This window comes from Henckelia pumila, chromosome 4 (genome assembly GCF_033568475.1).
Source record: "Henckelia pumila isolate YLH828 chromosome 4, ASM3356847v2, whole genome shotgun sequence".
NCBI classification, from domain to species: domain Eukaryota; kingdom Viridiplantae; phylum Streptophyta; class Magnoliopsida; order Lamiales; family Gesneriaceae; genus Henckelia; species Henckelia pumila.
The window spans coordinates 37422758-37494846 of record NC_133123.1 but is presented as its reverse complement, the minus strand read 5'-3'; the positions used below and the strand labels follow the sequence as shown (position 1 = coordinate 37494846).

The 72089-nt window shown below is 36.5% G+C and overlaps 3 protein-coding genes and 1 non-coding gene across 10 annotated transcripts; 3 read left to right on the top strand and 1 right to left on the bottom strand.

Moving 5' to 3' along the window:
* The first annotated feature begins 37495 nt into the window (after nt 1-37495).
* Nucleotides 37496-38167, top strand: LOC140860867 (uncharacterized). Its single transcript, XM_073263870.1, has one exon. It carries the CDS (start codon nt 37496-37498, stop codon nt 38165-38167), a length of 672 nt encoding a protein of 223 aa, XP_073119971.1.
* LOC140869985 (small nucleolar RNA R71) lies at nt 37754-37860 on the bottom strand. Its single transcript, XR_012146972.1, has one exon. It is a non-coding gene; the product is annotated as a small nucleolar RNA R71 (small nucleolar RNA).
* Nucleotides 38168-38239: 72 nt separating the features above from the next.
* Nucleotides 38240-39462, top strand: LOC140860866 (uncharacterized). The gene is made up of 2 exons (XM_073263869.1): nt 38240-38923; nt 39061-39462. Exons 1-2 carry the CDS (start codon nt 38240-38242, stop codon nt 39460-39462), a joined length of 1086 nt encoding a protein of 361 aa, XP_073119970.1.
* A 13518-nt stretch (nt 39463-52980) lies between these two features.
* On the top strand, nt 52981-69750 carry LOC140864012 (uncharacterized). 7 transcript variants are annotated; one of them, XM_073267877.1, is made up of 8 exons: nt 52981-53237; nt 53582-53737; nt 66227-66282; nt 66409-66441; nt 66628-66783; nt 67425-67519; nt 68108-68227; nt 69479-69750. In XM_073267877.1, the coding sequence occupies exons 2-8, from the start codon at nt 53725-53727 to the stop codon at nt 69552-69554; spliced, it is 549 nt and encodes a 182-aa protein (XP_073123978.1). In that variant the 5' UTR covers nt 52981-53237; nt 53582-53724; the 3' UTR covers nt 69555-69750. The 7 variants fall into 7 exon arrangements, with proteins under 7 accessions (XP_073123978.1, XP_073123981.1, XP_073123980.1 ...); XM_073267880.1 differs by lacking the exon at nt 66409-66441 and having other exon boundaries at nt 52983-53237; XM_073267879.1 differs by lacking the exons at nt 52981-53237; nt 53582-53737 and adding an exon at nt 54382-54474.
* Nucleotides 69751-72089: the final 2339 nt, after the last annotated feature.

Below are 72089 nucleotides of genomic sequence, written 5' to 3'. Positions count from 1 at the left end.
AAATGAGCCTCTCGGCCCCTTTATATAGGCAAGGGTTCGGACTGTCTGAAGCTTCGGACCATCCGATCCTTGCATGCATGACAAGTGTCCCTGCCAGCACTTCGGACCGTCCGATCCTGCACTTCGGATCGTCCGAAGTCATCTCCGTGACGTCATCGATGACATAATATATTGGTACAGCTGGATGCACACGAACGGATCGTCCGAACTCCTCGGGCCTCCGATCCTTGGCTCCGTTTACGTTCGGATCCTCTGAACCCAGTTTGGGTCGTCCGATCACTACAAAAAAATAGCTTTATAGAAACGGTTTTTTGAGTTTTAAGAGCGGTTTTCAACCGCTTTTAAAGTTTTACCAACGGTTACAAAAGCGCTCCTCTTATTGGCGTCTCTATATCTTATAAAAGCGGTTTATTCAACCGTTGGTAAAAGCTAAAAAACCGATCCTAGTGTTTACTATAGGAACGATTTGAAACCATTCCTTCTCCTTGTGCATATAGGAGCGATTTCTAACTGATTCTACGGCTGAGAATTTAGTAATGGTTTATAGCCGCTTTTAAAGATTTTGGATGTAAGATCCGTTTTTAAATGCTTTTAATGTTATAGATATAGAAACAATATCAACAATTTCTAAAACAATAATTATAGAATTACTTTAAAACCACTCCTGAAACATTGGATTTAGAGCGGTTTAAAAGCACTCTTCAATCGTAAAATAAGAACAATTTCAAAACGTTCCTAAAATGAAAAATTTAAAAGCATTTTTGGAGCTATTGATTGGAATAATTTAAATATGTTTCTAAATATCATATTAACTTCAAAATCTCTTATCTTCAACATTAGATTTAAAAGCAACCTGAAACAAATTTCTAAATATTTTTTACTTGTTGATTTTTTACAAATCGATAAATATAATTATCCATATTATTCATCAATCAAGAATTAAATAAATAAATAAATAAATAAATAAATAAATATATTCATTTTATCAACAACAAAGCCCTTTATATTTAAGATATCAATATACAAAATCAATGTGCAAACAATTAGTCTAGATAAAATTAAAACTATATTATTACAACTACAAACATAAAGTAAATTCTAATTAAAGTCCTATTTAATTAAGATTTGATTGAGTAGTGGACGAGATATGGAATTATTATTCTACGTATTTGATGGAGTACATATATGAGATGAGACACCGAATTAGACCAAAGTGCTCAAGTCCAAATATCTACATATAAAAAGTAAATCAATCAAGGTATGATATATAATAAATTTAATAAAATATTGAAATATATATATATAAACAAAATGTAACAAAATATTTTTTTGTATGTGTTTACTTACGCGTATTATGAAGATGTTGTTGCACAACCTTATCCATCAAAGCCTAATAAAAAAAAATCCTTATCGATCCAAAACAAAAACATTGAAAATTTAATTTTAAAAGTTAAAACATGCAATCAGATAGAAACAATAAAAAATAGCGATCAAAAGTTTTTTGAAGAAATTAAGATGAAATTTATCCCAAAAAATGTATACCTTTTTTATGTGATAATAATTTTCAAGGTAGCTCGAGTATCTGCAAAAACAATAAAATATCATACTGTCATTTAACAAAAAAATATCAATTTTAGTGTTAATAATAAATAACAACAAAATATATATTTAAAAAAACCAGCAAAATAAGATGATCAAGAACGACCCAAACATGTAGCTGCATACTACTTAGCTTTTAAGCAAAATATTTCCAAACACTATAAAAGCAATAAAAAAAATTTGTAAAAATGAGATGCATTGATTAAAATAAGTCGGAATATTGAAACGAAGATCAGGCAAAAAAAATATATTGGGCAAATCATGGTAAGGAGTTGAAAGATTAAAAACAAAAAAACAAAACCGACATCATAAAACTTCAAATGAAATTCAAAAAGTGTATGTGAAGTTGAGGGATAATTATTGACTATGCCCCTAAAGTTTCCTAACTTTCCCAAAAATATAATAACACATTTTTCGAGGCCAATTACGTCCCTCTTTTTATGAAAAAGTTCCTTGAAATGTCCCCCAAAACTAAAAAGGTTCCCTGATATGTCCTCCAAACTAAAAAATTCTCTATACTACCCTTATATTAATACTTTGTATAAAAATTTCCTTTTGGCTCACAAAATGGTATCAGAGCCTAGGTAATTTTATTCAGACTTTATATTATTCATTAAATCATACTTTTCTTTGTTGAGGAAGAGATTTTCAACAAACCATGGTTTCAAACAGGAGTTTGAACCAGGAGGATTTCATTTATATGAAATCTCATAAACAAGTGAATCTATTTAAAATAGATTCTTTACAAAAGAAACTTAGGTTTTTTATACTCTCTGAAGAGATTAAGAAATATGATTTCTAATTCTCAATTTTTAGAGATTACACCAGATTCCTCTAAACTCTCCGGAAATCTAAGAGAAATTCAAAAGACGGTACAATATTACAGCAATCAGTTGTATGAAATACCTCGACAGATTGGAGAAATCCTTAAGAAACAAGAAGAAATTCTTGTAACTCTAAAGGATCTTCAAACCAAAATCATAAATCTAGAACACACTTCTAGTTCTAGAAAGGGAAATACAGGAGGAAGGTTACCTCTCTCATTTGGTACCGAGCCTCTGTTACATCAGAAAGGTAAAACAAAAATGGTTCAAAAACTTTCAACTGATGATGAGATGATGATTAATCTTATAAAAGCAATATCAGAAAAAAAACAATATCTGATGACTACTTTAGAAAGATTAAATCTCGAGGATCTACAAGATCTTGCGGATTCTTTTGCGAATCTCAAAGTAGTAGATCTAAAAATGAATTCCCCTGAGGGTGAACCACTCATTAGACAACCCACAGGGAATCCCCCTAGATATGTGGTTAAAACAGAAGAACCACATAGTGAGTTCCATGTTGGAGAAAATTCACATCCAGCAGGAACCAGATCAAGGAGTAGGATACCTATACATCAAACTCCTTATGGAAAAACTGTTTTAGACCCGATACATCCTTATGGGGTTATGTTAAACCTGGATGTTCTGGACTTTAAAAACAGAGAAGATCTCATAGATGACTGAACATCAGCTATGAGAATTGCAGCAGGGACATTAGATCTCAATAAAGAAGGATTCATTAAACTTCTAGAAATGAGTCTAATTGGATCTGTTAAGATCGCATGGGAGATGACTATGCCAGAAACTAAGGAATCAATCTTAGCAGGAGAATCACTCAGCGAGATTGGAGGAAGAATGGCCACCCTATTTAAAGCACAATTCATAGGGATAGACTATTTTAATAATCAAGATACAGAGAAAAAGAGAAGATATACTCAAGCTCTGTATAGCCTCGAATTACATGATATCTGTTTAGTTGATGAATACATTATGTTATTCACTAAATACAAATGGAATTCGGGAGTCGAGGAAAATATAGCTATTCAGCTATTTTTCGCAAAAATGCCAAGTCCCTGGAGAGAAATGCTGATTAAAGAATACGTTCCAGGAAATCTTGATACGTTGGCAAGACGCGCCTCTTTTCTAAAAGGAAAATTGGCAGAATGGTGCCATATGGCAGCATTACAGAAGAACTACAAGAAAATAAGGGGTATAGATAAACGTACACCTTTATGTTGTAGAGAAAATGATCTTCCAACAATCATTGGAAACAGATCACAGGGATTTAAAAGAAAGAAATTCAGAAATAATCCCTATAATAAAAGAATGAGAAGTTCTTGGAAACCAAGAACATTTTGGTCCAAACAAAAGGCCAGATCTTATAGATCGGGTAGAAGAAGTGGACCTACAAGAACACCCCCAGCAACAAACTCATCACAAAGCAGGGGAAGAACACCATCAATGTAACGCCCCAAAATTATCTTTATGGACTTTATTGAGATAATCAGAGATTTTAGAAGTCGAGGGCTGATTTGATTTTGATCAGGGACTAAAATGCAATTTTCAAAATTTTCAGGGACTAAAACGCAATTATTGAATTTAATAGATATTTAAGAGAGCTTTGACTTTCTTTTTTCATTCTTCATCTCCTCCAAACCGCCTTGCTCCATTGAAGGCGTGAGAAAGCTTCCCCAAGCTTTGGGATTTCCATTTTTGTTCGATCCGTCCGTTGGAATTTGATCTGAAGTTGATATTTGTGATCACAGCGACGAGTGCTCCGTTTAGAAGTAAGTTTATCTTATTTCTGTGATGTTTAAATTTTTGGATTTCCTTAGAATTGATTTATATTCGGAGAGGATGATTATGAGATAGCTGTGATAGTATATCTAAGACGGTTCGAAGAAATAACGACGATTGGAATTGATATGATTTTTGTTGTTATTTTCTAAAATTGGAGTTTTTTGATGTGTTGGGATTGTGATGGAATTGATGTTTGAAGATTGGAATGAGTATAATGAGTTGTTGAATTGCTGTCTGCATTTCTGGTTTGATCAGTTTATAGCCGTTATGCCGTCAGTTTGAGTTTTGGATATCGTTTCGATGTTTTAAACGTATCGAGTTTGATTGATCTTTTAGATGTCGATATTGATCCTTTTGACTCCTTCTGATAGATTGAAGTGAAGTCAACAGAGTTGCGAGGTAGCAGCTTTGGTAAATTTGGAAGATTGAAGTCGGTACAGTATCGATTTTCTGATTTATCGATCGAAGAAGTTTGTTTGAGTTTTGAATTGAATTGAATTGGATATTGATTATTATCCTTATTGTTGTTTTCAGATTTCAATACATTCGAAGAGAATAAGGTAAAAGACGACTTAGAATTGAATGGAACAATTAACTCGAATTAGACTTTATTCAAGTGTTCCGAAGAAATCACATACTTGCATGATTGAATGCTTATTTGAAATCTTATTGAATGTTTAATTGAATGCATGAGATTGTATATGCATTTATATTGACTGAATCATGTTTGAATGATTATTTGAATTGATGAATGAAAGCATGATTGAATGCTTATATGAATTGTGATTGAAATGATATTAGAATGCATGAGATGACATATGCATTCATATTGAGTCTTGATTCATTTCAATTTGATTAGACGTTCTAGAGATTATAGTTGAGTGGCCTTGGTAGGCGAATTACTACAAGCGTCGATTAACTCTCTATAATGCTCTGGAGACTAGAGGATTAAAATATGCCTCGTCCACCTCGAGAGGGGAGTTCGGTGTGATTGTTGGATATTTTAACCTCGGGATCCCAAACCGAAGAAAGAAAGAAAGAAGAATTCCCTTTGATTATCTAAGTCTGATAATCCAGAAGTTTTAAAGACATGCATATCATTTTAATTCAATACTTGGATGAATTACTTGAATTGATCTTGATGTGATAGATATTTGAAAGTTCATACATGTCTTGACATGATTTATATTTGAAATTGATATATAAGATGGTTTTGTTTGTGTATCATGATTGATATGTTTGACTGATATGCATGATAGTCTCTTTATTGGGAATTATATTCTCATCGGATTATCCGGCTGTTGTCTTGTTTTGTATGTGTGCATGGAAACAGGTGGGGCAGGATCGAGTCAGAGACGACATGGATAGAACGAGAATGAAGATTAGAAGTGAGACTTCGAGTTAGAATTGAAATGCATGCCAATCTAGTTTATGTTTTGAAATCATGTTAGAATTCGAATGTATTGTATTTGATTTTGAAGTATGGAACATTAGAATCGATTGAATGATGAATATTGAAGTTTGTATGTTGATTGCATGTTTTTAGAATTCAGAATTGAGCATGCTGGATTGTTATTGGATTGAGTTGGTATTGAAAAGAAAGAAAGAAAACTTATTTTTCTGGGCAGACAGTCTCGCTCGATCGGTAGACTTTTACCGATCGAGCGAGCACCCTTTTGGCTGAGGTAGAAAGTTTTTGGTTTTGCTCTCGCTCGATCGGTAAAGTTTTACCGATCGAGCGAGCACTGTTCTTTTAAAAAAAAATTATTTAGTCTTTTAATTAGTTGCTTATCTTATAGATCGTGTATGTTTAACGATGAGATTAGCACTTCAATAGATTATTTGAATCGGGGTCTCAAATTATGTGGTATCAGAGCGATAAGATTCTTGGACTGAATTTAGAAGAGAGCGGGGTAGATTGAGTCCGCTTGAATTTAATTTCTCGCATGTGATTGATTAATTCTATGATTGAAGAATATGCGAGCATGCTTTATTATCTGACGAATTATTTGAATTACATGATTGAGTGATTCAAATGTTAAAGCATGAAGTACTTGAGATATGAATTGTTTTGTTTCTGAATTAATTGAGATACGAACTGTTTCGGGTTACATTGAATACTCTGAAGATTGAATGATTATGTCGAGCTGAGATTGTTGACACCGGATAGATGTGATTGAGATGTTGTGTCCTAATCCTCTTGAATCAGATTTTTCTACTCGACAAGTTTGAATAAGATTCAACTAGTAGCGAACCCAATTTTTCAGATTTGTTTTGGGACTGAACTGATGGAAGCATTACTGATGAGATTTCACTTTGTTAACCCTTCAACTCTGAAGATTTCTGAGAATGAGTTTAGGTGTGAAAGCTGATTAGAAGAGATCGATCAGTTGTTTAATTCTTTTAAACTACAACGATTCAGTTAGTTGGTTACCAACTGCAAGGCTTTAGTACTTGCTTGAGGATTCACAGACTCTAACTGCTTTTGACGATGATGAAACAGGTAACTGTTCGATTCTAGTCTTTCGACTCTTTTGCTGTTAGATATTGATGCAACTTTTTTCTTCTTTTGAGAAGTTAGATTGATACTTCCTCTACTTTTGAGTATCTGAATTAGTTGCGGTGAGTTTAGTTCGAATTTTTGAACTTTGAATTCGATGGGAATTGATTGTACTGAACAGTACTATACTTCGGTTATCAGATTTGATTTTATTATCGTTGTAGTAGATTAACCGAGTACAGGGCAACCGAGGTTGGTTTCAGACAGTTGCCAGATTTAGATTCGAGACGATAGACGAATGAAATTCCTCCGGTAAAACTTCTGAATTAAGAATTCCTTTCTTTTGATTGTTGATTACGGTTTGTTACAGAATGGTACGGAGGAATGTTTGATGTATGTAGACGATGTCTTCAATCAGCCCGTGTTGGTTGTTTTAACAGAGATGTTAAGTTTGCTGTTGTTGTTCTGGTTGAGATTCCAGATTTGCCTCCGAGTCGAGAGGATGAGTTCAGCATTTATTTTAGATCAGACATCATCGACTGATAATCTGAAGAGAAGAAGTTTCAGAGATTGAATTCGGAATGAGGTACGACCGATTTGAATTTTTATCGTACAGATTGAATTGGAATTGCATCTGCAATGTTTATGAGTCCTTTTAACCAAATCTTTCAGAGATTTTTAGATGAGTTCTTGAGTATTCTTATCGATGAATCTTTTATCCTTCAAAGATCCGTATTGATCTGTCAGATTCTTTAAGAATTGTTCGCAGAATTGCATGTCGATCAATTATACTATTCTTCTGACGTCTGAATCTTATTGAGACCGAGTTGTCTTTTCCTCGATCTTTTCTCTAAGAAGATGGAATTTTATTGAACACCTCAAGACTGGAACTGTTGTGAATTGATCTGGATCGACGTACTTATCTGAATTTGAAGATTCTTGGATTTAGCGAGTTCTATCGCGAATCCTTTGAAGAATTCTTATTGTTGTTTAGACGAATACTCAGCAGATTATGCTCTTCTGTTCAGTGTATCTTTGACGATCTTTTGGTGCTTTGCACTTCTTCTTATTGAGGATTGAGAATTATTCTTGTTCAGAAGAACTCCTGGATATCTTGAGCATCGAAGAAGTTGAAGACATTCGAGATGAAATGTTACTTCCGAATTGTATCTCACAGAGATCTTATTGCTCGGGTGTTTAACATCTTTATTGCTTGGAAGATTCAGTAATCTATTCTGATATTGGAAGAATAGAAGTTTTGATTGTCGCAGTTCGAACTGATTATGAGTTAGGAAAGAGAGTTTTAGAGGACGATTAATCTGACTGTGAATTCGATTGTTATCCAGAGAACTGATTGAAACAACTAAGATTTTGAGCTGAATGAACTGATATTATTTTATCTACTTCAGTTGTTCTCTTTGACAGATGATTGTTGTTCTTCTGATAGAGTCTGGAATAGATGGAACGTTTATTTTGACTCTTTCATTCGACTTTGAACCAGAGTTGACTGAGAAGATTGAGAATGCCTTGGAATCTGATTCGACCTTTCATAATCCTATAAAGTTAGATCAGATCTGAGTTTAATGTGAGATACAGAATTTTTATTGTTGCCTTATTAGGGAATAACTCTTTTGGTGCCAGATGTTTCGGTTTGAGACAGAGTATCAGGAGTTTGGCAATTTGAAGTTTATTCAGAGTTCTTCCAGATGATCGGAAGATGTTTGTTGAACTGAGGAATCAGATTGAATAGAGGATGTTGAAGTATGAGATTCGAAGTATGAATTCTGATGTTTTGAACTGTCAGCAGTGAGAGAGAGAGAACAATCCAAATTTTTGTTATACAATATTTTCAGAATTGTACACCGATCAGTTGTAGACTAATCTCGATGTTCAAAATTCTAATTGAACCGAATGAATTTCCTTGATCTTCTTATCTGATGATGAAATTTTTGATTATCCATTTTTCTGTATTCTGAGTTTCAGTACTGATGATCTTGCAGTACTTGGTTTTCTTCTTATTGAAAATTCCGATTTGAATCTTTTTAACTGAAGGAGTGAATGCAGCAACTGATGTTTAGAACCAAAGAATTTGTTCTTATTTTATCTACTGTCTGATTTTGATTGATTGATTTATGGAATCCGCTACCGTTTCTGTACAGAAGGATTTTGATGAAGAACAGAGAATTGATATCTTGTCAGATGTTGTCAGATGTCATGAATTGTCGAAGTATGTCAGTCTAGACAGAGATCCTCGACGTATTTGTTCCTTCGTCATAGACTTAAAATAGATTTGTGTTGTCGATTTCAACTTATTTTGATTCGATACCCTCAGAACGACGGACAGCCAGATCAGATGAGTCGAACTTTAGAGGAATTGCCATGAGTTGTAGTGCTCGACTTAGCACTAGTTGGCAGAATTCTTGATTTTTGTGGAAATTTCGTACAACGATAGCGATCGGATGATTTGTTGAAAGCACTTTTAGAAGTTGTACGAGGAGAAATGAAGATCTCCTTCCTTTTTGAGATGAACTTTCTAAGTCACATGAATTAGAATGAAGATGATTCGAATTGTGACTGAGTTTAGAAGAATTTTCTGACGACGATGAGTTGACTTTTGATAGATGGACGGAGTGTTGATGAAGTAATCGACTAGGGTTTCTGACTTCTCTGATTGATTGAGATGTCGAACTTTTTGAGATGAATGATTCAGAGTTTGTTTAGAAGCAGATTCTGGATTTAGTTCCGAGATGTAAATTCTTATTGCAGTCCTTTGATTCTAGCCTCGATCTTGTGATAGAATCATGTTTGATTTCGAGGACGAAATCGATTCTTAGAGGGGGAGAATTGTAACGCCCCAAAATTATCTTAATGGACTTTATTGAGATAATCAGAGATTTTAGAAGTCGAGGGCTGATTTGATTTTGATCAGGGACTAAAATGCAATTTTTAGAATTTTCAGGGACTAAAACGCAATTATTGGATTTAATAGATATTTAAGAGAGCTTTGACTTTCTTTTTTCATTCTTCATCTCCTCCAAACCGCCTTGCTCCATTGAAGGCATGAGAAAGCTTCCCCAAGCTTTGGGATTTCCATTTTTGTTCGATCCGTCCGTTGGAATTTGATCTGAAGTTGATATTTGTGATCACAGCGACGAGTGCTCCGTTTAGAAGTAAGTTTATCTTATTTCTGAGATGTTTAAATTTTTGGATGTCTTTAGAATTGATTTATATTCGGAGAGGATTATTATGAGATAGCTATGATAGTATATCTAAGACGGTTCGAAGAAATAACGACGATTGGAATTGATATGATTTTTGTTGTTATTTTCGAAAATTGGAGTTTTGTGATGTGTTGGGATTGTGATGGAATTGATGTTTGAGGATTGGAATGAGTATATTGAGTTGTTGAATTGCTGTCTGCATTTCCAGTTTGTAGCCGTTATGCCGTCAGTTTGAGTTTTGGATATCGTTTCGATGTTTTGAACGTATCGAGTTTGATTGAGCTTTTAGATGTCGATTTGATCCTTTTGACTCCTTCTGATAGATTGAAGTGAAGTCAACAGAGTTGCGAGGTAGCAGCTTTGGTCAGTTTGGAAGATTGAAGTCGGTACAATATAGCTTTTCTTATTTATCGATCGAAGAAGTTTGTTTGAGTTTTGAATTGAATTGAATTGGATATTGATTATTATCCTTATTGTTGTTTTCAGATTTCAATACATTCGAAGAGAATAAGGTAAAAGACGACTTAGAATTGAATGGAATGATTAAGTCGAATTAGACTTTATTCGAGTGTTCCGAAAAAATCACATACTTGCATGATTGAATGCTTATTTGAAATATTATTGAATGTTTAATTGAATGCATGAGATTGTATATGCATTTATATTGACTGAATCATGTTTGAATGATTATTTGAATTGATGAATGAAAGCATGATTGAATGCTTATATGAACTGATGATTGAAATGATATTAGAATGCATGAGATGACATATGCATTCATATTGAGCCTTGATTCATTTCAATTTGATTAGACGTTCTAGAGATTATAGTTGAGTGGCCTTGGTAGGCGAATTACTACAAGTGTCGATTAACTCTCTATAATGCTCTGGAGTCTAGAGGATTAAAATATGCCTCGTCCACCTCGAGAGGGGAGTTCGGTGTGATTGTTGGATATTTTAACCTCGGGATCCCAAACCGAAGAAAGAAAGAAAGAAGAATTCCCTTTGATTATCTAAGTCTGATAATCCAGAAGTTTTAAAGACATGCATATCATTTTAATTCAGTACTTGGATGAATTACTTGAATTGATCTTGATGTGATAGATATTTGAAAGTTCATACCTGTCTTGACATGATTTATATTTGAAATTGATATATAAGATGGTTTTGTTTGTGTATCATGATTGATATGTTTGACTGATATGCATGATAGCCTCTTTTATTGGAAATTATATTCTCACCGGATTATCCGGCTGTTGTCTTGTTTTGTATGTGTGCATGGAAACAGGTGGGGCAGGATCGAGTCAGAGACGACATGGATAGAACGAGAATGAAGATTAGAAGTGAGACTTCGAGTTAGAATTGAAATGCATGCCAATCAGGTTTATGTTTTGAAATCATGTTAGAATTCGAATGTATTGTATTTGATTTTGAAGTATGGAACATTAGAATCGATTGAATGATGAATATTGAAGTTTGTATGTTGATTGCATGTTTTTAGAATTCAGAATTGAGCATGCTAGATTGTTATTGGATTGAGTTGGTATTGAAAAGAAAGAAAGAAAACTTATTTTTCTGGGCAGACAGTCTCGCTCGATCGGTAGACTTTTACCGATCGAGCGAGCACCCTTTTGGCTGAGGCAGAAAGTTTTTGGTTTTGCTCTCGCTCGATCGGTAAAGTTTTACCGATCGAGCGAGCACTGTTCCTTTAAAAAAAATTATTTAGTCTTTTAATTAGTTGCTTATCTTATAGATCGTGTATGTTTAATGATGAGATTAGCACTTCAATAGATGATTAGAATCGGGGTCTCACATTCAAGAAGAACTTTCAGAAGAACTCATACAAGAGCAAGTGAAAGTTTCAAGGATTGCAACTGCTGGACATGTGGAGCAAGAGGACATATATCTACGAATTGTCCGGAAAATGAGAAAAAAGGAGTTAAACTCTTTGAAGCAACACCAGATATGGATGATGCGGTTTTCTTTCAAGATCTAGTCCAAGTATATCAATTTGAAGATATCCACTCAGATGAAAGCATATACGAAGAAGAGATATTGTTTAGTCAAGAAGATTCCGAGGATGAATCAGAATCAGAATCAGAATAAAGAGGAAGTGTTTCGGCATGAAACACATGAAAGTTTGGCTGGATTCTTTAGCCAAACCATGATATCTCATAATATGGTCCAAAGGATTATGAGAGAAAATCCAACGTTACAAAAGTACCAAGGATTTTCAGCAGGACAAGTAGAAAGAGTCTTAGGCAACCTCGGGCTTAGACAAAGAAGACATCATTTGATTTACAAAGTATCCAGAAGGGAAATGGCAATCCCTATGGAGTTAACAAGTAATCAAATAGAGATGCAGTTAATTCCTTTTGAAGAAGTAAGAGAGGAATTGCAGAAGCTAAAAAGTGAGGTAGCAAGAACGATGTCTTGGATTCATATTGGAGCAATCCAAATAATGATCAAGGCAACTTTTAAAGAAGGAATAGATTCACCCATAGATATCGTAGTATGTGATAAAATAATGGGGAATATCCAAGATTCTGTTCTGGGTACGATCTCAGAAAATCTATGTGCAGGGAAAATTGTAGGAGTTATTTATCCAAGAATAGCCTACAATTTAGCTGACAGATACTTTAGTCGAGCCTTGATGTTGCATCAAAACTTCAAGGAAAAAAGATTAATGAAGGAAGGTAATATACCATATTCTATTACTTATCAAATTTCATATGCTCTTTCTAATACTCATCATTCCGAATTATTCATTAGAAATGAGTTTATTGAAATTCCAGAAATCTTTGGGAAAGTTGCTCAAGCAATATACCCGGAAAGAATCGAGTTTCCTTTAATTCAAGAAACAGACATTCAAATACAAGATAAATCGGTTCTATACAGAGATCTTAAAATAGAACCCCGAAGGTTATCTTTTCAAGGTGACCGAATGACAAGTCGAAGGTGGGAAAAATCTCCTATTCAGGAAATTCCACCAGAAGAAAAGGAGTTTTCAATAATAGGAAAACTTAGATCTCCAGAAGGATGGAAAGAATTCAAGATAGTATTCGAAATTACAAGTCATCGGAATCAATTTCCTTGTAACTCGATTTACTATTTAGAACAACAGGTAACAGGAACTTACCAAGGATAATAAATATTGGAGAATTGGAAGTTCAAATCTGTGGAATTCCAGGAAAAGAAATGGATCAACTCATTCTTGGCCTAGAGTTTTTGGAGGACCATAAACCATGGAAACGCCTTGAAAAAGGAATAGAGTTTATGGCAAAAGAAAAAACTTGGAGGATTCAATAAGAATTACGAGATGGAAAACCAAGAGAATTGGATAAGGGACAATCCCTTAATCAGATTCGAAAACTCTGTTTACAAACAGAGAAAGAAGCAACTGTTGATATTAGTAAGTCATGAACATGATTTACTAGAACGCATTGAAGAAGTGGAAATGAGTAACCATACTCTACCTTCTGAAGCCTTAGGAAAACTAAAGGTGAATAGGCTTAAGCGGATTACTGAATTACAACACAGTCTGTTAAAAATGGCAGGGCCATTTAGTAATCCCTTTAAAAGATGACAACAAGTCCTTTCTCCATATACATTCCGATTGGGATGTTGTATGAACAATATAAGGCTGAATACTTTGCAGCTTATATTGACTCAGGAGCAGGAATTTGTACAGCAAAAAGAGGAGTTTTTCCTGAAGAATGGGAAGAAGAATTGCCAAAAATTGCTGGACAAGATTTCTCTCGAAGAATTTTAATTCTTTGCAAAGGAATAAAACAAGCAGAGATCCTTATGGGAGGAGCAGGTCAAACACCTTGGTACAAGGTAAAGACACCTCCAATCTATTTCCATGATACACGAGCCGATATCCTGTTAGGAAATAACTTCTTACAAATGTTTAAAAAGTACACACAAGACAATGAGTCAAGAAGACTTATGTTCACTATAATTTGTGATCATAAAATTATCGTTCAACGACTCAAGGTTGCTTTCTATTGACAATTGCCGATCATATTTCGCAGCCAGCGTGGTGATAAAGGACAACTTTTCCACCCAAAAATGAAAGACCCAAGAAGATTTGGAGAAACCATGTTGAAAATAACAACAGAACAAAAACTCCAAACAGAGGATATGGAGCTTCTCAAGGTAACTCTTAATCACAAAGATATAGAGTTAGAAGATAAGGTATCCCTTGAAGATGTCAAAAAGAGGCTCAAAGAAAGTTACAACGAGCATCCTTTGGCATGGTGGGATAGAAATCAACTCAAATCCAGTCTTACTCTAAAGGAAGGCAAAGAGTTTGAATTCGTCATATATAAGCCTATCCCAATGAACATAACAGATCAAAGGGATATGAGAATGATTATCAAGGAACATTTGGACCTTGGTCTAATCAAGGAAGGAGTTTCACCATATAGCAGCCCAGGTTTTCTGGTCAGGAATCATGGTGAAATAAAAAGAAGGAAACCCAGATTAGTTATTAACTACCAAGGTATTAATAAAATCCTGGAGTTTGATGGATACTTCATACCCAGTAGAGAACATCTAATTAGCTGTGTGCGAAATGCTAGAGTGTTCTCAAAATTTGATTGTAAGTCTGGATTTTACCAGATTCGAATGGAAGAAGGCAGTAAGAAATTTACAGCCTTCTCTACACCACAAGGACATTATATTTGGGAAGTTATGCGTATGGGATTGGCTAATGTACCCCAAATATTTCAAAGAAAGATGGATAATCTTTTTAAGGATTATTTCAACTTCATGTTTGTTTATATTGATAATATTCTTATAGCATCAAAAAATATAGATGAACATGTTAAACATTTAGAGATTTTCTCTAAAATTTGTAAACAAGAAGGACTGGTTTTATCTGAAAATAAAGTGGTCATAGCAACAAGGAAAATTGAATTCCTTGGAATTGAGATTGATGAAACTGGAATAATTCTACAACCCCATATTGTGGAAAAGGTAAAGAATTTTCCAGATAAACTCAAAGATGTAAAACAACTCCAAAGTTTTTTAGGAGTAGTTAATTTTGCAGGAATATTCATAAACAATCTGGCAATGTACAGAAAGGTGTTCAGTCCTTTGTTAAAAAAGGATGCAAGGTTTATATGGACCGATGACCATACTAAAGGGGTGAACCAATTAAAGGAGATATGTAAGAATCTCCCAAAAATGGCCATACCCGTGGATGAAGATGATCTGGTGCTATTTACAGATGCTAGTGACGAATGGTGGGCAGCAGTGCTTACTAAAATCACTCCAGATGGAGAAATACCATGCAGATATTGTAGCGGTCTTTTTTCAGAATCCGAGGCTATCAGATGGCATATCAACGAGAAGGAATTTTATGCAGTTAAAATGGATTTCGAAAAATGGCCATTATTTTTACTTGCTAAAAAATTCACTTTGAAAGTTGATAACACTCAGGTAAAAGTTTTCTTAAGAAATAAGATTGAATCTAAACCTGAGAAAGCTAGGTTATTAAGATGGCAAGCTTTATGTCAAAATTATATTTTTGATATTGTTATTATTAAATCTCATGAAAATATTCTTGCAGATTTCTTAACAAGAGATGGAAGGCAGTGACGTAGATTCTATCATGAAAATGCAGAGGCATCTCAGGGAACACCTTGGGCTGCTTCAAACCGAGTTCAACCAGCTTGTCATAAGTGCTGATATGGCGGGCAGGTTACAACAAGCTGATCGGATCAAAGTATCCAATCGAATCACAGGATGTATGCAAGCTCAAACTCAACTATGGGCTGCTATTCAAGGGCCAATTATGCGGGTCATAGAGAGACCATTGGTTTCTCAGAAACAAGAAATGTTAAAACCATTGGTTTTACAAGAGCAAGAAATACAGCCACCGATTGTAAATCAAGAAACAAGCGCTAATTTATCATCAACTTTTGATGATCTAGACAAAGCAACAATCGATGAGGAAAACTCATCAAGTCAACCATCCGCCTCAGGGGTAAAAGAGGAAGAGATCAATCTTAGGCCCAACACTGACAAGGGCAAAGCTAAGATTGATACTAACCAAGCTGTCATTTCTCAGTTTCAGGTTTATCAACAAAGATGGGATAAATTAAATACAAGAAGTGAAATTAACCCAATCACTTGAAGGTTTGATGTTGCAGGAAAATATCCAAGGGTTTGGCTAAAAAACAATGTCAACCCTAAGGATGTAAAACTATGGTATGAATTTGGGGCTTTGGCCTCAGTTTATACAACTTCACCAAGATTCCAGAAAATATCACAACTACCAAAATGGATTCAGGAAGCAGTCCAAGAAACATGGGCAAATAATGATCATTTGTCCAGAGGAGATGTGCTCGAGCTATACTTCTTTAGTGCAGCTCCAGAACCAACAGGGAAAGGATCACATGAGCCCTTTCATTTCATCAAGCTAAGGAGACCTGACATAAATAATCAAAAATTTATCAAGGATCCTATATCGGAAGAGATACCATTAGTATCCACTTTTGGAGAAAATGAAATCTCAACCAGAAGGGCATGGGGTATTTGGGTTTGTCTCACCGAGATGGACAAGGTCAAGTTTCCATTCAAATTTTATCATAATTCTGTGAATGGATCATTCTTGTTAAACAAAATGACAGGAAAAACTACGGCTTTTGCGGAAGAACTCTTCGAAAAGAAGAGGAACTTTTTGTGGAACAACAAGCTGCCGGGGAGTAAAGAAACTAGCCGAAAATTCTGTAACATGGCTCACATCGGAAGATGGTCAGAGAATATCTGCCCAGAATGTCCAAACCAGAAGGAGCCAGAATTCGGAAAAACCTTCAAACCCCGAACGGATCGTAAGGATTTTTCCAAGACAAGCAAAGGTGGACAGGGACCACCAAAACCGCGTTTTCCCAGGGGCCCACTGCAAAAGCAAAAGATGCCCCGACAACAATAAAGAAGGCATGTGAGGAGAATAAATCCAAAAGGAAAAGTCAAGCATGTGACTCCTCCACTAGTAAAAGATGTCATCGGGCATGTGACTTGCCCACTAGCGAAAGATGTCTTCAATAATGGCATAAAGAATTCAAGACAGCTGTAAGATTCCCTGAAGTTTCTCGGTAAAACGAGTGGAACTTCAGCTATAAATACAGGCTCTTAAGGAAGCTGAAGATATCGATCATTCCCTTCAGTTTTCTTACAAAATAAAACATTGTAATATTTCTCTTTCTAAGTTTGTATTCAGTTTTACTTTTTATGTATTTCAAAAACAAGGCTACTATGAGTAGCTAAACTAGTTATCTCCTTCTCTTCAAAGGAGGTTGATTTATGTAATAATATGTTGTCTGAATAATTTTCCTTAGTCTCTTGTTCATCCATGTTTTTTTATAATTAATATTATATACCGTACGCCTTAAGGTAGAAAACAAATTAAGGCTATGCTGGGTGTCGTTGAAGGAGCTTGTGCAGAAACCATCTGTTGCGACTGTGTGGTTGAGGTGTGAGGAGCACCTCGTAAAACTCGGCAGGTATGACCCGATGACACTATGGTCAAAGAGGTATTTAATTTTAATTAATCTTACGGAAGCATGATGGGCATATGCATAATTTTAATAAAATTGGGAAATAAAGGGCAAAATAGGTATTATTTAGTTTCAAGGACATGTTCGAGACACTTTTTAATTATTAAGGGATATTTTCAGGGCAAGAAAAACAAAAGGGATAGAATTGGCCCGTTAGCGAAACTAGAGGGATATATTTAGGAATTATCCCTGAAGTTGAGGCTTTGCATCTTCAGCTAGAGAAGTGCCAGCGGAGAAAAAAATATGGGACAAAATAACAAACAAATGGATCGAATTTAAAGAAAAACAAGTGACTTGCACTGATTCTTTGCCGATAAACTAGGGAAATGGGGGAAGAGGGTCCAAGGATGAAAAGTAAATCAAATTATGAATTAGAATTGTGGGAAACGAGAGCGGGAATTAAAAATTTTAGAAATTAGAGCCGAGAGGCGCGAGCGGCAAGATGAAAATCGTGATTAGTCACTAGTTTGTGTAGGAAATGCGAGGAAAATAGTCATGGTTAATCATTAATTAATTAATATTAAAAAGGATGATAATGATAAATACTCAATAAGTTTTAAAACCATTTTAAAAGATAAAGGCAATAGAAGAGGTTAAGTGCAAATAGCTTATATTAACGTAGATTTTGGAGCAATTACAAAATCGCTTCTATAAAACCGTTTCTAAGAATTATATTTATGTAATTCATATTATTTGGGTATGTGAGGTTTTATACAAATTTAATCGTTGCGTTAAAATTTTGTATGATTTTTTATTGTGATATTTATTATTGTGTAAAATCACTAATATTTTTGTTTGAATATCAGGTATTTTAGTTTTTTTTTTCAAATTAGTTAGTCTGCAGGGTCGATCCGCCTCATTCGAGCCTTACACCGTTGTTTGATTACTTTAGTTACATAACAGTAAATTAATATAACAATTATGTTACAAAGCCAACTTTTTAGACATAGTGGTGTTATCATGACCGTGTTAGAAACTTATAAGCTGTAATGTAACAAAAAAATTTCCTCGAATCCGGTCTAGTAAGCAAGTTTTAATTTCAATCATCATTGGTTGGGTTGGATTTTTAACTGTGACGGGTCACAGACGAACAAGTGTTAGGAGATGGTGGATTTTTGGTTCGATTTCAGATTATATTTTAAAATCGAAAACCGAAAAAATCGAAACAAAAAACCGAACACCGATCGATGAACACCCATACTGATTACTTTTTTGAATTAGAACCCTTTCTTGGGTAATTTTTATATCACTATTATAAAATACTTTTAGGTGCGGTTTATACAAATCGTTTTCTAAACCATTCGTAAAAGTTCAGGAAATAGAATCGATTTCTACTACCTTTTGTATTGCCTTACAAAATAACGCAATAGAAACGGTAGATAGCAACAACTGAATAAATCGTTGCTAAAAGTACTCATTATAAGCAGTCTCAAAATTGTTCCTAAAGGTTAACACAATCGGAGCGAAGGATAAAAACAGTTTACAAATAATTGTTGTTATAACTATTCAGTAAGATCAGTATCAGGAGTGCTCCTAAATATTATATTTATAGAAACGGTTGATAGCAGTGGTTTGTACAAATCGATGCTACACGCAATCTGTAGTAGCGGTTTCAAAAACGCTCTTAAAAGGTCGGACAATACAAACGGTTCTCTCAAAACTGATCCTACTGTGCAACGTTCAGGAGCGGTTTTGGAGCCGCTCTTAAAAAACCTCTTCTAAAAGAGGTGTTTTTTTGTAGTGGATCATCCCGAACCTTTCCCACCATTTCGAGTATCCTGGATTCATTTTCGGACTCCGTTAATCCCTTGGGAATTTCCTTAATCATGTTTTACATAATCTAAACATGATCGTACGATTAAGTACTCATTAATCATTAATTTTGGATACGGGCTACTACAGATAGGATTAATAGAAGTGGTTTCGATATTATGTCGGTTATCGATTTTCAAATGCTACGCTGTCGATTCATGTTTTGAGACTGTTTTGATAACCTATGATTGAGCTAAGATGTTCTTTGAGATGTTGTTGATTTTGTAGCATTTGTATTCTTCAATTTTAGACTAGTTTGAAGGCTAACGACTCAAGAACTTTGAATTCGAACCGAAGAAGAAGAAGTCAAGGTTTGGAGTGATTTTGATTGAAGATCTAATGATGATTTTGAATCGATTTTGGAATGATAGAATTGAATGAAGTTTGATATGAATGTTTTGATGTTATGTTTTAGATTTGAAGCATTCAAAACCGATAAATATGAAGGTATAAGACGACATCGCGAGTCAGAGATTTGAAACTCAAGAATGAAGTTTCTTGAGTTGTCCCGCAAAAATCATATACTTGTTTATCGTTTTGATTTTTGTTGTTATGATGTTGTCGATCCATATCAGATAGTGGATCTTTATATGATACGATGATGATATGATATGATATTGAATTGATTCTATTGCCAAGGTCTGAGGAGACCTTATTTTCTAGTCAGATATGACTAAGATAGATGGATATCCATGTCAAGATCGTTTACGAATCTTGATGGCCGAGATAATATATGAATCAATTCTTATTTGATATATGCGTTATTTTACTCTATTCTTGAGTCGATAAGTTTAGAGTTGATATGATTTACTTAACGCTTTATATGTTGATTATACTGAGAATGATTTCTCACCGGAGTTTATCCGGCTGTTGCTTTGTTTTGTATGTGTGCATGGCAACAGATGGGGCAGGAACTAGTCAAACACAACATTGATAGTTTGGGAGCAAGATTTAGCAAGTGTGAACTCGGGTTTTAGCTGAAGAATGGTAGTTAGATAGCATCAAACTTAGCAAGAAACTTGAGACTTGAAGTTCCTTTATGATATTTTGAGTAGCTTATAGTTTCATGCTTTTTATGTTATTTGTTTGATGTAATAAGTGCATGAATTGATGCTCGAGACTTGTTATATGTATATATGCATATTTAAGAATTGTTAAACCATGATTCAAGTTGAGTTTTGGATGATTTTGGATTGAATTTTCAACTTGACAGCAACATGGATTCTGCAGAATTTTCGAGCAGAAATGTCCGCTCGATCGGTTGAATTGCACCGATCGAGCGAGGCCTGGATTTTCAAAACAGAGAAGTCCATTTTTGTTCTCGATCAATCGGAAAAGTTTTACCGATCGAGCGAGGCCAAGTTTTGCTCAAACCCGAGAAATGGATTTTCTTGCCCGCTCGATCGGTAGGATTTAACCGATCGAGCGAGGTGCCCTTTTAAAAAAAATTTAGTCTTAGTTTGATTATTCTTTTTGTGTATGATTAATTGTTAATTAATCGGTAATTGTCCTAAGATTAGATTAGCAACCAGAGGTCCCCACACATATATTCATGAATTTTCTAAAAAAATTCATTAAAGAAAAAATAAATCTAAGAATAGAGAGAAAAAAACCTATACGCCAAGAGTCTCTCTTGCGTTCCAGCCGCCCAAATCTGAATTCTTCTCCCAAATTTTTAAGTTCTAAAAGTATTTAAAGACTAGAGACCTAAATAAAAGAATTTTAAAAATTAAAAATTCTTTCCCGAACAGCGCATCTCGCTCGATCGGTAGAACTTGACCGATAGAGCGAGCATATTTTTAGCCTCCTATTATTTTCATATTTCTTGGCACCGCTCGATCGGTTGATGTCTACCGATTGAGCGGTCATCTTTTCTCTCGCAAATCTACACGCAAACAGCATCAGCGTAAACAAGACTCCCATGTTGCGCGATAGCGCTTCAACCAGCGTAAACAAGTATCTTTCTTGAGCAAACGCGCTACAAGTAGTGCAAACGGCATCTTAATTTCTCTTCCCAACAGCGCATGGTTTTCTTTTCTATATTCTTTTTTCTCATTTACTTTTGTCCCTAAATCAAACCAAAAACATTCATTACAATGAATTTAATCAATGCAAACTCTCCTAATCACATCAATTAACACACATAAATATATCACAATATCATAACATCAAAATCCCCCATACTTAATCCTTGCTCGCCCTCGAACAACACAAAACCAATAATAATTTCGAACTCATAATCCATAACAAAAATAACCATGATCTTCACATTTATGCCTCAGGAATAAATTCAATGCATGATCAAGAAAGGTTAAAATGCTAACAATGGAACAAGTAAAATATCCAGACATTTCAACTAGAGATATAGCCCCGAACGTGTGTGTGTGTATGGTCATTAGCAAGTGTCATGCACACTTCACATATCTATTCAATGTAAAACCCCACAATAGCTCAAGTTGCACACCAACAAATTAAATTAAACCATTGAGAAATTTTATAGTATTTTCACTTGTCCGAGTAATTGCAACCAGTTATACTCAACTCCATACATTCTCTATACTTCGCTCTTGGAATTTATAGGACTAGAATTTCAATCTTCATTCCAATGTTTCCCCTCACCTTACTATCTCCATTCTTTGATCTTTAATCAATTCAAACTCTCCTAATCACATCAATTAACACACATAAATATAGCACAATATCATCACATCATCAAGTTTTAATATAGTGATTAATAAAGTGTCGATCCCACGAGGAGTAGAATGAAATATTCAGTACTTGTAATTAAAATAGTCTAAACTTTATCTAGAAAAACAAAATCTCATAATTTTTGCAGAAAAATAAAATAATCAATAAATTTTGATAGCACGCACATAACTTTCAAATAGAATACCAATCAGAGAAAAATAGTCTAGAGGTTTAGATTTCAACTGGTTTCAACAACAATCAATCCTAATTAGTTTATTTTCATGAATTCTTCTCAATTAATAGCCAAGAACACTTATTCCCCTCTCCCGAGCAAAAAATAATATTTATCAACTACAATTCAATTTCAATGTCCCTATTAAGAATCTAATTGCAGTGATCTATGCAATACAATGTTCTTTTTAAAAGCTCTGTTAATATTATACACTCTCCCGAGCTATATAAATAATTAACAGTGTTATTTCTATTGGTCCTATTCAAAATCTACTCTCCTGAGTGCCAGATTTCAAATAAATATTACAATTCAATTATTGATCAGGTAATTGAAAAGACATTCAAATCTAGAAAAAACAATTAATCTATAAGAATTCAATCTAATAAAATCAAAAATTCGTAATTGCATCTACACGAGGTTCCATCCGACCTCTAGACTCTAAAAAAATTAGTTCATAATAAAATTCTGAATAAAACAAATCATATTCAAAAATCCAGACATCAAATCAGAATTTAATAACTAAAAGATAAAGAAAACAAATCCTTCAATGCGATGTCGTGTCCGGACTCCCGATCTCCATATTTATTCTTCACGATAAAGCACAAATTCTTCCTCAAAAATCACGATCAAATCTCAAAAATTCTTTTTCTCTGAAGTATTGCGGTCGTTATGCGTGTGTGTCGGCCCCCCTCTTTCTATTAGAAAATCCTTTTTATATCATGCACAAAAGCCCACTAAGAAAGCCTAATAAAATACTTGCCGAAATAATTAGAACTCTGATTTTTGGAAACAGGAGGGCGCTCAGTTGGTAGGCGCGGGCGTGCGTATGTCTCGGTTTCTCAAATCCATCTTCACATAACAAGCGCGATTGCGCTTCTCTTTCTTCTTCTTTAGCGCTTCTTTAGCGCTAAATATTCCCCAAGGCCCAATCGAAAAACCCAATAGTCTCTTCTCGTTTCTTTTCTTTTCTTCCTTTTCTTTACAACTTCTTCTCTCATTTTAATTCTTTTCTCTTCTCAATTCTCATTTTTTTTCTTCCCACAATAATTCAATAATTTCCTACAAACACAAAAACAACAAAACTCGCGCATAAATCTGTTCGAAACCAACAATTAACAATAAAAATCATAATTAATTTGAGTTTATAAAATACACTTATCAAATACCCTCAAACTTAAACTTTTGCTAGTCCCGAGCAAAACTATTAAAAACAATCCAATAAACCAACATTTCACCACACCAACAAAGATAACATCAGTTAAACAAACCAATTGGCCTCCTATAACCAACAAATAATCCATGTATAGTTAAATTTCTCAATAGTTCTCGTGCGTGTGTGAATTACCAATCATGTCTATCTACCTAGCTTCCGATCCACTGATGCAACAAGTTCGTTTCATAGAATCATCAACTCCGTTCTCTAGTTTCAAAACACCGTCAACCAAGTTCAACTTCTACTAACTAAGATCAAAAGGATTTTTCAAATTATTTCATAATTTATTTTTCATAAAATTACCAAATTTTGCACTCAGTTTTTATTTATTTATTTTGCCCCATTTTATCCGCAGATTTAGCTATAACTAAATATAGGATTTGAATTTCAATCCCCTCTTCTTTAGCTCGGATGGAACATCAACCTCATTTTATCCCCAAACTTAGCAATGGAATAGTGAATAGAATTTCAAATACTTTACAAGCCCAGATGAAGTTGTTAAATTTTTTTCAAAAATTAATTCACTTTTTCAACCCCATTTAAACCGCATACTTAGCCAAGACAAAGGAATTAGGATTTCAATTCCTTATCAATGACCCAAATGGAGTTATTATTAATTATCATATTTTAATTCCTAAATCATTTTTAAGCTCGTAGAAATCTACCTCGGTTTCAAGCATAAATCCACAAATTTAAGAATAAAATCATCCAATTCATTCACAAAATCACAAAGTTTTTCTAATCACTATGTATCTAGACAATCATGTTAAAGTGCATAATTTTGTTTTGAGAACTCAAGAAAAATTTCACCAATACTAGATTAAATTTTATTTTCACCTCATTCATCATCATATGCCAATTATCAAACAACAACACCAACATTAACATTAAATATATATCAACATAAAAATTCAATTTCTCACATCAACATCTTCAAACATGCAAAAATAATTATTCACCCCACAAACTTATTATAATAATTGTCCTCAATGATTAAAAAAATGAAAAGAACAAGGGGTTCATACCTCAGTTACCGAACATCAGTACTCGATATCATCATCATATCGTCGTGGAAAGAACTTTTTCAACATATATAGCTCCGTCAGAAATCGGACATGGGAGGAGATTGAGAAAACACAACGTGAACACATTGTAATCCTAGAAAACATGCACACGGTCAGATATGCAAAAGTAAAGCCCAAAGCAATGGAGAAAATATATGGCATGTAATATTTGCGGGAAGAAGCACAAATGCGAGTAGGAGTTGCGCCCTTAGGAGCTCGATGGTGCATGGAATATGAGCCGTTTATGAGTGTAATAGCGCATTGGGAGATGATTGTCTCATTGTAATGCCCCAAACTGTAGCGACCCATCCCGGATCCACTACCTAAACAGAGTTAAGAGCATAATTAAACATGCATTAAATAAATCGCTGCAGAAGTCTTAAATACAGATAGACCGGCAGAATACAACTGGTTAAACAAACTCGATTATACAACCCAATCGAATTTAAATAAAAACCTATAGATAATCCTGCTGTCTTCAAGGTCACTAGCTACTCCAGGCTCCGGGTGCTCAATCCTGCACCTACACCTGCCCCATCGAATAGGGTGTCCAGATATACAAAAAAGACTGGACGTGAGCTCTAAGCTCAATACGAAAGCACAGATAAACATACAAACATGATGCATGCAAATGACAGGGTATCCATATCTGGGATAAATGTATACAAACTGCTCATACTGGCGCCTGGGATATAAGCTCGTTACATCGGGGTAGCTAACCACTGTGTGCGACCACTCATTACCGAATAACGGACACGGACCACGGAGTCCTCCAGATATCAGTACCTAAGGGTACTCGATATCAAAACATCCATCCAACAGGGCTGAGTAACCCTAACTGGCTCATCTCAAAAGATATACTGATGTACAGGCACAAGATGATATGCACATGCCGCATAACAATAATAACATGCAAACACATAAATGCAACATATAAGCATGCATATCCGCTGGCAATCTCAGTCAGTACTTACGTACCTTTCTAAGGCAGTCCTAGTACTCCCACTCTAGGTTCCAAGCCTATCAACAAGTCTACAATGCAAATATCCATGCATCAATCAATAAGCTCTAAAAGCCATAACTAAGCTATTGCATACTCCTAATTAATTTAAGGAGACCATAGCTATACCTGCGTCCGTCGTCAGCCCACTGATGGCGACTATCCCGCAACTAGGGGCACACCCCTACTGCAGCTCCACAGCCTCGAGCACTGCTCCGCTAAACGAGTACTGCTCAGCTACTATGTCAAACACTGTCTGACTATACTACAACAAATATTCTACTCCAACTCTAAAATAAGAGTACCCAAAGCCCTAAAATAGATCCACAAGGGCGAAGGAGAGAATTTGGAATTGGTAAGAAATGAGGAGCTCGGACCTCATATTTATAGCCAATGATCGGAAGCTCCGTTCCTGATCTGAAGCTCCGAACGTGTAGATCGGAAGATCCGTTCCTCCGATCGGAAGCTCCGTTCGATAATTGTCAATTCGTCCACATGCAACCACACACCTGTCATCGACAACCATCGGAAGCTCCGATCCTGATCGGACGTTCCGATCCCCCTGCTTCCGATGTGGTTCCGAACTCACCAAGATCGGAGGCTCCGATCCTGGATCGGTGGTTCCGATCCCACTCGAGTCATGAAACCCTCTAAGACATTTTCGAGTGTCCTGGATCCATTTCTTGACTCCGTTAATCCTTCTGGAATTTTCTTAATCATGTTTTACTTAATCTCGACATGATTATACGATTAATTACTCATTAATCACTAGTTTTGGATACGGGTCACTACACAAACTATCTTAATTGATTTTATTTGAGATAATCCGAGATTTTAGAATTCTAGAATCGATTTGATTTTGATCAGGGACTATTTTGCAATTTTTGGAAATTTCAAGGACTAAAGTGCAAAATGGGATTTATTATCTTGGCCTTGATTGAGTTGACTAGTCTTCATTACCTTTCTCCTTCAGCTTCTCCATCGCCTCTCTCCTCCATGGAAGCTTAGGAACGTGATCTTCAAGATTTTCTTCTTCGGTTTCGATCGATCCGTCCGTTAGAATTTAAAATTGAAGGCAGTTTAGCGATCACGGTTGTGAGAGCTTCGTTCTATTGTAAGTATTTCTCCGATCAGATATGTTTTATTTTTTGGATGTAGTTGAAATTTGATTCTTTTTGGGTATGATGTTCTTTAGACAGTTCTTATCGTTTATTCTGAGACGAAATTGAAATAGAGCGTCGTTCTGAATTGTTATGATTTTTGAAGTGAATTTCAAAAATTAGGATTTTGAGATTTGATTTGTTGTGTTGTGTATGTTCTTTTTTAGATAGTTATTGAGTTATTGGATTGACTTTCTGCTGTCTGTGTTTTCGGTTTGATCAGAATATAGCCGTTATGTCGTCGGTTTGAGTTTTGGGCTTTTGTTTTGGTTTGAATTGAGTTGAGCTGTTTCAGTCGAGTTTGAATGATGTTATTGATCTCGAGCCTTTGTTACTTCTTCTACAGTTAGTTTGAAGGTCGTGGAATTGCGGGATTTCATATTTGGATCGTGTTGAAGATTGAAGCCGGTATAGTATCGATTTCTTGTTGAATCGATTGAGGAAGATTGAGTGAGTTTTGAATGAGTATCTTGTTGTTGTTTCCAGGTTTGGAGCATAGACGTATTGAGAAGAGGTATAAGACAACTTAGAGTTGAATGGAACGTGTGACTCAAATCCGACTTGATTCGAGTGTTCCGGAGAAACCACATACTATCATGTTAATTGATTATTTGAATTGGTTGAGTTATGAATTGCATTGCATTCATATTGAGCCAAATGATTTGGTTCATTTTGAGTTAAATGTTCTGAGAATTATAGATAGGGGCTTTGTAAGCGATTTATTACAATAGCTGAGTAACTCCCTATAGTTGTTTCAAAGTCTATAGGTTTGAAATGTACACCCTCCACCTCGAGTGGAGAAGTAGGTGTGACTGTTGTGATGTTTCAGCCTCGGGATCCCATAGAGGAAGAGAAGAATCAGATCACCTTTTGATTATCCAGACATGATAATCCCAAAGTTTTAAAGACATGCATTTCATTTTAGATTACTTCTTGAATTGCATGATTGAGATTTGTACATCATTAGTTGATATATTGAATGATATTACATGTTTTTTTGCTTATTTCTGGGAATGTTATTTTCACCGGATTATCCGGTTGTTGTCTTGTTTTGTATGTGTGCTTGGCAACAGGTGGGGCAGGATCAAGTCGGAGATCGCATGGCTAGGTGGTCTAGTGATAGAGTGAGGACTTGGAGTTGGTTTGAGAAGTCGAATTTGTAATTCGAACTTGTTATGTTTTTAGTTTTGGTACTTTGAAGTGTTTAAACTAGAAGCAAAGCATGTACTACCGAATCGCTTATATGTTCAACTTTATACTTGTTATGTATTGTATCATGTGAGTTGTTTGTACCAAAAAAGCTTGTTTTGTTGTTGGGATTTTATGAGTATAAGATGTTTCTTAGACCTCCGAGTATTTTGGATGTTGGAAGACTGTTCTGGAATGTAGATATTTGCCCAAAAATAGGTGCGTCCGATCTATGTTTTTTGACGAACGGAGCGCGGGCTATTTCTGAGTTTTCTATTTTGGCTTTCGGAAGGGGGCGCTCGGTCGGTGAATAGTTGCGGACCGCGCACAACCCCTTTTGAAAAAAAAATTGTTGTTATTCTTTGGATCTTTGTTGATGATTCTTTAATTATGTATCTTTTAGATGATTAGAATCGAGGTCCTCACATTAAGTGGTATCAGAGCGATAAGATCTTGGACTGAACTTAGAAGTGAGCGGGGTAGATCGAGTCCGGTTGCACTGACTTCTCGCATGTATTTGAGTTATTTAATTGATTCATTTAATACGATGCAAGCATGCTTTATTGATTGATAATTATTTGGATTAAATTTTTAAAGCATGATTTACTTGAGTTATCAATTGCTTGGATTTTCGGGATCGGATACGAATCTTCTCGAATTGGTTGAATTATTCGAGGAGGAGATTTTGGTCACCTAATGGAATTATTGGAATTGGATTATCTGTGTCCTAACCCTTGATTATCAGATTATGGGTCCTCGAATGATGTTGAATAGGAACTCATCGCCAGTTATTCCTCCGAATGAAAATCCGCATGTAGTCACTCCTCGAATGAACAGGGCAGTATAGTGACAGATCAAATGGATGCAAGGCGAGACTCATTTCTTGCCATTCTCTTGCTGTCAAGGCGAGACTCAGTTCTTGCCATTCTCTTGCTCGATTCATGCACAAAATTATTAACAACATCTGTAAGGCCCGAGATTAATTAGAAATTAATCCGAATTTAATTTGATTTTAATCCGAGTATATTTAATTTGGTAATATTTAGAGTTTTGATTTAAATTCTAATATTCTTAAATTATTTAGGATTGAAATTGAATTAAAATAAGGACCGAGGACCAAATTGCAATTATTGAAGAGTTGAGGGACTAAATTACAAATATTATATAACTTATCAGATTTTAAGTTTATTACTCAGCATGAAACGTGTACTTGCCTTAGACATTTCAGAAGTTTGAAGCAGAGAGCCCGTTTTCTTCATTTTTCCTTTGCAACTTTGAGATTCAATTTGCCGTAACTTTTGAACCGGTTATCCGATTTCGATTCCGTAAATTGTTCTGGAATCCTTACGACGAGGGCTTCGATCTCGTATAAGTTTTATGTTGTGTTATTTGGATTTCAAAATCAGTATGGAGCAGATATCATACTTTGAATCATTGATCATGTTTTTGAGTTTGTATTGCTTCTTTTTCGAAACCGGATGAAGAGCTTATGTTATTATGTTGAATCTTGATTCTAGATTGTTATATGATTGTTATGGCTCTTTGTGATGAGGTTTTGAAGATTATATCAGCTGGTTTTCTTGATTGAGAGCACGTACACATGGTTTGAATAAAAGAAATGATTTCGGGGTTACGTCGTTTACCGATTTTGAATCGCTACGCCATTTAATCGAGTTTTTGGACTGTGTTGTTATTCGATAGCTAAGCTGAAACACTTATCTTGAGGATGTGAATGTTATAGTATTTTTCTTATTCAGTTTCAGTTGAGTTTGAAGGCTAAACGACACAAGACGCCGACTTGAACTAACGAAGAAAGAGTTGAGGTTTGAAATGCGATTGATTGATGAATTCTTGATGGTTTTGACTCGTTTCTGAAATGATAGATTGATATGAAGTTTGATATATGTCTTTTGATTATATCTCACAGATTGGAAGAGTTCAGAACCTCGATAAAAGAAGGTATAATGACGACATCGCGAAGTAGGGACTTTGAAACTCAAGAACGACTATTTTTGAGTTGGCCCGCAAAAACCACATACTTGTTTATGTTTTGATTTGATTATGATGTTGTCGATCCATCTCAGGTAGTGGATCTTTAAATTTGAGTTGATAGAATGCTACATTGAATTGATTCTATGTCAAGGTTGATGTTAACCTTATTTGCGAGTCGGTTACGAACTCGTTAGATGGATATCCATGTCAAGATCAGTTATGAATATTGATGGCCTCAAAGTTATGTGAATCAATTCGTATTAGAAGCGTTTACGTACTCTATTTGTTGAGTCGAGTTTTAAATAGAGTAGATATGATTTATTTAACGCTTCCTATATGTTGGTTATACTGAGAATTGTATCTCACCGGAGTTTATCCGGCCGTTGTCTTGTTTTGTATGTGTGCATGACAACAGATGGGGCAGGATCTAGTGATCGACATCATTGACAGCTGGGAGAGAGAGTCTAGAACGTGAGGACTCTAGTTGTAGATGTACTTAGACGTATGACAAGCATGATAGAACACTTAACATGATATGTTGGAAGAACTTTGAAACAAGTTGTGTAATCTTATGTTTTGAGTAGTTTGTGATCTAGTTGTAGTTGTAAAAGCTAGTTTATTATGCTCAAGACTTGATTTATGAGTATATGTATGTTTATAGAAGTCATATCATGTTAGTATCTTTGATTGATGTTGAATAATGCCAAGATGCAAGTTTTGACAGCACAAAACAATTCTGCAGATTTTTTGGAATTTGGAGGCCGCTCGATCGGCAGAAGTTGGCAGATCGAGAGAGCCTTGTAATTTGCAAGGAGAGGATTTGAGTTTTTGGCTCGCTCGATCTTCAGAAGTTGACGGATCGAGCGAGGCCAAATTGTGTTCCATCCGAGAGTTGAGCAATTGTGCTCGCTCGATCGGGTGTTTTTCACCGATCGAGCGAGACACTGAATTTTTTTTAAAAAAATATTTTTTACTTGGCTCTTGGTTTATTCAATTGATGTTTAATGAATGTTAATTGTTCATTAATTACCCTAAAATGAGATTAGCAACCCGAGGTCCCCACAACAGGTGGTATCAGAGCATAAGTTTCTTGGACCGAGACTAGATGAGCGGGTAGATCGAGTCTTCTATTCTGATTTATTTATTGCTTTCATAATTGTATGGTATATGATTTATTGTTTACCGATATTAAATTATCACATGATGTTGTGATAATTTACGAAGAATATGCTATACAATGTTTTGAATTACATGCTATCTAGTTATATGATTGAAGTAATAGCATGTATTGAATGAAGATGAATCGAAACTTGATCTTTTAAGAAGGCATTGTGGATTGCAACAGACTTGTTGTATTTGAGATTTAACTGTACACTAATCTGTTTGATTATCAGATATGCCTCCCCGACCAGCACCGAGAGTTAGACAGACGTTGGCTACGAATCATCCTGAACAGACAAATGCTGCACAGGTCCCAGTGACAGTGTCTGAACATGGACAGGGTAGTACTTCTATTGATGAATTCAGTGATGCTAATCCGATGGAGAAACTTCTGAAACGATTCCAGTCATTCAAACCACCGAAGTTGCAAGAAACAGATAATGATGTAGAATGTGAGAACTGGCTAGAAGATATTGAGCAGCTATTTGAGTCTATTGATTATACAGATGATCATCGTGTGAGACTGATAATTCATCAACTGCATGGCCTTGCCAAGAGTTGGTGGATAGCAACGAAGAGAGCATTGGAAAACCAAGGTACTGTTATTACCTGGTCTGTATTTCGAACTGCTTTCTATCAGCATTTCTTTCCTGTGTCTTATCGCAAGGACAAAGGAGCAGAGTTTGCAAGTTTGCAACAGGGACAGTTAAATATCGAGGAATATGTTGCAAAATTAACTAGCTTGTTGAATTTTGCTCCACATATTGATGTTAATGATGAAGCTCAAGCCGATCAATTCATCAATGTCTTGAATCCTGATGTGTTTACACTTGTGAAATCGAGAAGACCGAATACCTTTGCTGATGCTTTGAATCGAGCAAAGGGCGCAGAAGCAGTAATACTGAAACAAAGAGGAGCTCAGTTTGTTCCCCAACCTATGAAGCAACCACAAGAACAACCACAGATTCCACAGCCAACTCGATTTAAAGCTGGAGGTAGCAGCAGTGGAAAGAAAAGTTTCTTCAAGGGTAAGAGCAAACAGTTCAAGAGATCAGGTGGTGGTAGCTCTTCTAGTTCCAGTGGATCCCGACAGTCTAGAGCTGGACAGAAGTCTGATGTGTATTGCACCAAGTGTGGTGGACGCCATACCAATGAACAATGTCGAGAGGTATTTGGAAGCTGCCACATTTGCAACAAGATGGGACACTTTGCGAGAGTGTGTCCACAACGAGGATCTGAGGGTGCACAGGGTACTGGAGCATCGAGACCGGTAGGTCAATCCACATCTTCTGTTCACTCTTTTCAACCACAGCCTGCAGCACCGAGTAGAGGAGGAGGTCAGACGGTGAATCAACCTCCGAGGCAACAAGCACGAGTGTTTGCATTTACTGAAGAGCAAGCACAAGCGGCACCAGACGATGTGATTGCAGGTAAATGTTCCATTTCTGGTTATCCTGCTTATGTCTTATTTGATACTGGTGCGTCGCATACCTTCATCTCTGAACAATTTGTTACGTTGTATTCATTGCCTGTTGAGTCATTAGATACTGTAGTGTCTATATCTTCACCGTTGGGAAAAGGTATAGTATCAGTGAAGTCTGTAAGAAATTGTGTACTACAGTACGAAGGTAATTTTGAGCTTGACTGTATCGTTCTTGGTTTATCTGATTTTGATTGCATAATCGGTATCGATATGCTAACCAAGTACAGAGCCACAGTGGACTGTTTTCAGAAGATTGTGAAGTTCAGACCGGATTTGACTGATGAATGGAAATTCTATGGTAAGGGATCACGAGCTAAAATTCTTTTGATATCTGTTCTCTCTATGACTGACTTGTTACAGAAAGGGGCAGAAGGATTCCTTATTTATGCAGTCGATATACTGAAGACTAGTCCGAAATTGACGATATACCGGTGGTGAGCGAGTTTGCAGATGTATTCCCTGGTGAGATTCCAGGATTTCCACCATACAGAGAGGTAGACTTCGGTATTGAATTGATGTTAGGTACACAACCGATATCAAAAGCACCGTACCGAATGGCACCGATTGAACTGAAAGAATTGAAGGACCAACTTGAAGATTTGTTGGCCAAAGGATATATCAGACCGAGTGTATCCCCATGGGGTGCTCCGGTATTATTTGTTAGAAAGAAATACGGATCGATGAGACTATGTATTGACTACCGGCAATTGAACAAAGCAATGGTAAAGAATCGCTATCCTTTACCTCGTATCGATGATTTATTTGATCAATTTCAGGGATCGTCAGTATATTCGAAGATTGATCTACGATCCAGTTATCATCAATTAAGGGTTAGAGACGAGGACATTCCTAAGACTGCATTTAGAAGCAGGTATGGCCATTACATATTCATAGTCATGCCTTTTGGTCTAACGAATGCACCAGCAGTTTTTATGGGATTGATGAATAGAGTATTTCAAAGATATTTAGATGACTTTGTGATTATCTTTATCGATGATATTTTGATATACTCTAAGAATTTATGTGAACATGCTGATCATCTTAGAATTTTACTGAGGACATTAAGAGAGGAGAAATTGTATGCCAAGTTATCCAAATGTGAGTTTTGGTTGCAAAGAGTTGTGTTTCTTGGTCATGTAATTTCAGGAGATGGCATTTCAGTTGATCCGAGTAAGGTTGAAGCTGTGATCAGTTGGCAGAGACCGACATCTGTGCCAGAAATTTGAATTTTTATGGGCTTAGCTGGTTATTACCGTCGATTTATTCGAGATTTTTCATCTATAGCAAAGCCTATTACACAGCTTACACATAAGAATGCACCATTTATTTGGTCTGAGGCTTGTGAAAGAAGTTTTATCGAACTCAAGAAGAGATTAACTACAGCGCCGATTTTAATAATTCCTACAGGTACTGGTGATTTTGTTGTTTATTGTGATGCTTCTCACCAGGGTTTGGGATGTATTTTAATGCAGAAAGGACATGTTATTGCTTATGCTTCTCGAAAACTGAAACCACATGGAGTCAGGTATCCGATCATGATCTTGAATTGGCTGCAATCGTCTTTGCATTAAAAATCTGGAGACATTACTTATACGGAGAGAAGTTTGAAATCTTTTCTGATCACAAAAGTTTGACGTATCTGTTCTCACAGTCTGAATTGAACATGAGACAACGACGATGGCTTGATTTACTGAAAGATTTTGATTGTGAAATCAAATACTATCCGGGAAAATCTAACGCAGCAGCAGATGCCCTGAGTAGAAAAGTATGTGCTCTATCTTTATCTACTGTAGGTGTATCTAATTTGATTGAGAATTGTTGTGTTTCTAGTTATATATTTGAGATAGATAGAAGGCCTATGAGAGTGTATGCAATCAGTGCTGATCCAGAATTGTTGATTCGTATAAAAGAAGCACAGAAAGCCGATCAGAATGTGCAGAAATAGATTGAAATGATCAGATCAGGACATCAGTCTGAATACAAGGTTAGTGATGATGATATCTTGTATGTGAATAACCGAATAGTTGTTCCCAATATTGCATACTTGAGACAGAATATTTTGAAAGAAGCCCATTGCAGTCGTTTCAGTGTTCACCCTGGAGGCAGAAAGATGTACAACGACTTGAAGAGTCAGTACTGGTGGAAACAAATAAAGTTTGATGTGACTGAATTTGTGTCAAAATGTTTGAATTGCCAATAGGTGAAGGCTGAAAGAAAGAAACCAGGTGGCTTACTACAAAGTTTATCGATTCTTGAATGTAAATGGGACCACATTTCCATGGAATTTGTAACGAAGTTGCCACGATCATCTCGAGGATGCGATGCTGTTTGGGTGATCATCGACAGGTTGACGAAATCTGCGTGCTTTATTCCTTATCGAATGACTTATCGTCATGATCAAATGGCGGATCTCTATATTCGAGAAGTGGTAAGATTACACGGTGTGCCAAAGTCTATTGTATCTGACCGAGATCCAAGGTTTACTTCGCACTTTTGACATAGCCTACAGGAAGCTCTAGGTACGCGTTTACATTTGAGTACTGCTTACCATCCTCAAACTGACGGTCAATATGAACGAACTATTCAGACTCTTGAGGATATGCTTAGAGCTATCGTACTTGATTTTGGTGTTACATGGCAAGATTCTATACCACTCGTGGAATTTTCGTATAACAACAGTTATTAGACGAGTATAGAGATGGCACCATTCGAAGCATTATATGGGAAGAAGTTTCGATCGCCTTTGTATTGGGATGATGTTTCTGAGGTACCTGAGTTAGGGCCAGATATGATCAGACAGATGATTGAGAAGGTGAAACTGATACAGCAGAGAATGAGAACAGCACAGCACAGACAGACCAGATATGAGAATGTACGACGACGGCCATTATCTTTTGATCATAGAGATAGAGTGTTTCTGAAGATTTCACCGTTCAGAGGCACCGTTCTATTTGGCAAGCGAGGGAAATTATCTCCGAGGTATATTGGACCGTATGAAATTCTCGAGAAGATAGGCAATCTTGTTTATCGACTCGCTCTTCCTATGTCTTTATCTGGAATACATGAAGTCTTTCATGTATCAATGTTGAGGAAGTACATATCTGATGCATCTCATGTGATTCGCTCCGATGAAGCTGAGTTGGATGACACTCTTAGCTATTTCGAGCAACCTATTCAGATTCTTGATAGGAAGATGATAGGAGTCGTTTTTGTGTGTTATTTTGCTTTGTTTTGCGTTTGTTTCGTTTCGTTTCGTTTGCGTTGTGTCTGTTATTTTTCATTCTTGTTTCTTTTGTTGTTGTTTTGTTTTTGTTGTCACTCCTCTGGTTTATCTATTTATATGGCAGGAAATCACCAATAAATGCCGATACTTGGTGGGAAGGTGGTGCACAGTAGAGGCCATGCAGATAGCACAAGAAGAAAGGCAAAATTATGGAAAATAAGCAGGGCGCGCGGGCGGCCAATTTCTACCGCGCGGGCGCATGCATGGTTGAGAAAAACAGTAGCTTGGAACATTAGGAGGCGCCCGAGCGGCCATATTCTACCGCGCGGGCGCGGTCACGTATTTTTGACACAGTAGATCGAGGAATTTCGAGGCGCCCGAGCGGCCAATTTCTACCGCTCGGGCGCGACGCGCAGATTTGATTTTTTTATTTCTTTTGAGAGTTTATTTCGGGAAGGATTCTGTGGAACTATAAATACAATTATTTCTTTAGTTTTTGAGGGCTAGACAGACGCACATCAGAAGGCTACCGGTGGCTGAACGCTTGAATATTTCTCTTCTCCGTTGGGAGTTTTTCTTTTCTCCTTTTCTGAATTTTTATGTTAAACATCCTTGAGATTGATTTTTTGTAATGAATTTCAGTAGCTAAGTTTTAATTTTGTTGGAATTGAGGGGATCCTAACCCCGAAACACTGTAGTGTGATTGAATCTTTGGACGTATTGGGAATTGATTTAGGTTTATAATTGATTTTATCATGTTTTTCTTTCTATGTTGATGATTAGCTACCCTTAACATAGATTCGTAAATTATGAATTGCTGTCGAGAGATAGGTTTATAATTAGGACGAATGATAGAATCCATGGACTTAAAATATGCATAAAGATATGATATTTAGTACATGTTGATAACCATAGACCACCAGGTTGAAAGTTGTAGAATTCATAGAACGCAAAGCAATCAGTCATGATAAATAATTAAAGAGATTTAATTACTTCACTGATTTGATTAGTTTGGCATCACCTCGAGAGAGAGTGTCAATGTTACAGGAACTTCTGTCAAATTTATAAGAATAAATTAAGTTCCAATCATCCAGTTCAATTAGGGAAAAGGTGAACCGAAATTCCAACAAAATCATTTTGAATTGTTATTCTTCAGTCTGAGAATTGTTTACTTGGTTGTGAAATTTAAGTTTATTTACATTAAGTTTTTAAGTTTAAATGTTAGATAATTCACAAATCACTTTTTCGATACTTTATGTAGTTGAAAATTGAAAAAACAAATTATTTTCGTTAGTCCCTGAGGACGATACTTGTACTTAGTACATTATATTATAACTTGAATCGTGCACTTGCGATTATTATCGACTGGTTTTGAGAGATTTTTATAGAAAATTTAAGTGTTGGTATTTCGTCGATCAAGTTTTTGGCGCCGTTGCCGGGGACTAAATAGATTTTAATTTGTTTGATTTGATTTTTCTCTATTACAATTTTAATCACTCTTTTCCATCTGTGGACTGCAGGATTCTCTTGCAGTATAAGCAACACTCACCTGAGGGACTATTGCCTTTTGACCCAGAAATCGAAAGAACGTTTCACAGAAAAAGAAGGCAACAACAGCAGGAAATGGAAGAAGAACACGAACAAGAACAACCAGTTTACAGATCCATGATGGATCTTGCCCTGCCAAACATCGAAGGTGCTCGACCAAGCATAATCCGGCCAACTGTAGCAGCAAATCACCTATGAGATAAAGCCGGCTATTCTTCAAATGGTTCAGAACACACTCCAATTTGGTGGAAGTGTCATTGATGAACCCTATGTGCATCTCACAAATTTTCTGGAAATTTGTGATACATTCAAGATACAGGGAGTTTCAGATGACGCTATTCATTTGCGTTTATTCCCTTTTTCACTTCGAGACAAGGCAAAAGCATGGCTAACAAATTTACCTGCAGGTTCCATCATAACTTGGGATGACTTGGCGAAAGCTTTCCTCACCAAATACTTTCCACCATCCAAGTCAATGAAGCTGAGAGCTGATATCACAACCTTTTCCCAAGGAGAACAGGAAATGTTTTATGAAGCATGGGAACGCTACAAGGATCTATTGAGGAGATGTCCACACCACCAATTACCAGACGGTCTTGTGGTACAAACTTTTTACTATGGACTTTCTCATTCAAATCGTACCATGTTAGATGCAGCTGCAGGTGGGAATCTACTGCGAAAGTCGTCAGAAGATGGCTATGAATTAATCGAGGAAATGGCAACCAGTAGCTATCATCCTCAATCTGAAAGGAGTGCAGCCCGGAAATCAATCGGAATTCATCAAGTTGATGCATTCACATCTGTGGCTGCTCAACTTCAAGTCATGAACAAAAGGATTGAGGAACTGAGTGTAGACCATTCGGCGATGCGAGTACAGGAAGTGTGGTTTTAAAAATGTGGTGCAGAGCATTTCACGAAAGACTGTCAAATATTTTCTCAACCAGAGGGAGTTATGGCAAGTCACATGGGGAATCAAAATCGCCCAAGGAATGACCCATTTTTGAATTCATACAATCCAGGGTGGAGACAGCATCCGAATTTTTCATGGGGTGGACAGAATAATAAGCCGTATGGAAATCAGAACTACAGCAGGCCGCCTCAAGAGGAGAAATCAAGCTTGGAGCAGATGATGCAGAAATTTATATCATCTACTGAAACCCGTATGAAGAATCAGGATGCATCGATAAAGAATCTGGAGAATCAAATAGGGCAATTGGCCAAATCAATTTCCATCAGAGATCAGAGTACTTTGCCAAGTGACACTGAGAAGAATCCGAAAGAACATGTGAAAGCAATTGAATTGAGGAGTGGAAAGACAGTCGAGCCTGAACCAAAAAGCGAGAAGGAGCCCGAAACGGTTACATCAGAAAAAACTTCAGGTAAGTCGTCTATCTCAACACCACCACCCACTTCACAATCAAAAATTGTTGTGCCACCACCTTTTCCTGCAGCTCTTAAGAAGGCCAAGCTAGACTCTCAGTTTGGTAAATATTTAGAAGTGTTCAAGAAGTTGAATATCAATATACCCTTTGCTGATGCACTGATGCAAATGCCAAGTTATGCGAAATTCTTGAAGGAGATCCTCTCTAACAAGAGGAAATTGGAGGAGCATGCGATGATAAGTTTGACAGAAAACTGCTCGGCACTGGTGCAAAACAAAATTCCACAAAAGCAAAAGGATCCAGGGAGTTTCTCTATCCCTTGTGTAATTAATGATGTTCAGTTTCATAAGGCTTTGTGTGATTTGGGTGCGAGTATAAATTTAATGCCTTACTCTGTTTTCAGGAAACTGAGCTTGGGAGAACCAAAGTCCACCAGAATGTCTTTACAACTGGCGGACAGGTCCATCAAATATACACGGGGATAATCGAGGACGTGCTTGTAAAAGTGGACAAATTCATCTTCCTCGTGGACTTTGTGGTGTTAGATATGGAAGAAGATTTGGACATGCCACTCATCTTGGGAAGACCTTTCCTGGAAATAGGAAAAGCACTTATAGATGTCCAGAAGGGAGAGCTGTTGTTGAGAGTGGGAGAGGAGAAAATTTCTTTTGATGTTTTTAATGCTTTGAAATTTTCTCAGAATAATGAAGAATGTTTTCAATTGGATGTAGTAGACTCACTCTTATTTGATTATGTGCAGGATAATTTTCAGGAATCGTTAGAGGCTGCACTTGTATCTGAATAGTTGGGCGACCTCAGTGACGGAGTAGAAGAGATGACTGCATACTTGAATGACAACCAGTCATGGAGAAGAGGTGGAAAGCTTAGACTTGAAGACCTTGGTGACCGAAAGGATTTAGTTCTTCAAAAACGAAGCATTGAGGAACCACTTACTGTGGAATTGAAACCATTACCCATTCATCTTAAATACATGTTTTTAGCTGAGAACGATAAGTTACCTGTCATAATATCTTCTTCTTTGACAGGTGAGATGGAGGACAAACTAATGGAGGTGCTTAAGAAACACAAGAGTGTGTTTTCTTGGAAAGTGGCGGATATCAAAGGAATAAATCCATCCATATGCATGCACAAGATTTTAATGGAAGAGAGCATCAACCCAGTAGTCCAACCACAGAGGAGACTAAACCCGAAGATGCAGGAAGTTGTGAAAGCTGAGACGATCAAACTGTTGGACGCAGGTATCATTTATCCTATTTCTGATAGTCCATGGGTGAGTCCATTGCAGTGTGTACCAAAGAAAGGGGGGATAACTGTCATAAAGAATGAGAATAATGAATTAATACCTACTAGGATAGTTACGGGTTGGCGTGTGTGCATAGACTATAGAAAATTAAATGACGCAACCCATAAGGATCATTTTCCCCTCCCTTTCATTGATCAAATGCTAGAGAGATTGGCTGGGTATGAGTTTTACTGTTTTTTAGATGGGTATTCAGGATACAATAAAATAGAGATTGCACCTGAAGACCAGGATAAAACGACTTTTACCTGCCCATATGGTACGTTTGCCTACAGACGTATGTCTTTCGGATTATGTAACGCTCCTGCTACTTTTCAGAGATGCATGACTGCTATTTTTCATGATATGGTCGAAATTTTTTTAGAAATTTTCATGGATGATTTCTCTATTTTCGGTCAATCTTTTGATGCATGTCTGCATAACTTGAATTCTGTTTTGATGAGATGCGAGGAGACCAATTTGGTGCTTAACTGGGAGAAGTGTCATTTCATGGTGACATAAGGTATAGTTTTGGGTCACCGAATTTCTGAACAGGGGATCGAGGTGGGCAGGGCTAAGGTGCACGTTATTCAAAATCTGCCTCCACCCACGACAGTAAAGGGAGTTAGAATTTTTTTAGGACATGCTGGTTTTTATCGGCGATTTATTAAAGACTTTTCAAAAATTTCCAAACCTCTGTCTTCTTTGCTCATGAAAGATGCCCCTTTTGATTTTGATTTGAATTGTTTGCAGGCCTTTGAGGTGTTGAGAGAAAGACTGGTGATTGCGCCAGTATTGACATCGCCGAACTGGGAGCTTCCATTTGAGGTAATGTGCGATGCCAGTGATTCTGCTGTTGGTGCAGTACTTGGCCAATGAATAGACAAGGTATTCCGAACCATCTACTACGCTAGTAAGACTCTTAATGAAGCTCAGCTTAATTATGCCACCACTGAAAAAGAGTTGTTAGCTGTAGTATTTGCACTAGACAAATTTCATTCGTACCTTGTGCTTTCAAAAATCACAGTTTACACAGATCACTCTACTATTAAGCACTTGTTGGCAAAGAAAGATGTGAAACCTAGACTGATTAGGTGGATCCTACTTTTGCAAGAATTTGATTTAGAGATCAAGGATAAGAAAGGTGTTGAAAACGTAGTAGCTGATCATCTGTCTCGATTAGAATGCATTACTGATGATGCACAAAACGAAGTAGAGGACATAGATGATTGGTTCCCTAATGAAAAACTTTTCGCCATAGAGAGTTCACCATGGTATGCACACTTTGCCAATTTTCTGGTCACAAGCACACTCCCACATAATATATCTTTCCATCAGAAGAAAAAAAATTTATCGGATGTCAAGCACTATTTTTGGGAGGAACCATTTTTGTTTAAAATATGTGCTGACTCAATGATTCGGGGATGTGTGGCGGAAGGAGAAATGCAAAGCATCCTCAGTCACTGTCATGATCGTGAGGTAGGAGGCCATGTTGGGCCAATCAAGACGACATCAAAGGTACTTGAATGTGGGTTTTATTGGCCCAACCTTTTTAAGGATGCACGCCTGTATGTATTAGCTTGTGATAGATGTCAGTGGACAGGTAATATCTCTAACCGAAATGAAATTCCTTTAAATAATATCATTGAGTGTGAGATATTCGATGTTTGGGGAATCGACTTTATGGGACCATTTCCACTTTATTTGACAAAAAAATACATTTTGGTCGCAGTCGATTATGTTTCAAAATGGGTAGAGGCTGAAGCTTTTGCAACAAATGATGCACAGGTTGTACTAAAATTTTTGAAGAAAAACATTTTTAATCGATTTGGTACACCTCGTGCAATCATTAGTGATGGTGGCACCCACTTTTGCAATAAACTTTTTGACAAAATTTTAAAGAAATATGGTGTCAAGCATAAGGTCTCTACCCCATATCATCCCCAGACCAGTGGCCAAGTGGAAGTGTCCAATCGAGAGATCAAACAGATCTTGGAGAAAAGTGTGAGTACTAATCGAAAGGATTGGGCACTTCGACTTGATGATGCCTTATGGTCCTATAGGACGGCATTTAAAATCCCTATAGGCACTTCCCCTTATAGATTGTTATTTGGAAAGGCATGTCATTTACCTGTTGAATTAGAGCATAGAGCATATTGGGCTATTAAGACTCTAAACTATGAATTTGCTGCTGCAGGTGAAAAAAGATTGCTAGAGCTTAATCAACTGGAGGAATTCCGCGACAATGCATATGACATGGCGGTTTCGTACAAGGAACGGACAAAGAGAATACATGACAGGCGTATTAGTCAGCGGGAATTCAAGGAAGGAGAGGTTGTGTTGCTATTTAACTCCCAGTTAAGACTATTTCCCGGGAAACTGAAGTCTAGATGGTCTGGGCCCTATAAGATCATCAGGGTGTACCCATCGGGGGCCATAGAGATCAAAGATGCCCGCAACGAGTCGTTCACGGTCAATGCTCAAAGGTTAAAACACTATGTGGGGGGTGATGTGGATTCCATGCCAGTCATCATCACATTGACTTACCAAGACTAGTTTGGGGAGGATGAAAAGTCAAGCTCTCGACTTTAAATTGAGAACTACATTTTTTCCCCTTTTATTTATTTGCTTTTTGTTCATTTTAGTTCATGTGTTAGAATTTTCTTTTAGTTAATTTCTTGTCCTTCTCGAGTGTGAGTTCTGTTTGAAAAATTTTTGAAAAAAAATGGGTGCGCTCGCGCGGCAGTTTTCTGCCGCCCGCGCACCCAACCCACTGTCTCAGAGAAATTTTTTTAAAAAAGGGTGCGCTCGCGCGGCAGTTTTCTGCCGCCCGCGCACCCCAAGCCTCTGTAAAAATTTTTTGGAAAAATAGGGTGTGTGCCCGCGCGGCACTTTTCTACCGCGCGGGCGCCTCGCGCAGAGTCAGAATTTTTTAAAAAACTCGTTTCCTTCTTCCCTTATTTATTTCTTCTCTTTCCTTTCTCTCTAACCCTAATTCCCTCGTAGCCGCCATCTCTCTCACTCTATTATTCTTCTTGTTCTCTCAATTTCGCAGGATTTTCACTCGATTTCTCACCTCTCTCGACATGGCGCCAAAGAAACAGAAGATTGCCACCTCTAGGGCCAACCCATCCCACATCATATATGGGAAATTTATTTCTGAAGAAGCAAAGGCACGATATGAGGAAGCCAAGGCTGCTAGAAATCCCATTGCGGAGCAAGGAATGGAACTTTCTGAACAACGCACCGCCGCCCTTGGAATAGTAGCTCGAGGATGGACCGAATTTTGCCGCCAACCTCTCGCGGCGTTAATTCCGTTGGTCCGTGAATTTTATGCTAACGCCGCCGAGCGTACCGATAGCACTGCTTTTGTGCGGGGTAAGATGGTTTCCTTTACTCCCGCTGCTATTAATGCAATATTGCAAACTCCGGAAGTAGATGATAGTCAATTTCAGGCGTTTAAGGCCAATCCGGATTATAATGAAATCTCGAATGTTTTGTGCTATGATGGTAATGTGTGGAAGGATTCGGTAAAATTCATATCTTTTAAGGAAAAATATTTGCGGCTGGAACCGGCCTTGTGGTATGCTTTTCTGACCCACAAGTTGATGTCGGTGTCCCACACACATGTTGTGACAATGAGCAGGGCGGTTCTTCTCTATGCTGTGCACAAACAATGGCCGATTAATGTTGGACAAATTATCAACCAAGAGTTGTACACGTCAATTCGCACGTCCAACATTTCAATCTTCTTTCCGACCATTGTTTCTTTACTGTGTGTGCAAGCTGGTGTCCCTCACAGGGAGGATGAAGAATGGTTGCACCCAATGCAGGCAGTGGATAACACAATTTTGAAATCAAAACATGCATTCCGCCTTCGAGAGTTTCCACTTCCTGGCCAGGCCAGCTCTGGCCCCGATCAATCATCACGGACTGCGCCTCAGCCACCCCCTGTTCGCCGTACCATACATGATTCATTGAGCGAAATGTCGGCATGGATGCAACACATGGAAAACTACCAAGAGGTGCACGCCGCCTACAATGAATCCACCCACGCCATGATGCGAGGACTGCTCGCAAATGCTGGGATGGACCCGACCGCTTATCCAGCACCACCGCCATATCCTCCACCGTTCCAGTTCCAATATGCTCCATCGGTTCGGGATCTGCCCGAAGACATGGATGAGGAGGAGTCTGATTAGTACCAGGGGAGTTTTTAGTGCTTTTTGTTTTTATTTTATTTTGGTTTGTTTTTAGGTTTGGTGGTGTTAAGTATCATTGGGGACAATGCTCGTCTTTAGTTTGGGGAGGGTGTTTGTCTTTTGTGTTTTCATTTTGTTTTCGTGTTTTCTTTGTTCGTTTGAGTCATTTGTAATGTGGTTGCAAGTGTTGTGAATGAAAATCAAAAAGCCAATGAAAAAAAAAATTTATGATTCCGTTTTTGCTGTAGTCCATGAATATCTTCTTTGTTGACAAATCATCTTGAACTAGTACAACCAAGTAGATGAATAGATCTCAAAACACTCTGTGAGGTGTACTTAAATCTGAATTCGAAACATACAAACTTGGATATGATTGAGGCAATTTGTTTGATCTTTGGGCTTAAAATGTTTTTTTCGTGAATTACCCTAGATGCCCAGTTGAACCTTCACGTTTATATGAGCACGAAAGGTGCATGATCTGATATTGATTTTGGTGTAATCATCGCTTACTATTGATGATTTTCTATTCTGCACTGATTGAGATCTATTTGAGTTGACTGTGAATTGAAATTTGTCTAGAACAAGTTCGAACACTCCTCGAGGCGAAATACGGGTATACTGTGACTTAGGAGTGATTTAGGCAATTCTTTCTGAATTTCATTTGTGCCTTTCAAACCACCCGTGATGTATTATGTCCCTAGTTCCTAATTTGAGCTTGATAGAAAAACGAATGGCATGCGTGCAAACGTGTGGTAAACCTCATTCGACATTATTCAATATCCTACAACTACTACCCATAGCTTAAATACTCATTCCTACCTTGTGGGGAATAAATTGAATGTAGATTATTTCTAAAGTTGCTCCGAGTGCATAATGTGAAAAAAGGAAATGGTGTGATTACTTCCTTGCAAAACAAAAGGGTGGTTGAAAACAAGGGATAGAAAATTGTGGTGAAAGAAAGAAAGTGTGGTTGGTAGAAAAAGAAAAAGAAAAAATAATTGTCTGGAAATCAATGAAGTGAAAAGAGGTGATGAATGTGAATAGAAGGAAGTGGAGTGGAAAAAAATAGATCATCAATTACTCCCTCTTTGAATTTTTTTCCTTCATTTGGAGCCATTAACCCAGCCTGACATTACAAGCCAGATAAGACCTATTGACCGAGTCATAGTCGCCCAATATACTAGTGGAGAGGAGTTGTAAGAATTTTGCTTATGGACTGTGGATAGACATGGTTAATGAATTTGGATTCTTGATTAAAACACGCACACACTGTTTTTCATTGAGTCGTACCAGTCATTAGTGTGTGTATCTTTGCATTTTCCCAAAATTTTGATCCTATTATAACTGAAAAAGTACTTATGATCCTGGAATGTGTGAATTGAATTCGGAGTAGAGTATTCCAAAAACAGACTTGCGAGATTTTGAAGTTTGCAAGGTTTGCGAGTTAAAAATATTTTTTTAAGGTCAGCATATGTTGATATGATTGGATGGTTTTTCTTTTGAAAAAAAAAATTCTGAGGCTTGAGAAGATTGATTTCACTTCCTTGTTTCGTCGTTGTGTTGTGTCTGCCTGTTAGTTGTCACCTATTTTGCTCGAGGGCGAGCAAAAGGTTAGTTTGGGGAGGTTGATAGGAGTCGTTTTTTGTGTGTTATTTTGCTTTGTTTTGTGTTTGTTTCGTTTCGTTTCGTTTGCGTTGTGTCTGTTATTTTTCATTCTTGTTTCGTTTGTTGCTGTTTTTTTTTTTGTTGTCACTCCTCTGGTTTATCTATTTATATGGCAGGAAATCACCAAGAAATGTCGATACTTGGTGGGAAGGTGGTGCACAGTAGAGGCCATGCAGATAGCACAAGAAGAAAGGCAAAATTCTGAAAAAGAAGCAGGGCGCGCGGGCGGCCAATTTCTACCGCGCGGGCGCATGCATGGTTGAGAAAAACAGTAGCTTGGAACATTAGGAGGCGCCCGAGCAGCCATATTCTACCGCGCGGGCGCGGTCACGTATTTTTGACACAGTAGATCGAGGAATTTCGAGGTGCCCGAGCGGCCAATTTCTACCGCTCGGGCGCAACGCGCAAATTTGATTTTTTTATTTCTTTTGAGAGTTTATTTCGGGAAGGATTCTGGGGAACTATAAATACAATTATTTCTTTAGTTTTTGAGGGCTAGACAGACGCACATCAGGAGGCTACCGGCGGCTGAACGCTTGAAGATTTCTCTTCTCCGTTAGGAGTTTTTCTTTTCTCCTTTTCTGAATTTTTATGTTAAACATCTTTGAGATTGATTTTTTGTAATGAATTTCAGTAGCTAAGTTTTAATTTTGTTGGAATTGAGGGGATCCTAACCCCGAAACACTGTAGTGTGATTGAATCTTTGGACGTATTGGGAATTGATTTAGGTTTATAATTGATTTTATCATGTTTTTCTTTCTATGTTGATGATTAGCTACCCTTAACATAGATTCGTAAATTATGAATTGATGTCGAGAGATAGGTTTATAATTAGGACGAATGATAGAATCCATGGACTTAAAATATGCATAGAGATATGGTATTTAGTACATGTTGATAACCATAGACCACCAGGTTGAAAGTTGTAGAATCCATAGAACGCAAAGCAATCGGTCATGATAAATAATTAAAGAGATTTAATTACTTCACTGATTTGATTAGTTTGGCATCACCTCAAGAGAGAGTGTCAATGTTACAGGAACTTCTGTCAAATTTATAAGAATAAATTAAGTTCCAATCGTTCAGTTCAATTAGGGAAAAGGTGAACCAAAATTCCGACAAAATCATTTTGAATTGTTATTATTCAGTCTGAGAATTGTTTACTTGGTTGTGAAATTTAAGTTTATTTACATTAAGTTTTTAAGTTTAAATGTTAGATAATTCACAAATCACTTTTTCGATACTTTGTGTAGTTGAAAATTGAAAAGACAAATTATTTTCGTTAGTCCCTGAGGACGATACTCGTACTCAGTACATTATATTATAACTTGAATCGTGCACTTGCGATTATTATCGACTGGTTTTGAGAGATTTTTATAGAAAATTTAAGTGTTGGTATTCCGTCGATCAGAAGACAAAGCAACTCCGAACGAAGACCATTCCATTGGTGAAGATTCAATGGAGTCGACACGGAGTTGAAGAGGCGACGTGGGAAGTCGAAGAAGATATGAAGCAACGATTTCCTTATTTATTTCACTGATGTGAGTTCTTATTCAGTTTTCAGTTATTCTTTATTCTTATGAGCATGCAGACGGCATATCTACAATGTTTATGAATTCGAGGACGAACTCATGTCTTAGTGGGGAGAAATATAAGGCCCGAGATTAATTAGAAATTAATCCGAATTTAAGTTGATTTTAATCCGAGTATATTTAATTTGGGAATATTTAGAGTTTTGATTTAAATTCTAATATTCTTAAATTATTTATGATTGAAATTGAATTAAAATAAGGGTCGAAGACCAAATTGCAATTATTGAAGAGTTGAGGGACTAAATTGCAATTATTATATAAATTATCAGATTTTAAGTTTATTACTCAGCATGAAACGTGTACTTGCCTTAGACATTTCAGAAGTTTGAAGCAGAGAGCCCGTTTTCTTCATTTTTCCTTTGCAACTTTGAAATTCAATTTGCTGTAACTTTTGAATCGGTTATCCGATTTCGATTCCGTAAATTGTTCTGGAATCCTTACGACGAGGGCTTCGATCTCGTATAAGTTTTATGTTGTGTTATTTGGATTTCGAAATCAGTATGGAGCAGATATCAGACTTTGAATCATTGATCATGTTTTTGAGTTTGTATTGCTTCTTTTTCGAAACCGGATGAAGAGCTTATGTTATTATGTTGAATCTTGATTTTAGCTTGTTATATGATTTTTATTGCTCTTTGTGATGAGGTTTTGAAGATTATATCAGCTGGTTTTCTTGATTGAGAGCACGTACACATGGTTTGAATAAAAGAAATGATTTCGGGATTACGTCGGTTACCGATTTTGAATCGCTACGCCGTTTAATCGAGTTTTTGGACTGTGTTTTTATTCGATATCTAAGCTGAAACACTTATCTTGAGGATGTGAATGTTATAGTATTTTTCTTATTCAGTTTCAGTTGAGTTTGAAGGCTAAACGACACAAGACGCCGACTTGAACTAACGAAGAAAGAGTTGAGGTTTGAAATGCGATTGATTGATGAATTCTTGATGGTTTTGACTCATTTCTGAAATGATAGATTGATATGAAGTTTGATATATGTCTTTTGATTATATCTCACAGATTGGAAGAGTTCAGAACCTCGATAAAAGAAGGTATAATGACGACATCGCGAAGTAGGGACTTTGAAACTCAAGAACGACTATTTTTGAGTTGGCCCGCAAAAACCACATACTTGTTTATGTTTTGATTTGATTATGATGTTGTCGATCCATCTCAGGTAGTGGATCTTTAAATTTGAGTTGATAGAATGCTATATTGAATTGATTCTATGCTAAGGTTGTTGTTAACCTTATTTGCGAGTCGGTTACGAACTCGTTAGATGGATATCCATGTCAAGATCAGTTATAAATCTTGATGGCCTCGAAGTTATGTGAATCAATTTGTATTAGAAGCATTTACGTACTCTATTTGTTGAGTCGAGTTTTAAATAGAGTCAATATGATTTATTTAACGCTTCCTATATGTTGGTTATACTGAGAATTGTATCTCACCGGAGTTTATCCGGCTGTTGTCTTGTTTTGTATGTGTGCATGACAACAGATGGGGCAGGAGCTAGTCATCGACGTCATTGACAGCTGGGAGAGAGAGTCTAGCACATGAGGACTCGAGTTGTAGATGTACTTAGACGTATGGCAAGCATGATAGAACACTTAACATGATATGTTGGAAGAACTTTGAAACAAGTTGTGTAATCTTATGTTTTGAGTAGTTTGTGATCTAGTTGTAGTTTTAAAAGCTAGTTTATTATGCTCAAGACTTGATTTATGAGTATATGTATGTTTATAGAAGTCATATCATGTTAGTATCTTTGATTGATGTTGAATTATGCCAAGATGCAAGTTTTGACAGCACAAAACAATTCTGCAGATTTTCTGGAATTTGGAGGCCGCTCGATCGGCAGAAGTTGGCGGATCGAGTGAGCCTTGTAATTTGCAAGCAGAGGATTTGAGTTTTTGGCTCGCTCGATCTGCAGAAGTTGACGGATCGAGCGAGGCCAAATTGTGTTCCATCCGAGAGTTGAGCAATTGTGCTCGCTCAATCGGGTGTTTTTCACCGATCGAGCGAGACACTGAATTTTAAAAAAAAAAATTACTTGGCTCTTGGTTTATTCAATTGATGTTTAATGAATTTTAATTGTTCATTAATTTCCCTAAAATGAGATTAGCAACCCGAGGTCCCCACAACATCCTCAAAATAAGGCTTACCTTCACCCTTATTTGTATTGTACCCCGGAGGAGGACTCAACACATTTTTATTGTTAGCATAAGAAAAATTTTCATGATTTCGCAAACTAATGTGATAAGTATTGGGAACAGGATTACCTCTGTAGCCTCCATAACCTCTCTGATTTATGTACTCCACTTGTTCAGAATTATGAAAGTCATCCATAGCACCCGACAGACCTGCTGGTTCTGCAACACTAACTTTATTCAACGCGGCTACCTATGTAGTCAGTGCAGATAATTGTGCAGTTATTGAAGTGAGAGGATCCACTGCATATACTGCAACTGGCTTCTTGACTCCTATACGCTCACATGCCATTGAAAAATATTGATAGTCATCTGTTCCAGCATATCGTAGGCCTGAGCGGGATCCTTTGAAAATATGGTACCTCCGACAGCAAAATCCACAGACATCCTCGTGGGCACATTTAGTCTGTTGTTAAACCACTAGATTTGTTCCCAATCTACAAAATTGTGGTTAGGACAATGTCTAAGTAAATATTTGTACCTTTCCCACGCCTCGTAGAGTTGTTCAGAATTCATCTGCCTGAAAGTGCTGATTTCGATCTTCAACTGGGTTGACTTGGCAGGTGGAAAATAGTTCGCTAAAAACTTGACCACCATATCATCCCAAGTAGTGATGCTTCCTAGCGGCAACGATTGGAGCCAACTCCATGCCTGATCCTGAGAGAAAAAAGAAATAAGCGTAAGCTTATAATATCCTCAGCTACATCATTCATCTTTATCGTATCAATTATTTTTAAGAAAGTCCGCAGGTGTAGATGAGGATCGGCAGTTGCACTCTCATTAAACTGGTTCTGCTGAACCATGTTGATCTAGGCCGGCTTCAGTTCAAAATTATTGGCATTGATAGTCCCTCGAGCGATTCCAGAATAGTGAGCCTGGATCGTCGGCCAAAAAGGATCTCTGATTGGCACCGGGGGAGCTTGATTCACATTCTCTTTAGCCATGTTCCTTAATTCTTCTCTTCTTAGTCTTCTCAAAGCTCTCGCAGTGCGTTCGATTTCTGGATCAAACAGTAGTGAATCAGTTCTTTGAGATTTTTGCATTCACTGCACCCAAGAAGAATTAAAATTCAATCAGTAACTAAAAATAAAATAAAATAACTCTAAATTAAAATCTAGACTAATTGGTAACAAGACTAAAATAAAATCAAAATTTACTCCACGGCAACGGCGCCAAAAACTTGTTGGGAAAAATTCTCGCAAGCACACTAGTGTCAAGTTTTAATATAGTGATAAATAAAGTGTCGATCCCACGAGGAGTAAAATGAAATATTCAGTACTTGTAATTAAAATAGTCTAAATTTTATCGAAAAATCAAAATCTCAGAATTTTTGCAGAAAAATAAAATAATCAATGAATTTTGATATCAATCACACAACTTTCAAATAGATACCAATCAGAGAAAAATTGTCTAGAGGTTTAGATTTCACCTGATTTCAACAACAATCAATCCTAGCTAATTTATTTTCATGAATTCTTGTCAATTATGTATTATTCCTATCTTCCGAGCAACAAGTAATATTTATCAACTACAATTAAATTCCAATATCCCTATTAATAATCTACTTGCAGTGATCTATGCAAAACAATGTTCTTTTTAAAAGCTCTGTTAAAATTATACACTCTCCCGAGCTATATAAATAATTAACAGTGTTATTTCTATTGATCATATTCAAAATCTCCTCTCCCGAGTGCCAGATTTCAAATAAATATTAAAATTCAACTATTGATCAGGTTATTGAAAAGACATTCAAATCTAAAAAAAATTAATCTAGAAGAATTCAATCTAATAAAATAAAAAATTCGTAATTGTGTCTGCACCAGGTTCCATCCGACCTCTAAACTCTAAAAAATTAGTCAATAATATAATTCTGAATAAAACAAATCATATTCAAAAATTCAGACATCAAATCAGAATTTAATTACTAAATGATAAAAGAAAACAAATCCTTCAATGCGATGTCGTGTCCGGACTCCCGATCTCCGTATTTGGTCTTCACGATAAAGCACAAATTCTTCCTCAGAAATCACGATCAAATCTCAAAAATGATTTTTCTCTGAAGTATTGCGGCCGTTATGCGTATGTGTCGGCCCCCCTTTTCAATTACAAAATCCTTTTTATATCGTGCACAAAAGCCCACTAAGAAAGCCCAAGAAAATACTTGCCGAAATAATTAGAACTCTGATTTTTGGCAATAAGGCGGGCGCTCAGTTGGTTGGCGCGGGCGCGCATATGTCTCGGATTCTCAAATCCATCTTCACATAACAAGCGCGATTGCGCTTCTCTTTCTTCTTCTTTAGCACTTCTTTAGCTCTAAATATTCCCTAAAGGCCCAATAAAAAAGCCCAATAGCCTCTTCTCGTTTCTTTTATTTCTTCCTTTTTCTTTATAGCTTCTTCTCTCATTTTAATTTTTTTCTCTTCTCAGTTCTCATTTTTCTTATTCTTCCCACAATAATTCAATAATTTCCTACAAACACAAAAACAACAAAACTCGCGTATAAATCTGCTCAAAACCAACAATTAACAATAAAAATCATAATTAATTTAAGTTTATAAAATACACTTATCAATAACTTCATTGAAGCCATTAAAAAAATTATTGTGCTAATTACTGGATTTAATATTTAAACATTGATAGGGATATTGAGTTTAATATTAGATATGAATTTTTACTATCACTTGGGAAAAAAGTGAAAAATAATACGGATTTTTTACTAATAAACTAGAAGGATTTATAATTAAAAAATAAATAGGGATTAATCTTGGTGGATAGTCAAATGAAATCGAATCTACAGAATTTACTCTCCTTGATCTTTCGTCTTGCAAATTTATTATTAATTAAATTTATTTATCGCAATTTTATTTGGGTCAACCATTAAAAAAATACTTTTAATTTCAAAAATATTAGTTTTAATTGTAAATATGAGCAATATTGAACCGTCTTATAGATAAGAATATGTGATACCGTTTGATAATAGTCCTCTATAAAATCACATTTTGTAAGTTAAAATATAATTAAGATCGCTAAATAATAATAAATAAATAATAAATAATTATTTTTATACATAAATAAAGAGTAATACTTTTTGTGTGAGATGGTCTCATTCGTGAGACGGGTGAACTCTAACCATATTTATAATAATAAGTAATATTTTTGGTATAAAATATAATATTTTTTAATGGATAACTCGTAAAAAAACTTGTCTCGAAGAAATGACCGAGATCATCAAGTAAGAGTTTTTGTAATAAATAATAAAGATGAATAAATTAAAAAAGAAAACAAATCATAATAAATTAACTACTGTCTTGGCCCATATCTTCTATGAAACCCGACCTTGCGACGTATTAGGGCGCAATCGTGATCATATTTCTCTTCTTGAAACCCGATAAATTTTTTGTTTCTCTTCTTCTTCTTGACAAAAATTGAGTTTCTGATATGTGTAATTTTTTTTTTGATCCATATCGTTGTATGAGACCTAACAAAAAATTGGATATTGTGTGCGTGAGGAATCGAAGGGAGTGGGTTCAAATGAATGGGTTCCTAATTTTGCAGGGCTTCATCCAATGGGAGATTCAGGGTCGCCATACTCAAAGGCAGAGCTACGCGAGGTATGTTTCGATCTTTTAGCTGAAGCGCAGAATTGGGGGAAGAAGAATTTATCTTTTTATATAAGTACACACACCATGTTTAGGCATTAAGGTCGAAAACTAAACTTTGTTAAATTTTGTTTACAGCTATGTGATGATTATATGGATCCAAAAAAATATGTATGCGGTTGAGGGTGTACGGTTTTTCATTCCGGCCATTTAGCTTACATTAGGAAAAAGGCGAAAACAGCCTTAAACTTCTGCAATAAAAAATATTTAGGCAAATGATTTGATATTGTTAATAATAGCCTTGTTTGCTTAATAAGCGTAATGATTTTGTTTATGTATTTTTGGGTTGGTTACAGCGAAGCAATTTCCGTCTCGAGGATGTTTTCAAGGTTAACAATTTGGGTATTTCGCTTTTCTTCTTGACATTTTGGGCGCAGAGGGATGAAAATGCTGAGCGTCGTCTTTTTCGAGGTGTTGTTTGGCGGGGTGATGTAATGCTATGGGAGATCAAGGTACCATTTATCTTTGTTCCGGGTTCATTTGAATGATCAATGGTATGGTCTTGTGTTGATGGTGATGCCAAAAGAAATCTCCTGGTTTACAATCTTGAAATTTCATTCTTCAGTGCCACGAGATTCGAACAACGTTAAAATGAAATAAAACCCCCGGTCTGTTCTTTATGGAATTTGGATTTAACTATTTCTTTTTAGCTCTTCAAAACAGGGGTTCGTTATTTGTGCTAATCTAACGATTGCTCTATGAATTTGTAAATCATATTTTCTAGTCAATAACTATAAGAGACGAAATGTAGAGGATGCACATTGATGACAAAGCAGAGATATGCGTCCTGTTGGTCAACAAGTTCTAAATGTTGTAATCAAATGTAGTGGTATTCTTGCGGCATGGTGCTTTTGATTAAATATGTGAAGATTCTCTTAGCTGCGGATTGATGTTGTGCGATGCTAGAGTTAGACTTAACCCAAAGTATAAGTGGAAGCGTTCGACCAAGCTTAAAACTAATATCAAAAGCCATAATTTTGGAGTAGGCTCGAATAGGAAAAAGAGGAATATAGATGTATCCTCATAGGATAAACTTTTTTTTATCTTTTTGTTGGATATGAAGTTTGGAAGTTAATTTTGTTATATATTTTTAGGATGGCGATGATGATATTTCGATTCCAGATGGCCACGTAGATGATGAAAGTCGTAAATATATAAGAACTGAGGCATATAACCGCCTTCGGAAATGGTACCTTGATTTGCAACTATTTTATTCTTTTGTCATTAGTGACCCTGCATTGAATCACCTACTAACTAATAGTATTGAATCACCTACTAACTGGAAACTAATAGCATACATTAAACTTAATAAAGCAAAATGTTTAACAAAGTAAAACGTGCAAAAACATAATCCATAATTTACATATCAGCTTAGTAAAACATATCGAGGCTTAATACTGTAGTGATACAACCATATCAAAAATCTTAAAAGTAAACATTTATACAGCTATATCGAATCATGCTGTATAAATAACTCCTCAAAGCTCATGCTCCCTAGTCCGGCCTCAAACTACCACCTCCGTCCATCCTGCGACCTGCCCCGTGGAATAGGGTGTCCAAGATAATAACCAGGACGTGAGCGCTAACGCCCAATACATAAACATGACTACACGTATATATATGATGCATGCAACATGATGACTGGTAAAGGATCATCTGAAAAATCATGCTCAGTATCGGCGCCACATGAGTGCTGCCACCGCACGGATCAACCTCTGGGTGCAACCACACTCGTCTAGTACACCAGAGTAGTAAGACATACATGTCCCCGCCGTCACAGTACTCTCAGTGACAGACTATCGAATATAGAGCTGAGCGGCTCTATAATAAGGTATAACAAGGTATAGGTTCAACGTGTATATGCACATGACATATGAATATAGAAAGCGATAAATCATATATCATTCCATATAATAATGCCAAATAAATGCAACATATAAACATGTATACTCGTTGGCAATTTCAGTCAATGCGTACGTACCTATAGGATAGTTCAAGTATAGTAGGATCCTAGGTTCGAAGCCTATATTCAAAAGTTCACCGTCTCACTACACAAGTTCTATAAGCCTTAACTAAGCTAATAAGTACTCCAAAAACATAAATAGATTCCCGGACCATACCTTTGTCCATAGATAGCCCTTTGAAGTCGCTAGTCCCGGATGACTATAACCATACCTTGGTTATTCCAGAACCTCTATTGAAACCGATAAGACCCTCAAGTGTATATCTCACACTATATAACTAAAAGAAGGAAACTCGGAATTCGTATTTGAAAATGAACTTCGGAGACCCCTATTTATATACAAAATTCCCGACCAGGATCGGAAGCTCCGATCTCAGCATGTGAGACACTTGTCAAAATATGAAGCTGAGTCATAGGTGCTCGTCATCGGAAGCTCCGATCGCCATCGGACGTTCCGTCCTGCATCGAACGTTCCGATCTCTACCGGAAGCTCCGATCGTGCATCTGACGTTCCGATCTGCACCGGAAGCTCCGATCTCACGTAGGAAGTTCCGATTGCTTAAACACTTGAAAATCCTTGTTTAACCATGTAATTACTTAAAATGAGATGCGGGTTACTACATTCTCCCCACCTTTAGATATTTCGTCCACTAATTAAAATCTAAAGATAAATCAATACATCAAACCATGTTTTATTACAACAACTGTAATTAAATCTTTACATGGTAATCAAAAGTACAAAGCAAATAACTCAGAGTATTCCGCTTGCATACGACTCTCTATTTCCCAAGTTGTTTCTTCAATGCCTCGACATTGTCATTGTACCATCACAAGTGGTATAGTCTTGTTGCGAAGGACTTTCTCCTTCCTGTCTAGGATACGGAGTGGTCGTTCAACATAAGACAGATCTGGCTCTAGCTGAAAATCAGTAGGCTGAATAATATGAGATTCATCAGCTATGTACTGTCAAAGTAACGACACATGAAAAACATCATGTATACTGGAAAGATATGGCGGTAACGCTAAACGATATGCAACATATCCAATCTTCTTCAGTATCTGGAAAGGCCCAATGTAACGAGGTGACAACTTGCCTTTCACACCGAATCTCATCACCTTCCTGAAAGGTGATACTCTCAAGACACATATTCACCAGGCTCGAACTAAAGTGGCCTGCAGCGAATATTAGCATAACTGGCTTGCCAATCTTGAGCAGCTTTGATCCTCTACTTGATCAAATCTACCTTGTCTACAATCTGCTGCACCAACACCAACTCAGGACCCTCAACTTGCCGTTCCCCGACTTCATCCCAAAATATCGGAGTTCGACATCGTCGACTATGCAATGCATCAAAAGGTGTCATATCAATACTATGATGATAAATGTTATTGTAGGCAAATTCAATCAAAGGTAACTGATTCTACCAAGATAAGCCAAAGTCCATGACAGAATAACGTAGCATATCCTCTAGCGTACGAATAGTGCGCTCTGAATACCCGTCAGTCTCCGGATGATATGCAGTACTTAAACATAGAGTGGTACCCAACGCCTGTTGAAAACTACCCCAGAAACGTGAGGTAAATCGCGGGTCTCTATCATTGACTATGCTCACTGGAATCCCATGTAATCGCACTATCTCCTGGATGTATAAGCCTGTCATGCGATCATAAGAATACCCCCGGTTATAAGGAATAAAGTGTGCTGATTTCGTCAAACGGTCAACAAAAACCCAGATAGCATCACACTGACGTGAATTCATAGGTACGTGGGTGACAAAATCCATAGTCATGTGCTCCCACTTCCATTTGGGAATCTCAAGATTTTGCAGTAATCCACCTGGTCGTCGGTGTTCAGTTTTGACATGTTGACAAACCAAACATCTAGAAACAAATTGATACACACTCCGCTTCATCCATTTCCACCAGAATCTAGTTCGCAAGTCCTTATAAATTTTCATGCTTCTAGGATGAACTGATAATCGACTCATGTGAGCTTGAGAAAGAATATTGTTCCTGAACTCCGCAACATCAGGTACAACCACTCGATTCGATAAGCACAATAAACCATCTGCCTGAAAATGGAATCCAGATGTATTAACTCCATTGGCTAGATGTGCCAAACGCTGAGTCTTAACATCAGATATCTGAGCATCTCTGATCCGAGAATACAATGTTGGTTCAGATAGAATAGTATACAACTGAATACCATTTCTTTCTTTCTTGTGCTTGAGTGTAAAACTCAATGAACAGCACTCTTGAATCATATGAGATAATTCACTAGTCTGAAGTGCAGAAAGTCTTACCTTCCGACTCAAGGCATCAGCAGTAAGATTAGCAGAACCTGGATGGTACTTGATTTCACAGTCATAATCTTTCAATAGATCCATCCAGCGTCTCTGTCGCATATTTAACTCCGCCTGAGTGAATAAATACTTCAAACTCTTCTGGTCCGTGAATATCTCAAATTTCTCGTCATAAGGGTAATGCCTCCAGATCTTGAGTGCAAATACAATGGCGGCTATATCGAGATCATGCACTGGATAATTATTCTCGTGTGTCTTCAACTGTTGAGAATCATAAGCAATAACATGTACATGTTGTGTCAGAACACATCCTAACCCCTGACCAAAGGCATCAGTGTAGACAACATTAACTCCTGATCCAGAAGGTAGAGCTAGCACAGGTGCAGTCGTAAGACGTCTACGCAGCTCGTGAAATGACTCCTCACAATCCGAGGACCATATGAAGGCAACATTTTTCGTGTAAGTTGTGTCAAAGGCCTGGCCAACTGTGCAAAATTCTCGATAAACCGACGGTAATATCCAGCTAGACCCAAGAAACTACGAATCTCAGCAACCGTCGTCGGACGAGACCAGTTCAGCACTGCCTCTATCTTACTAGGATCAACAGATATTCCTTCACTAGAAATCACATGACCGAGAAACACTACCCGATCAAGCCAGAATTCACACTTGCTCAATTTCGCATACAGCTGCTTATCTCGTAACGTTTGCAAAACAATCCTCAGATGATGTGCATGATCATCCTTGTCATGAGAATAGACAAGAATATCATCAATGAAGACGATGATAAATCTATCCAAATATTCTCGAAATATCTGATTCATCAGATTCGTAAAGACTGCCGGTGCATTCGTCAAACCAAATGGCATCACCAGAAATTCATAATTCCCGTATCTGGTTCTAAAAGCAGTCGTAGAAATATCTGAGTCTCGTACCCGCATCTGGTGGTATCCAGATCTCATATCTATCTTAGAGTAAATAGAAGTACCCTTTAATTGATCGAACATATCATCAATCCGCGGCAAAGGATGCTTATTCTTGATGGTGACACGATTCAACTGCCTGTAATCAATACATAATCGCATCGATCCATCCTTCTTCTTGACAAATAACACAGGTGCTCCCCACGGAGAAACACTCGGACGAATATATCCTTTATCAAGCAGATCCTGCAACTTTTGTTTCAATTCCCTCATCTCTGACGGTGCCAGACGATAAGGTGCTCGGGATATAGGCGTAGTTCCTGGTACTAGATCAATACCAAATTCAACATCTCGAACCTGAGGAAAACCAGGAATATCATCAGGGAATATATCAGGTAACTCGCTGACAACCGGTAACTGATCAATACCCGTACTACTCATGGACATATCAACTGCATAGATGAGGTAGCCCTCCCCATCTGACTCTAAGACATGACATGTCTTCAGAACCGAAACAAGTGGCATCGGAGGTCGCGCACCCTCACCATAAAAGTACCAGCTCTCACCCTCAACAGGATGAAACTGTACCAGACGCTGATAAAAATCCACAGTAGCATGATAAAAAGTCAGCATATCTATTCCCAAAATACATTCAAAATATGTCATCGCTAATATCATCAGATTAGCCGATAACACATTACCCTCAAACTCTAGAAGTCAACCCATAACTAGATGCTTAGTTACTACCTCCTGCTCCAGCGGAGTAGATACAACTAAATCCATATCTAATGATACATAAGGTAATCTATGTCTCTTAACAAAACGACTAGAAATAAAGGAATGCGATGCTCCAGTATCAATTAAAATAAGTGCAGGAATACCGCATAACAAAAAGGTACCTGTCAACATGCGATCGCTTCCCTCAGTAACCTGATCCTGAGACAGAGCAAATACTTGCCCTTGAGTCTGTGGAAGGTAACTAGAAGAACTCTGTGGTGCTGGCTGCTGACATGGAAAAGTAGAAGTCTGAGATCCAACCTGTGATCCCGATCTACTAGTAGAATCCATGCGTTGAGTACAATCTCTCCGCAGATGTCCTTGCTCACCACAAATATAACAAGCACCAGTAGCCTTCCGAAAAAAAGCTGCAGGATGCTTTCCACCACAGTGACTGCAAAACTCCTCCTTCTTCTTCTTCCCAAAATGGAATGTACCTCGTGAACCACGAGAACCAAACGAAGAAGTAGTAGAAGAAGACATAGGTCCAGATTTCACAACAGATTGAGCCCTAGGCCCAAGAGATTCACTAGGTTGTGCTGGCATCATCAATAGTGCTCGCCTATTTCTGTTCTCCACTTGACGGCAACGGTTCACCAAAGTCTCATAATATGTCGGATCATCACAGACGACAACTTGTGAGTAGATATATTGGTTCAAGCCTTGCAGAAAGATATCATACTTCGATGCATCATTGTCACTAATATGAGGACTGAAAGGTAACAGATCAAGAAATCGTTGCTGATATTGATCAATAGTCATTGATCATTGCCTCAGAGTAAGCAACTCCATTGATCATGCTTGGAAAACAGCTGGAGGAAAATAAAATTTCTGAAACTGCTGACAGAAATCCCCCCAAGTCATCTGTCCTCTCTCCGTACGTGCCTGATTAGCCTTGGCATCCCACCATAAGCATGCTCGATCCTCTAGAACAAATTCTAGAACTTCCAGTTTCTGCTTCTCAGTACAATCGAAAGCTCGAAACGCACTCTCGAGTTTGGACATCCAACCTCTTGCTTGTTCAGGATTTTTGCCACCAAATAAAGGCTTCGGTTCTACTTGCATAAACTTATTGATAATGTAGCGATGTCTACCTTCATGATCACGATGTCGATCATCATGATGGAGATCGTGATGATGATGATGATGACCACCTCCCTGTCCAACACTACCGTGACTCTCGTCAGCCATATCCTGAAAAGAATTGCACATCAAAATCCCTAATGCGCAATAATTCAAGACTAAACTAGATCTCAAGTACTAATCCCAAAATCTAAGCATGCTCTAATACCAAAAATGTAGTGACCCTGCATTGAATCACCTACTAACTGGCAACTAATAGCATGCATTAAACTTAATAAAGCAAAATGCTTAACAGAGTAAAACGTGCGGAAACATAATCCATAATTTACATGTCAGCTTAGTAAAACATATCCAGGCTTAATACTGTAGTGATACAACCATATCGAAAAGCTTAAAAGTAAACATTTATACAGCTATATCGAATCCTGCTGTATAAATAACTCCTCAAAGCTCCTGCTCCCTAGTCCTGCCTCGAATTACCAGCTCCGTCCATCCTGCGACTTGCCCCGTGGAATAGGGTGTTCAAGATAATAACTAGGACGTGAGCGCTAACGCCCAGTACATAAACATGAATACATGTATATATATTATGCATGCAACATGATGACTGGTAAAGGGTTATCTGAAAATTCATGCTCAGTATCGGCGCCACATGAGTGCTGCCACCGCACGGATCAACCTCTGGGTGCAACCACACTCATCTAGTACACCAGAGTAGTCAGACATACATGTCCCCGCCGTCGCGGTACTCTCAGTGACAGACTATCGAGTATAGAGCTGAGCGGCTCTATAATCAGGTATAACAAGGTATAGGCTCAACGTGTATTTGAATATGACATATGAATATATAAAGCAGTAAATCATATATCATGCCATTTAATAATTCCAAATAAATGCAACATATAAACATGTATACTCGCTGGCAAAACTCAGTCAATGTGTACGTACCTCTAGGCTAGTTCAAGTATATTAGGATCCTAGGTTCGAAGCATATATTCAAAAGTTCACCGTAACACTACACAAGTTCTATAAGCCTTAACAAAGCTAATAATTACTCCCAAAACATAAATAGATTTCCAAACCATACCTTCGTCCTTAGATAGCCCTTTGAAGTTGCTAGTCCCAGATGACTATAACCACACCTTGGTTATTCCAGAACCTCTATTAAAACCGATAGGGCCCTCAAGTGTATATATCACACTATATAACTGAAAGAAAGAAACTCGGAATTCGTATTTGAAAATGAACTCCGGAGACCTCTATTTATAGCCAAAATTTCCGGCCAGGATCGGAAGCTCTGTTCGGGATCGGAAGCTCCGATCTCAACATGTGCGACACTTGTCAAAATCTGAATCTGAGTCATAGGTGCACGTCATCGGAAGCTCCGATTGCCATCGGACGTTCCGATCTCTACTGGAAGCTCCGATCGTGCATTGGACGCTCCGATCTGCACCGGAAGCTCCGATCTCACTTCGGAAGTTTTGATTGCTTAAACACTTGAAAATCCTTGTTTAACCATGTAATTACTTAAAATGAGGTGCGGGTTACTACAGTGAATAGTTGCGGACCGCGCGCAACCCCTTTTGAAAAAAAAATTGTGTTATTCTTTGGCTCTTTGTTGATGATTCTTTAATTATGTATCTTTTAAATGATTAGAACCGAGGTCCTCACATTAAGTGGTATCAGAGCGATAAGATCTTGGACTGAACTTAGAAGTGAGCGGGGTAGATCGAGTCCGGTTGCACTGACTTCTCGCATGTGTTTGAGTTATTTAATTGATTCATTTAATACGATGCAAGCATGCTTTATTAATTGAGAATTTGTTGGATTACATGATTATGTGATTAAATTTTTAAAGCATGATTTACTTGAGTTATCAATTGCTTGGATTTTCGGGATCGGATACGAATCTTCTCGAATTGGTTGAATTATTCGAGGAGGAGATTTTGGTCACCTAATGGAATTATTGGAATTGGATTATCTGTGTCCTAACCCTTGATTATCAGATTATGGGTTCTCGAAGGATTTTGAATAGGAACTCATCGCCAGTTATTTCTTCGAATGAAAATCCGTCTGTAGTCACTCCTCCGAATGAACAGGGCAGTATAGTGACAGATCAGATGGATGCAAGGCGAGACTTAGTTCTTGCCATTCTCTTGCTGTCAAGGAGATACTCAGTTCTTGTCATTCTCTTGCTCGATTCCTGCAAAAAAATTATTAACAACATCCTCCAAAGAAGGCTTACCTTCACCCTTATTTGTATTGTACTCCGGAGGAGGATTTAACACTTTTTTATTGTTAGAATAAGAAAAATTTTCATGATTTCGCAAACTAATGTGATAAGTATTGGGAACAGGATTACCTCTGTAGCCTCCATAACCTCTTTGATTTATGTACTGCACTTGTTCAGAATGATGAAATTCATCCATAGCACCCGACACACCCGCTGGTTCTACAACACTAACTTTATTCAACGCGGCTACCTATGTAGTTAGTGCAGATAATTGTGCAGTTTTTGAAGTGAAAGGATCCACTGCATATACTCCAACTGGCTTCTTGACTCTCATACTCTTAGATGGCCATTGAAAAATATTGATAGTCAAATGTTTCAGCATATCGTAGGCCTGAGCGGGATCCTTTGCAAATATGGTACCTTCGGCAGCAGAATCCACAGACATCCTCGTGGGCACATTTAGTCCGTTGTAAAACCACTCGATTTGTTCCCAATCTGCAAAATTATGGTTAGGACAATGTCTAAGTAAATCTTTGTACCTTTCCCACGCCTCGTAGAGTTGTTTAGAATCCATCTGCCTGAAAGTGGTGATTTCGATCTTCAACTGGGTTGACTTAGCAGGTGGAAAATAATTCGCTAAAAACTTGACCGCCATATCCTCCCAAGTAGTGATGCTTCTTAGCGGCAACGATTGGAGCCAGCTCCGTGCCTGATCCCTGAGAGAAAAAAGAAACAAGTGTAAACGTATAATATCCTCAGATACATCATTCATCTTTACCGTATCAGTTATTTTTAAGAAAGTCCGCAGGTGTAGATGAGGATCGGCAGTTGCACTCTCATTAAACTGGTTCTGCTAAACCATGTTGATCAAGGCCGGCTTCAGTTCAAAATTATTGGCATTGATAGTCCTTCGAGCGATTCCAGAATAGTGAGCCTGGATCGTCGGCCGGAAGTGATCACTGATTGGCACCGGGGGAGCTTGATTCACATTCTCTTCAGCCATGTTCCTTAATTCTTCTCTTCTTAGTCTTCTCAAAGCTCTCGCAGTGCGTTCGATCTCTGGATCAAACAGTAGTGAATCAGTTCTTTGAGATTTTCGCATTCACTGCACACAAGAAGAATTAAAATTCAATCAGTAACTAAAAATAAAATAAAAAAAACTCTAAATTAAAATCTAGACTAATTGGTAACAAGACTAAAATAAAATCAAAATTTACTCCCCAGCAACGGTTGAAAAACTTGCTGTGAAAAATTCTCGCAAGCGCACGAGTGTCAAGTTTTAATATAGTGATAAATAAAGTGTCGATCCCATGAGGAGTAAAATTAAATATTCAGTACTTGTAATTAAAATACTCTAAACTTTATCTAAAAAATCAAAATCTCAGAATTTTTGCAAAAAAATAAAATAATCAATGAATTTTGATAGCTATCACACAACTTTCAAATAGATACCAATCAGAGAAAAATGGTCTTCCCATTCACAAAATTGCAAGAATAACCATCTCTATCAAGCATAGAAACAGAAATAATGTTTTTAATCAAATCTGGAATTTATTTTCATGAATTCTTGTCAATTATGTATTATTCCCCTCTCCCGAGCAACAAATAATATTTATCAACTACAATTAAATTTCAATATCCCTATTAAGAATCTACTTGCAGTGATCTATGCAAAACAATGTTCTTTTTAAAAGCTCTGTTAAAATTATACACTTTCTCGAGCTATATAAATAATTAACAATGTTATTTTTATTGGTTTTATTCAAAATCTCCTCTCCCGAGTGCCAGATTTCAAATAAATATTACAATTCAATTATTGATCAGGTAATTGAAAAGACATTCTAATCTAGAAAAAACAATTTATCTAGAAGAATTCAATCTAATAAAATCAAAAATTTGTAATTGCGTCTACACCAGGTTTCATCCGACATCTAGACTCTAAAAATTTAGTTCATAATAAAATTCCGAATAAAACAAATCATATTCAAAAATCCAGACATCAAATCAGAATTTGATAACTAAAAGATAAAGAAAACAAATCCTTCAATGCGATGTCGTGTCCGGACTCCCGATCTCCGTATTTTTTCTTCACAATAAAACACAAATTCTTCCTCAGAAATCACGATCAAATCTCAAAAATTCTTTTTCTCTGAAGTATTGCGGCCGTTATGCGTGTGTGTCGGCCCCCTCTTTCTGATTAAAAAATCCTATTTATATCGTGCACAAAAGCCCACTAAAAAAGCCCAAGAAAATACTTGCCGAAATAATTAGAACTCTGATTTTTGGCAACGGGGCGGGCACTCAGTTGGTTGGCGCGGGCGCGCATATGTCTCGGTTTCTCAAATCCATCTTCACATAACAAGCGCGATTGCGCTTCTCTTTCTTCTTCTTCTTTAGCGCTTCTTTAGCTCTAAATATTCCCTAAAGGCCCAATAGAAAAGTCCAATAGCCTCTTCTCGTTTCTTTTCTTTTCTTCCTTTTTCTTTATAGCTTCTTCTCTCATTTTAATTTTTTTCTCTTCTCAATTCTCATTTTTCTTCTTCTTCCCACAATAATTAAATAATTTCCTACAAACACAAAAACAGCAAAACTCGCGCATAAATCTGCTCGAAACCAATAATTAACAATAAAAATCATAATTAATTTAAGTGTATAAAATACACTTATCAATAACTTCATTGAAGCCATTAAAAAAATTATTGTGCTAATTACTGGATTTAATATTTAAACATTGATAGGAATATTCAGTTTAATATTAGATATGAATTTTTACTATCACTTGGGAAAAGAGTGAAAAATAATACGGATTTTTGACTAATAAACTAGAAGGATTTATAATTAAAAAATCAATAGGGATTAATCTGGGTGGATAGTCAAGTGAAATCGAATCTACAAAATTTACTCTCCTTGATCTTTCGTCTTGCAAATTTATTATTAATTATATTTATTTATCGCAATTTTTATTTGGGTCAACTATAAAAAAAAATTACTTTTAATTTCAAAAATATTAGTTTTAATTGTAAATATGAGCAATATTGAACCGTCTTATAGATAAGACTACGTGATACCGTCTGATAATAGTCATCTATAAAATCACATTTTGTAAGTTAAAATATAATTAAGATCGCTAAATACTAATAAATAAATAATAAAGAATTATTTTTTATACATAAATAAAGAGAGATACTTTTGTGTGAGATGATCTTATTCGTGAGACGGATGAACTCTACCCATATTTATAATAATAAGTAATATTTTTGGCATAAAATATAATATTTTTTAATGGATAGCTCGTAAAAAAAACTTGTCTCGAAAAAATGATCAAGATCATCTCTTAAGAGTTTTTGTCATAAATAACAAAGATGAATAAATTAAAAAAGAAAACAAATCATAATAAATTAACTACTGTCTTGGCCCATATCTTCTATGAAACCCGACCTTGCGACGTATTACGGCGCAATCGTGATCGTATTTCTCTTCTTGAAACCCGGTAAATTTTTTGTTTTTCTTCTTCTTCTTGACACAAATTGAGTTTCTGATATGTGTAATTTGTTTTTTGATCCATATATCGTTGTATGAGACCTAACAAAAAATTGGATATTGTGTGCGTGAGGAATCGAAGGGAGTGGGTTCAAATGAACGGGTTCCTAATTTTGCAGGGCTTCATCCAATGGGAGATTCAGGGTCGCCATACTCAAAGGCTGAGCTACGCGAGGTATGTTTCGATCTTTTAGCTGAAGCGCAGAATTGGGGGAAGAAGAATTTATCTTTTTATATAAGTACACACACCATGTTTAGGCATGAAGGTCGAAAACTAAACTTTGTTTAATTTTGTTTACAGCTATGTGATGATTATATGGATCCAAAAAAATATGTATGTGGTGGAGGGTGTACGTATTTTCATTCCGGCCATTTAGATTACATCAGGGAAAAGGCGGAAAAAGCCTTAAACGTCTACAATTAAAAAAAAGTTAGACAAATGATTTGATATTGTTAATAATAGCCTTGTTTGCTTAATAAGCTTAATGATTTTGTTTATGTATTTTTGGGTTGGTTACAGCGAAGCAATTTCCGTCTCGAGGCTGTTGTCAAGGTTAACCATTTGGGTATTTCGCTTTTCTGCTTGACATTTTGGGCGCAGAGGGATGAAAATGCTGAGCGTCGTCTTTTTCGAGGTGTTGTTTGGCGGGGTGATGTAATGCTATGTGAGATCAAGGTACCATTTATCTTTGTTCCGGGTTCATTTGAATGCTCAATGGTATGGTCTTGTGTTGATGGCGATGCCAAAATAAATCTCCTGGTTTACAATCTTGAAATTTCATTCTTCAGTGCCACGAGATTCGAACAAAGTTAAAATGAAATAAAACCCCCGGTCTGTTCTTTATGGAATTTGGATTTAACTATTTCTTTTTAGATCTTCAGAACAGGGGTTCAGTATTTGTGCTAATCTAACGATTGCTCTATGAATTTGTAAATCACATGTTCTAGTCAATAAATATAAGAGATGAAATGGAGAGGATGCACATTGATGACAAAGCAGAGATATGCGTCCTGCTGGTCAACAAGTTCTAAATGTTGTAATCAAATGTAGTGGTATTCTTGCGGCATGGTGCTTTTGATTAAATATGTGAAGATTCTCTTAGCTGCGGATTGATGTTGTGCGATGCTAGAGTTAGACTTAACCCAAAGCATAAGTGGAAGCGTTCGACCAAGCTTGAAACTAATATCAAAAGCCATAATTTTGGAGTAGGCTCGAATAGGAAAAAGAGGAATATAGATGTATCCTCATAGGCTAAACTTTTTTTTATCTTTTTGTTGGATATGAAGTTTGGAAGTTAATTTGTTATATATTTTTAGGATGGCGATGATGATATTTCGATTCCAGATGGCCACGTAGATGATGAAAGTCGTAAATATATAAGAACTGAGGCATATGACCGCCTTTGGAAATGGTACCTTGATGTGCAACTATTTTATTCTTTTGTCATTAGTCGAGTTGTTATATATTCTAGCTTTAGAATATTCTTACTTGGAAACGCGTATGCTCTGTTCATTCATTACTTTGCTCTGTGATGTTTGCAGTTTGCCATTAGTTTAGCATTTATATGTTCCAAATTTTAGATTGCCACTGTTGGAAAGTCATACGCTGTATGCATATGTGATTTTGGCGTTAGTTGAGTATTTATACATTCTAGCTTGAGATTTTCTTAGTCGGAAAGTCATGTTCTAGTCATTGTTGAGGTATGCGATTTAAGTGCAGCTCATAATCTTAAAAGTTGTGTTGTGTTTGTGAATTTCAGTGGTGGGGATCATGATTGCCCGGCCTAGTTATTTTAATTGGTTGAAGTTCCTTGGTAGTGTGGGAGCTCAGACATTGGATGAATGTTTCAATATCTCATAAATGGGCTCTTTATTTTACTTTAACATTTCTTTTTGAAATGAAAGGTTTACATTTTTTGGTCGTGTTTAATTTGGTCGTGTTTAAATGCATGTGTTGTCTTCTCTTATTGCCTTTTTTTATGGGTGGTCCAATGCTCAAGGGTTCAAGAGATGCCCGATGTTTGCTCTGAGGATGAATCCGAGGATGATTCGGAAGATGAGAAGTATGACCCAGGTGGTCGTGACGGTGGTGTAGATGTGGCTGGTTCTGCAGCGGGAAGGTTTGTACTAACAAATTATGAATCAAAATTTATGTGGTTTTCAAGGGTGTTGGTAGCTGATAAGAGTTGGGAGTGAATAGTTATGCACACGTTATGTTAAATTTATAGAAATAAATGTCTATGGAGTAAAGTTCAAATTTCAAAGCTTGTCATGAAATTCGCATTCTATTTACAGATGACGTGTTGTTTAACGGTAATTTTCACTTGTCTTGGTTAAATGTGTGAAAAATATTTGGAGGATTTCGCTTTTTGGTTGCTATTGGAGCTAATGATTCATTCGTGTTTTTTTCCTTTTAAAGAGTTGAAGTTGAATTGTTTAAGTTTTTAGATGGAAAACTTTACTTCTGCATGTTTTATTCATATATGCCATTTTTAAACTGTTGATTGAAGTAATAATACGAAGAATAATACTTTTTTTAGTTCGGGATTGAAAGAAAATATTTGATGCTCAAGTATATGCACAATTGTTCGTACTTGAGTAGTTCATAATGTGGCTTCACCCTGACGCCACCAATTTGTTTTCTTTTATTTCTTTGGGTTCTTACTACTTTCTTTCTTTCAGTGAACTACTACGTGTGTTCGTGTATTGGATTGATTTTCTTCAGCACACTTCATGCTGTGTGGGGTTAACACGTGTTTGAAGCGTGAAGATGTGCGCACATGATAACTTTGTAATTAGATAGAACACATGTACACATTCATGTGTTGTTTAAACACACACGTACGTGATATCTGGAGAAGCATTCAGTTGTCTTCTCCATTTTTTATGAAATCCATTCGGTTATTTATTTTAAATCAAAGAAGCACGGTCAAACACTTGGATGAAATTTTACTTTAGATGTGTGATTAGATGAGTATTTCTTGGACTTGAGCTGATTTTTTTATAGGACTTCTTGGCTAACTGTGTGAAAAATATTTAGAGGGATGTGGAATTTTTGTTGATGTTCCAACTAATGAGTTTCATTGCTTCGGTGTGTGTGTGTGTGTGTGTTTTTTTTTTAAAAAAATCTTTTGAATTTGAATTTGAATTTGAATTGCTTAAGTTTTTATTTGGAAACCGTTGCTCGTACACATTTTATTCATATTGCCCTTTTTTAAACCATTGATTGAAATACATGATGAATAAATGAGCTCTTTATTTTAGTTTAACATCTCTTTCTAAGTGAAACATGTTTACATTTTTTGCTCGTGTTTGCATGCTTGTGTTGTCTTCTCTTATTGACTTTTTTTTGGGGTGGTACAATGCGCAAGGATTCAAAACATACCCGATGTTTGCTCCAAGGATGATTCGGAAGATGAGAAGGCGGTTCTACAGCGCGGAGGATGAACTAACACATTATGACTCAAACTTATTGTGGATTTCAAGGATGTTGGTTGCTGAAAAGAGTTGGAGTGAATAGTTATGAGCACGCTATAGTTATAGAAATAAATGCTCTTATTGTACCAAGTTCAAACTTCAAACTTGTGAAATTTACATTCTATTTATAGACGGTTAGTTGTTTAATGGTTATTTTCACTTTACAGTAGCCCGACTATAACAAAAATAATTACGACAATAATAAAAAACAAATTACATATTTAAAATTTCTTTAGTTTAAATGTATTTTTAATTATAATATGTTATTTTTTTTGATTTCGTGGGATATTTTGATTTCGTGGGATATTTTGATATCGATTATAGCAGTGACAGAAAAGTTTAAATATAATCGTAGTTTAATCAAGCGTATATAGTTGTATTAGTTATTTTTTTCATCTGAAATTTTTAGTAATCAAATGTTAGTTATAATAAGAAAATTCAACTATTAGTTATTTTTTCATCTGAAATTTCTTAGTAATCAAGTTTTAGTTATAATAAGAAAATTACCTACGTAGTAATATTTATCTTTTTTGTAATAAGTTTTATTTGGAGAAAAATGAAATATAACAAAATAATGCATAAAAAATAAAACATCGTGTTAAAATGCAACAAAGTTTAAAGGAAAAATATTATAACAAGGTTTTTATAATAATGCACATCATATACATATAATATAGGTTTTCTTAACAAAATATCAGTTTATTATTTTATTTTATTTTTATAAAAAAAATCTTACTCGGTAAAAGATTGGTTTATGTAAGCTTTTTAGCATAGCCTTACTTTGGAAGAGTTGAAATAAATTTGTTTATTCTAAATTTTTTTTAATAACATGTATCAGTTAGAATTTTCATTATTTTGAGTTGGTGTTTATTATAAATCATTATAAATAAATTGAAATTAAATTTTTTTATATCTGTATTCGTAATATTCTATCACATCTTAGTGTGTTGCTATAAGTCCAAGTAATGCAAATTACAAAATATAATAATCATTCATGTTTAATGTACACAAATTATATGGTAATTAAAGATATATATACAATGAAGTAGGGTATATATTGAGATATAACAAATGATTTAGACAAGAAAAAAAATAAATTAAAGTATTCCATAGACGTAAATTGTTGGGGATCGTGTACGTGTGTAGAAGGGGTGAATACACACTCTTAAAAATATTTGTTTTTCAGATGATTGATTAAATAAATGTTAGTCTACTTAATCAGTTATCCTCGGCTTCCTAGATAAATAAGAGCTACTAAATGATAGTGCAGAAAAGACCTTCGCTAAATTAGGTGATAGTAATGGAAATATGAAGTAATGCAGTAAAATAAAGATGCACAGAGTTGTTTATGGATGTTCGAAGTATAATATTTTACGTCACCTCTTCTTCCTCAAGGGAAGGATAAACTAGAAGACTTTGGTTGCTACAACGTCTTGTAATACACTCAATCCAAGTTAAGACTTATCTTTGCCCAAAATGAAACTCCTAGATTTCACACCGATAAAGATTCTAAGTTCTTATTAGACTTCTTTAAATGATGATGTGTGTGACTAAGCTTTGCAAGCTTAGTTTCTCAAATCTTTGGACTATGATCAGTGCTCTTCAGTCATTAACTAGGATTTGAGTAACCCTTGAAAAGATCTCTTGAAGATCGGATAGGCTTCTGATTAGCGAAGGTTAAGTGAGCAATGGCGTGTCGAGAAGGTTTTTGTGTGCTCAAGCTATTTGATAATGTGTTGGTTGTGACGGACCGAGCGCGGGCTGTTTCTGAGTTTTCTATTTTGGATTTCGGAAGGGGGCGCTCGGTTGGTGAATAGTTGCGGACCGCGCGCAACCTCTTTTGAAAAAAAGTTGTTGTTATTCTTTGGCTCTTTGTTGATGATTCTTTAATTATGTATCTTTTAAATGATTAGAACCGAGGTCCTCACATTAATTGGTATCAGAGCGATAAGGTCTTGGACTGAACTTAGAAGTGAGCGGGGTAGATCGAGTCCGGTTGCAGTGACTTCTCGCATGTTTTTGAGTTATTTAATTGATTCATTTAATACGATGCAAGCATGCTTTATTGATTGAGAATTATTTGGATTACATGATTATGTGATAAAAATTTTAAAGCATGATTTACTTGAGTTATCAATTGCTTGGATTTCCAGGATCGGATACGAATCTTCTCGAATTGGTTGAATTATTCTAGGAGGAGATTTCGGTTACCTAATGGAATTATTGGAATTGGATTATCTGTGTCCTAACCCTTGATTATCAGATTATGGGTCCTCGAAGGATTTTGAATAGGAACTCATCGCCAGTTATTTCTTCGAATGAAAATCCGTCTGTAGTCACTCCTCCGAATGAACAGGGCAGTATAGTGACAGATCAGATGGATGCAAGGCGAGACTCAGTTCTTGCCATTCTCTTGCTGTCAAGGAGATACTCAGTTCTTGTCATTCTCTTGCTCGATTCCTGCAAAAAATTATTAACAACATCCTCCAAAGAAGGCTTACCTTC

Bases quoted from the DNA above. Each gene is read 5' to 3' on its own strand.
- LOC140860867 (XM_073263870.1), top strand. From the start codon at position 37,496: ATGGTTCAGAACACACTCCAATTTGGTGGAAGTGTCATTGATGAACCC.
- LOC140860866 (XM_073263869.1), top strand. From the start codon at position 38,240: ATGGGGAATCAAAATCGCCCAAGGAATGACCCATTTTTGAATTCATAC. The intron at 38,924-39,060 runs GTGCAAAACAAA...CTCTGTTTTCAG, and splicing joins CAGAAAACTGCTCGGCACTG to GAAACTGAGCTTGGGAGAAC.
- LOC140864012 (XM_073267875.1), top strand. From the start codon at position 65,994: ATGAAACCCGACCTTGCGACGTATTACGGCGCAATCGTGATCGTATTT. The intron at 66,058-66,226 runs GTAAATTTTTTG...CTAATTTTGCAG, and splicing joins ATTTCTCTTCTTGAAACCCG to GGCTTCATCCAATGGGAGAT. The intron at 66,283-66,408 runs GTATGTTTCGAT...TTTTGTTTACAG, and splicing joins CAAAGGCTGAGCTACGCGAG to CTATGTGATGATTATATGGA.